General features: G+C 35.6%; 3 protein-coding genes and 1 pseudogene across 3 annotated transcripts; 2 read left to right on the forward strand and 2 right to left on the reverse strand.

Moving 5' to 3' along the window:
• Positions 1-2,084: 2,084 nt before the first annotated feature.
• Positions 2,085-13,148, forward strand: LOC107950178 (ribosome biogenesis protein BMS1 homolog; annotated as a pseudogene).
• A 31,492-nt stretch (positions 13,149-44,640) lies between these two features.
• Positions 44,641-48,146, forward strand: LOC107950250 (heat shock cognate 70 kDa protein 2). The gene is made up of 2 exons (XM_016885063.2): positions 44,641-44,981; positions 46,196-48,146. Exons 1-2 carry the CDS (start codon positions 44,768-44,770, stop codon positions 47,926-47,928), a joined length of 1,947 nt encoding a protein of 648 aa, XP_016740552.2. The 5' UTR covers positions 44,641-44,767; the 3' UTR covers positions 47,929-48,146.
• Positions 48,147-49,976: 1,830 nt separating this feature from the next.
• LOC107950251 (uncharacterized) lies at positions 49,977-52,529 on the reverse strand. Its single transcript, XM_016885064.2, has 3 exons — positions 52,351-52,529; positions 50,449-50,634; positions 49,977-50,267 (listed from the first exon to the last, which is right to left on the reverse strand). Exons 2-3 carry the CDS (start codon positions 50,617-50,619, stop codon positions 50,196-50,198), a joined length of 243 nt encoding a protein of 80 aa, XP_016740553.1. The 5' UTR covers positions 50,620-50,634; positions 52,351-52,529; the 3' UTR covers positions 49,977-50,195.
• Positions 52,530-62,883: 10,354 nt separating this feature from the next.
• Positions 62,884-63,687, reverse strand: LOC107950873 (general transcription and DNA repair factor IIH subunit TFB2-like). The gene is made up of 4 exons (XM_016885798.1): positions 63,610-63,687; positions 63,352-63,494; positions 63,095-63,195; positions 62,884-62,986 (listed from the first exon to the last, which is right to left on the reverse strand). Exons 2-4 carry the CDS (start codon positions 63,421-63,423, stop codon positions 62,884-62,886), a joined length of 276 nt encoding a protein of 91 aa, XP_016741287.1. The 5' UTR covers positions 63,424-63,494; positions 63,610-63,687.
• Positions 63,688-72,089: the final 8,402 nt, after the last annotated feature.

Genomic DNA, 72,089 nt, shown 5'->3' on the forward strand with positions numbered 1-72,089 from the left:
TTTCAAACAATAGGTTTAACACTATGAAACAAGCATTTTAGTCCATCTAAACAACATCTATCACTCTAAATAAAACCAAACCTATATTCGTTCTGAGGTATATAAATGCCATAATAAGTACCTGAAAAATGGTCATTTTGGCGTTCCACAACATCTGAACCCTTGAACTGCATACAATTTTAGCAACAAGTATACATGCAATTTTCAACAGTCATCAAACATAATATGAATAACAGTAACCATTTTCTTTGTAATACTTGACAAATCTTTCATTTTCAGGATTCAGTGAAAATAGACATTCTCATTCTCATCTAATAAGCACAATAGCAAAATTGGCATTTTGATATTGATGTTACTTATTAATGTGTATGCTTCTGAGTTGTGACCAACTAGAAATCAGCATGACAGAGCACTGATGTCTTTCCATACAGTGTAATTTTCATAGATTAATCTGTTCAAATTTTGAGCATTCTTCACTTTTGCTGTAGAGGCTTCAATGCTAAGAGGAATCACTGGATGATGCATTTTATTGAAGTTAAATTTTCAGTAGAACTTAGCAGTGTACTTGCAAAATATAACCTCTACTGACATGTTCTGAAAATGCTAAATGAGTTCTTTGCATTTATTTCCTTTTCTTTTCATTTTTCCTCCTCACTGTAAGCAAACATTTTACCCCCACCTTACTTTTACCTTACAGTATCTAAAATGTAGGATCAAAGCTCACCTTGCAAGAAAATAACTCAACAATGCAGTCTTCTTTTGTGGGGATCACTCGCAAGTCAAGTACAGGACTTGCTTCAAAGTTGAAGAGTGCAAGTTTTGGAAGTGTGCACCTGAACAGCATCGAAGAACATATATATATATAATCAAGAGATAAAGAAGATGAAGATAAAAGGCATCAAATTAAGCCCTGAGGTTAGAGCTTTAGAATGAATGAGAAACTTGGAATAAGTCAATTTAAAAAAAAAACAGTTCCTTGATAGCCAAAGCAAAAAAGAGATTATGACTGAACAGATCAAATTTTCTTTTTCTTCTCTGGCCTATCTTCTCAAGATTCAGCCATAGAAGCTGGAAAAGCACAAGAAATACAAAGAATGGTAGAAGGAACTAGACTCAATACCCATTCTAGATTCAACTGGACACACTTAAGGAATCTAATAACCAGAATTAGAGAAAAATTTCTGTATTACATGAAACAAAAATTAGAGAGAAAATGAAGGAAAACAGAATGCAGAGGTAAGACATTAGAGAAATATGTAGATACCTCGAGGAGATTAGAGATGAATTTTTCTCGACTGTGGACCCTAATTTTTTAAGGTTTCTTCAAAATACAGAGGTAAGGCTGACGGTCGAGCGACAGAGACGACGATGCTAAGATGGTGAGGTGAGGCCAACGAACGGAGATGAGGAGTCGAAGGAGGATACATAAATGAATCGAAGAACAACAGGACAGACCACATCGACATTGAGGAGGATGTGACGGTCAGGCGATGAGAGCTCCAATTGGAGGGAATTGAGTTTTTATTGGGCATGGGAACAACCGATTACGGTGTAGCCTTTCTTGGAACAACCGATCAAGAATGAGGGAAGGGCAAGGGGAAGGGAAAGGGAAGATTTGTGTTCCTTCTAATTTTCCTGAAAATGTCTTACCGAATTAGAAAGGGTAAGACATTTTCCAAAATTAACACCTTCTTTTCCCGTGTTTTGTGATTGGTTTTACAGTAGGAAAATATTTTCAGCCAAACAAACATCAGAAATTTCAGAAAAAATTTTCGAGAAAACATTTTACACTAATCAAACGAACCCTTAGTGCTTAATTACTTTTTCACCATTCCAATAACATAGTAATTTTTTTTTATTGGTATTTAATTACAATTGTGTTAAAATTATTAATTAAATTTTATAAATAATTAATATTTATTGCTTAAAAATATTTACAATTTATATTTTATATATTAAAATATTAACAACAAATTATAATAATTTTTTTATATTATTATTAAAATATAATAATAAACTAATTTAAATATTATTTAAATATATATTTATTACTTATAATAATATGTCTAAAATCAACCTTTTATTTCTCAAAAGCACGTTTTGATGCACTAAGTATTTTGCATCGCTGTCGGTCGGCGGTCGGCCTCTGCTCCTCATCTCTGTCCGTCCATTGTCGGTAGGAGTAAGGGCTCTCTCGTTTTCGCGCTGACGCTGACTAATTAACGGACGCCTCTCTCAGTCTTTCAAATCTCGGTTCTATGGTAATTTCTAAGGTGCGATGGAAAGGGTGCACCACTTCTCGTAGCTAAACAAGTTCGTGAACCCTAGCTAAACCCTCTTAGGAGTTGCTCGTTGTCTTCTTCTTCTTCTTTTTTTTAAATAATAATATTAGTAGTAACAAACATATTACTGCCAGTCCCCTTTCTATTCGCCAAGAAGCTGCCATGGCAATGGATAGTGGCGCTGATGGGCAGTCTCACAAGGCTCACCGCTCTCGCCACTCGGGTGCCTCTGCAAAAAACCAAAGCCAGAAACAAGGATCAAAACTCCGACCAGAAGCAGCAAAACCCTAAGGTTCCATTGTTTTCCTCCTCCTTTTTACTTGCTATGAATTTGCTTTTCGGCTTTAGCTAATTTCGGCTTTTTTAATTAGTCTTTCGTTTTATATATTAGGCATTTGCTTTTCGTTCCAATGCAAAAGCGAAGCGATTGCAATCGCGTGCCGTTGAGAAAGAACAACGCAGGCTTCATCTTCCTGTTATCGATCGTTCTTATGGCGAGCTGCCTCCGTTTGTGGTCGTGGTGCAGGGGCCCCCTCAGGTAAATTTCTTATTTCCACGATTATTCTCTATTTTTTGTTATATTTTGGAACCAAAGTAATTGATATTATCTTGTTTGGAACAGAGGAGTTTTTTTAATTTAATTGTCCTTTTAGGATGTCTAAATTGGTTTGTCACTATAAGAACTAGGTTAAAAAAGAGGTGGTTCCATTTGAATCAGATATGCCTTTTACATTGAGTGTAAAAGAAAATTATAACGAAATATAAAGTCCTTTTCTAACATCCTGGACCAATGAAATATATATACTTTATTGAGAGCTGTTGCTGAAGGAGAAACGGTGCTGTTTAGCCTAATATTGGATTGAAACTTTAATTTGAGGATGTCCTAATTTCCTCCTTTGAGATTTCACTATCTCATAGTTCTGTGAGGAGCTTTGATGTTAAGGATAGCATATGTTTGCCTTCTAATATGTGTTATAAAGAAAGGGTGAAGAAACTTTTGAATAGAGAAAAGAGGGGGAGGGAAGAATTTTCTATCAATATTGCAAGAAATAACAGAATAATGTAGATTTTAAAGTGCTGACTTCGGAATTATTTATATTTGACGTTATCGAGTAGAGAAATCTTGAAGATAGAACTGCAGCCTAGAAAATCTTGGAAATTGTTTGTTCCAAATGCCATTTGATGCCAAGTTTCAGATTTTTGCCAACTTAGTAATTTGTCTATCTGGCTGTCTGGGTGTGTACAATTAACTCTATGTGGTAACATCTAGAAGTCTTTTCCCATGATTATATTGGTTAACTATTGTTGAACGTTTTACTTGTTGCAGGTTGGAAAGTCTCTTTTAATCAAGTCTCTCGTAAAGCATTACACAAAGCATAATTTACCTGAGGTTCGAGGACCAATAACCATAGTATCAGGTTGATGTCTCCCTAAATTTTAGTAGTTGTTTATATGTATTTATATTGTTTAGAAAAGCAGTGGAGTTGAGGCTCCCTTGTCTGATGTGGGATTCATTGAACTTGTTAGGCAAGCAACGGCGCTTGCAGTTTGTTGAGTGTCCAAATGATATCAATGGTATGATTGATGCTGCAAAGTTTGCTGATCTAGCATTGCTTCTCATTGATGGGAGTTACGGCTTTGAAATGGTGAGATACTGAATATTTTTGTTATGCTTTCCATAGCTTTAACTTTTAGAAGATGGCAATCTGCTTCTTTGAAAATTATTATTTTTATAAATCTTCTCTTTGAATGTCAAGTTCCACTTAGTGAGAGTTTTTAATGTTTTAGATGCTTTTTGGTATTTTGTAGGAAACATTTGAATTCCTTAACATATTGCAAGTTCATGGTTTTCCAAAGGTGATGGGAGTTCTTACTCACCTTGATAATTTTGAGGATGTAAAGAAACTAAAGAAAACAAAACAGCGTCTCAGACACCGTTTCTGGACAGAAATATATGATGGAGCTAAATTGTTTTATTTATCTGGTCTCATTCACGGGAAGTAAGCATCCTACCTAAGATTCTATTTTGACTACGCTAAACGGTGAAATACCATGGCAGTGTACTTTAATAAGTTAAATTGTGAGATTTATTGTTGCTTCTCCCTCTTATCTAACAGGTATCCCAAGCGAGAAGTTCACAATCTTGCAAGATTTATATCTGTTATGAAGTTCCCTCCTTTATTGTGGAGGACTTCTCATCCGTATATCTTGGTTGACCGTTTTGAAGATGTTACTCCTCCCGCGAGAGTGCAAATGAACAGTAAATGTGATAGGAATGTTACGCTTTACGGTTATTTGCGAGGTTGTAATTTGAAAAAGGGAACTAAGGTATGCCCTTTGAATCTTTTCTGACAATCATTGCTATGTTGCATGTTAAATTGTTGGGTATTTTTAAAGATTTAAAAGCTTTTACCAGTGAAGATTCTGCTATATATTTTTCAGTAAGGCTATATAGTTGCCGTAAAAGATGGCCTCATCCATTGCCATTATGCCCTAGAACTTGAGGTTGCACATGCTTCAGCCATTACCTTCTTTTTTACAAGAATCATATGGTTTCTTAGCTTGTGATATTGCTAGAATAACCTTGGCTCCTCACGAACTTGGTTGTGGTAGGCTCATATCGTATCAGTATCAAGTTTCCCATGGATGGAAGCATCCTCACTGTAGTTGATGATCTTAGTGTTTAAAAGAGTGACTCATGTTTACTCCCAAGATTGGTTCACTAGGGATGTCTTTACCTTGATACTAGCCTATCAATCCATATATTTTCTTTTGGATAATTTGTTCTAAGCCCATTTCTTTAGTCAATGATATGACCTTGAGCTTCTAATGTGCTCATGTTAATTAGTGTTTGCTAATTTGTTGTTCTGTTCCTCATTTCTTTGTTCTATTCTGTGAGTTACATGTCATGTCAACTGATTGGGGTGAAATTCAGTATTTTCTTTATTATATCCACCACAACTGGTATGTTGATTTATGAATTTGATTTGTATTTTAGGGTGAAATCTAATTCAGGTGAATAATTATCCAAACACCGGCATCTGATATTTGTAATCTTGAAATAGTGCTAAAGTTCTGAGCACACCAGGGTGAAAGCTCTTAGGATGGATTTGGTTCTTGCAAGCATTCTGTATGGCTGGTGTTACATGCTTGTTTTCATTTATTTGTTCCATTTAGAACCAGTGTTCACGACTTACATTTTTATCAATAAAATTGATTTTGACTTTCTACACGGAACAAAGTTATAAATATCATCTTTGCTTGATAGGGTTGCACTTTCAATATGGATTACAGATCTTTTTTTTTTCTTTAATTAATTTTTTTTATTGTTATCCAATCTGGGAAATGACTTAAGTTTTATTGCACCTAAGTTTCATATACAATTTGTGATCAGGTCCATATTGCCGGTGTTGGAGACTTCAGCTTGGCTGGTGTTACAGGCCTATCTGATCCTTGCCCTTTACCATCAGCTGCAAAAAAGAAGGGACTCCGTCGCAAAGAAAAACTTTTTTATGCCCCCATGTCTGGATTTGGGGATCTCTTGTATGACAAAGATGCAGTCTACATAAACATTAATGACCACTTTGTTCAGTATTCTAAAGTTGATGAAATGGGGGGAACAACAAATAAAGGTTTTTAATCTCGTTTCATTTTCTCATAATTTTCACCCTATTGTTGAAGGTATCTTTAGATAATATCTCGGTCATTCCTTTTTGTCGTCATAGGAAATAAACGAGATGTTGGTGAGGCCCTGGTGAAATCACTTCAGACTATAAAGAACCCAATTGATGAGAAGTTGGAAAAGAGTAAAATTTCCCTTTTTAGTCAGAATCCTAATAGCTCATTGGAAGCTGAAGATCACAACAGGGGTTCTGATGAGGCACCAAAGCTAATTCGTGATATAGAGCCTTTGAAGCAATACCAGTCTAATGGAGAAGAAGATGAAAGTGAGTTTGATCTGGATGGTTCAGAGTCTTCAGATCAAGATGAAGGTGTTTCAGAAGGTGCAATGCTGAAAAATGAAGGTAGGAATTTTGAAGAAGGAAATGCAGATGCGTCAGAGCGGCTGGGTCGAGTTAAGGAACAAGTTGAGTTTCACAATGGTAGGAAAAGGAGAAAAGCAATCTTTGGAGACGGTGTTGATCATAGTAATCTCAAGGTATTTAGTGATTATTCTTTTTGCTTGTTTTTGAAGAACCCTAGTTTTGTTCCACAGCAGGTAGGCGGAAGAGTCCTGAAATCATATCCTTTCCTTCTCTCCAATGTGTTGTTGAGGTTGTATTGTTGGGAAAAACCTTTTTCTTACACTAACTTCCTTGCAGAGTACAGATGAAGAGAATGAAGGTGATGAAGATGATGATGATGATGATGACAATAATGAAGGTGAAGATGACAGAAGCAATGAAGATAATGAGTCATGTTCAGGTTCAGAGTTTTCCGAGGGTGATGAAGAGGATCTGAAGTCTGAGGGTACTGTTCATATATCAAATATTATATTCTATTGTACACATGTAATACTTCTCCACTGATAGACATTATGCTGTAGGCTATGCTTGTAGAAATTATGCTTTATAAAGCAATATAATGAATTTTGGCTACATAATAGCATAGCTGTCCAAGGGTAGGCATATACACTCAGTGCTAGGCTCATAGTCTTAGGGTGAGTTTGGATGGGCGATTGGGTACGGTGCGGTGCGTTTAGCTTACTTTTTGTCTCACGCTACAGTATCGCTACAGTATCTAATCTCACCGCCACCGCTGTTTTTACACTAATCGCAGGTAAACGCACCGCCCATCCAAACTCACCCTTAATCTACTGAAGCCTTGCTGGGCCTGAAATTGTTTTAGTTGTAAATAACTGAATTGTTTAATTTTGATTAAAAAAATATAAATTTAACAAAAAATTGTTTTCCTGGCTCACACTTAGCTTTTCAAATGTCAGAGTGATAGGGCCCAGCATTGGACGTCTCTAGATAGTGTCTCTAGCAGTTTAATTTCTGAAGTGGTTAATTATCATGTTAGATATCTTCCTCCAAGTTCTTGTTTTGCTTTTAATTGCAATTTTAGCATTGTCCTTCTAGAAGATGGCATGGGAAACATATCAAAGTGGAGAGCATCATTGGTGGAAAGGGCATCTAAAAAACAGAATATAAACCTGATGCAGCTTGTATATGGGAAATCTACATCAACATTGAACACTTCCGCTAATGAAGTGAAGGATGACAGTGAGAATGAAGAGAGCGATGAAGATGAATTTTTTAAGCCCAAAGGGCAAAGGGCAAAGGTGTGTTCTCCATCTAGGCATGACTGATTTATAATTTCAGAAGTTTGCATGTATGGATGCTTCAGTGTGCCATCTTGTTGATAATTTTATTTGTTTATATTTTCTCAACTCTAATATTATTTTGTATTACTGTAGAATTCGATTGAAGGATTAGATGGTGGGAACATCAACACTGAGGACTGTTCGAAATCCACTAAATTTTCAGAACTTAAGAACTGGAAAGAAGAAGAAGTATATGAGAGTGTTCGTGATCGTTTTGTCACTGGTGATTGGTCTAAAGGTGCCCTCAGAAATCAAATGTCAGAAGCTAAAACTGAAGAAGATGATATGGATGGTGACTTTGAAGATTTAGAAACTGGTGAGAAGTATGAGAGTCATCAGAAAGATGATTCTAGTAATGGTGGAATCCAAAAGGAAGATGATGATGCAATTGAGGAGCGGAGGTTAAAAAAGCTGGCTCTCCGTGCAAAATTTGATGCTCAATATCCTTTTATTAGTTAAACTACTTTGAATGTAGCCATTTATATTCTTATTTTCTGCCTGCTTGGATCCATCTCTTCCTGTTTATATTGGTAAATTCTATTAATGGCAGGGGTGGGGGTTTGAATGTGGTACGCACTCCTGCTGTTGCTGTCTGTATTTTCTCATCCATGCTCAAGATTGTTGCTTGCACTTGTGCCTTTTCCTGACTGCATGATTTTTATTCTCTCAATGAAAGTCCGGTTCTGATTTCTGTCCAAGTAAGATGTATATATGGGAAACTGTCTTGCTTTTGCAACCTTAACTTTTATTACTTATGATGGATCCGAATCACCAGAAGAGGAAACTGATAAACAAAATGGGGGAAAGTTTCATCGCAGTCAAGCGAATGACAGTGGGTATTATGACAAGGTAACTATGCATTTCTATTGATAGATCTATAATCTAATTTTTAGTTTTAAGCTCTAAATCTTTCTCGGTTCTTCCAGTTGAAAGAAGAGATTGAACTCCAGAAACAAATTAATATAGCAGAACTCGAGGATCTTGATGAGACTACCCGGTTGGAAATTGAGGGATTCCGAACAGGAATGTATCTAAGGTTAGAAGTTCAGGATGTTCCTTTTGAGATGATAGAGTATTTTGATCCCTGTCATCCCATTTTGGTTGGAGGAATTGGTCTCGGTGAGGAAAATATCGGATACATGCAGGTTAGAACATGCTTAAGATTATTAATGTTGTGCTATTGTACTGTTGAATAATAGTCTTTCTCCTGTCTATATGTTGCACTGTTTTCTAGTTTTTATCTACCCATGGTTGCCCCCTTTTTCGCTTTAAGGATTGGAAGATATTTTTACTTCTAGCGTCATGTAGGAAAAATATTGTATATCATCTCTCATGTTAATTTGTGGCTTCTTCCACTAGTTTAGTTGAACCTCTGTCTCTCATGTTATTGTACTGTTGAATAATAGTCTTTCTCCTGTCTATATGTTACGCTGTTTTCTAGTTTTTATCTACCCATGGTTGCCCCCTTTTTCGCTTTAAGGATTGGAAGATATTTTTACTTAATCTATAGTTCTAGCGTCATGTAGGAAAAATCTTATATATCATCTCTCATGTTAATTTGTGGCTTCTTCCACTAGTTTAGTTGAACCTCTGTCTTCATGAATTTTAAATATCTTTACTTTGTGAGTTTGACTTGCTACAATGGATTTTTGGAGAAATTATAGTTTCTAGTGCCGTTTCATGATTGTTTTCCTTGTCGAGGGATTGGTGCTTCTTGTTGAAGAATGGCTCTTATCTCTGTAGTAAATATCTGAACCATAAATTATATGAATTCAGAAGAAATGTGGAACACTGAATCAGTTAAAAGCTACTTCTCGATTCAAATGTTATTACTTGTTTAAACGAGTTCAGGAATCTATTTGTTTTCTATGTGAAAAATACAAAAAACTAGAGAGTTGCATATGTAATTAACCAACCTGGCTTCTGTTCGTGTACACATGTATGATAAAACAATGAAATTCATAAGAGCTAGAACATTGGTTTTATCTCACATCAGTTAAGTTTAGAATTTTGGAGTACAACTTTTCCACTTATTGTTAATTAGTTTTAATTTGAATGTTTAGCACTGTATTAGACCTCTACTTGTTTGTAAAAATTATTTATTTTCCATGTAATATATTCAATTCTTTCAATGATACTGGGTTTATATGTGAATTGGAGTTCTAACATTTACGTGGTATTATCCCTTATTGGTTCTGTCTTGAGTTTACAGTGGCCCCATGTTCTGGTTCTGTCACCAACCCTATTGTCAAGTGATTTTAAATTGGATCTTAACAATTGGTAATCGTTTTGGTCGCAGAGTTCAGAGCTAAAACATTGTTGAACAAGTAAATATAGATCTGAACTATAGGAAGGTTGTGAAATAACATTTGATGAGATTTAGACAGGGTATATTTAGTATAACAATTTGGTAATCTATGCTACATTCTGGTGCATGGTGTCTCTATTGTGATTCCTATGGTGTTTGTATTCTATCTTGTGATAGAGCATACATGACCTAAGAGGTTTCCTTTTTCTTCCAGACGAGGCTAAAACGACACAGATGGCACAAGAAAGTGCTGAAGACTAGAGATCCAATAATTGTTTCAATTGGATGGAGGCGTTACCAGACCACCCCTGTTTATGCCATTGAGGACCAAAATGGAAGACATCGCATGCTCAAGTAAACTCCAGAACATATGCATTGCCTTGCTATGTTCTGGGGCCCTCTTGCTCCACCCAAGACTGGAGTGCTTGCTGTTCAGAATTTATCTAACAATCAGGTCACTTTGCTCTATTTTATGTACTTTTCATGTTATGATCCTTATAAAATATGGAATTAGTGAGGATGGTGGTGAGTGATAATATGGTCAAGAATCCAGGAAGTCTCTTTACAATACTGTCTGGCAATTTAGTCCCTCTCCTAAAAACATAGGCAATTTAATCTTTTTACTTTTCTAACTTAAGCAAAATGATATAATATGTAACTGGGTTTGGTGAATTTTTAGATATTATTGATGTGCCGGTAAATTGGTGAGCTGAAACCATCGGAAATTAAAGCCTACATCACCATCCATTTATTTATTGGTTCTGGTGGATCATTGTTATACAGATAACTAAATATTTTTCTTTAACTAAATTAGATGTGGCCTCTAATACAATGAGAGGTTTAAGTGGTAAAACCTTTTTGTAGTTACGCATGAAGCCCAAGAAAAGCCCTTTTGAAGCCTTGAACTAGTTTTTAATCCTATTAGTTATCATCCTAGCCATATCTTGGTTTGGATTGGAGCCTGATATCCCTCGAAATGTCATCTATAAGATCAAAACTGATTGCTTCACTAGACCATCAACTCAACCTTGACCATGCTGCTTTCTGTTCCTAAGTCACAGGTGAAGTTGTATATAAAATTCTTGGCTATTGCATTCCTGATATTAGTTAATCTAATGCAATCCTCTAGTACTGTCTTACTTCTGTAGTTTGATAGTCAATGAATTGTACATGTTTAGTCTTTCTAAGAAACAACCTTTCTGATATTAAAGTTGTGTGAATTATTAATCTAGGGTTGGAAATGGATGGTAAAAAAATGAAAGTTCAACACTATCCAATTTGTTATTTTCAGGGGGTTATTAGATCTACCATTTACAGTGTATATCTGGAGTGAGTTTCAATTTGAACCCTTGGAGTTGCCTGAATGACTCCAAACCCTTGTTGCTTTGTTTTTTTTTCTCTCTCCATTCTTCCTTTCTGTTTCTTATAGCTACTAATTAAGCAGTTTTTATTCGGCATAACAGGCGGCATTTCGCATCATAGCAACAGCATACGTACTTGAGTTCAACCATGCAGCACGGATAGTGAAAAAAATCAAGCTAGTTGGATACCCCTGTAAAATATTCAAGAAAACAGCCCTCATCAAGGATATGTTTACTTCAGATCTTGAAGTAGCTCGGTTGAGGGTGCAGCAATTCGAACTGTGAGTGGAATCCGTGGGCAGGTGAAAAAGGTATGCTTTGTTCATATATACGAGAATCTTGAAATTTGTATGACTATTCGTATTATATCATCTTAGATTCGGCCAATGGCATTTACTTTTGAGAACCAGTCTTCTCTGATAGCTCTAAAGATGAGTGGTAAAATGTCCATGCCTAAGAATCCTTCTTAGGATCTTGCTTTGGTAAGACTGTAATTAAAGCATTATCTGCTATCTTAACAGAACCCAAATAAATCCATGTCCTGCATAAAGAAATAGCAGTTAAAAGCTAATGGCATTTTATATTTCTCAGGCTGCAAAGGAAGAGATTGGTAATCAACCCAAAAAGAAGGGAGGGCAAGCTAGGGAAGGAATTGCAAGGTGCACCTTTGAGGATCGAATTTTGATGAGTGACATTGTCTTTTTGCGCGCATGGACTCAAGTTGAAGTTCCTCAGTTTTACAATCCATTAACTACTTAATTGCAACCTCGTCAGAAGACCTGGCAAGGAATGAAAACTGTTGCAGAATTGAGGAGAGAACACAATCTTCCTATTCCTGTTAACAAGGATTCCCTCTACAAGGTCGTTTTTATTTGGATTTATGAATGTTATCTCTGTTTTAATATGAGTTCCTACTATTTCCCTATTTCTGTTACGTTTACTGTTCTTATTGTGCATGTATATGTACGTGTGTTTACAGCTAATTGAGAGAAAGCCAAGGAATTTCAATCCCCTTGTGATCCCCAAGGCGTTACAAGCAGATCTTCCGTTTGAATCGAAGCCCAAGAATATACCACACCAGAAACGGCCACTTCTTGAAGATAGAAGAGCTGTTGTCATGGAGCCTCATGAACGGAAAGTTCATGCTCTTGTTCAACACCTTCAGTTGATTAGAAATGATAAGGTCTGTGTGTGATTCTAGATACTGCTGCCGCCATATTTATATTTCCATCCCTTGACGAGCTAAAGCATTTTGCATATCCTTCTAATTTGATAGTTTTGCCAGTCGAAGCTTTTTAATGAAAAAATCACTTTAAATTTGCAGATGAAGAAGCGAAAGCTCAAGGAGGAGCAAAAACGGAAAGAAGTAGAGGCACAGAGAGCAAAGGATGAACAGGTGTTAAGAAAGCGTAGAAGAGAAGAAAGACAAGAGAGATACCGGGAGCAGGACAAACTAAAGAAAAAGATTCGCAGACATGTGGAAGCGTGATGGTCATTATGCTCGTGTGCATGCATGTATGTTCAATGAAACTTTTGGCAAAGGAGGTCAATATTATCAACTCACGAACTCGATTGTATCTTAAAAGAAAATAACTATTCTGACCGCAACTGGGGACTCGATATTGGTTTGTTTAAGGTGTGTTGTGGTTGGATGAATCATCAATCGGTCCATGAAGGTTTTTGGCGTCCCCTCCTTTGCTGTTAAATATTTCAACTTGTTTAAGCAGCAGCACAAGTGATAAATTTTTGTAAGCTAGTAGTGCCTATGGAATATGCACCCCAAATTTTGTTCTAAAATTCCAATAGTGAATTGTCTTAAGCTCTTTGAAATTTACAGTTATAATTTCTTATTGATTAATTAACATTTTAAAGCTGCTTCTTTTTTTGTTTTCTCGTTCTTTTCTGTGGAAAAAAAAATGGGGGTGTAGTCTGAATTACATGGGCCTTTATTATTGTTTTAACTGAATCGACTTGATGTGTATAATAATCTAACGAATGGTCTAGTTGATGTGTGAAATGATTTAAAGTTAAACAAAAATTCAACTTAATAATACTTTTGCGAAGAGAGGATTAGTTAGTTATGAGTAAAGCGATTAAAATAAGGTATTGTTTCCTTGTATTAATTTTTGGTAATAAATTTGTATTACTAATCATAAAATTATAGGTAAATTGTACAGTTGGTTATCTAACTGTCAAAAGTTATAATTTTATATAATTTTAAGAACTGAAAAATTAAAATAAAAATTCTAGGTATTGTCGTTAAAAACTATTTTCATTTGAGGCAATACCATTAAAATTTGTTTTCATTTTAGGTAGTTTCATTAAAAACTGTTTTTGTAATAAAATGAAGTTTGGTGATTAAAACGTAAATTTAACCAAACACAAATGACTATTTTTATAGCTAACCCTAATATATATTCATGATATAAAAAATGTAAAAAAAATCCCTAAAATATATATTAAAATACATTATATCATTCAATCAAAATAAGGTTTGCTCCCATTATGTGAAAATTATGTGTGTGTGTCTGTGTGTTAGTTGAGACAGTTGAAGTTAAACTATTTAGTTTATTGCTTATAAAGATTGGTTCAGATTGAAACAGTTGATATAGTTAGTTGTAACTTTAAAAATAAACTATATTATTCGAGTGGCCTTTGGTTAGACGGAACAATTGCAACTTTAGTCCTTACCAAATATTAGTAATTCAAATTATCCTTTTATCTTCTTTGTTAGATGGAAAATTGACATTTTTAGCCTTCCTAAAAGTTTAAAAAAAAATTCAATTTAAACCTTTTGAATACAAATTTTTTAGCTTTATCCCCTCAATTTTTTTTAAAGACATTTTTATCTTGGCTACCTATTACACAATTCTTGATTTAGCTCTTGTATGTATTCCCTTAAGAAAAATTAGAGGTGGCAAAAGATTTGGTTTAAGAAGGATCAAATTTGATTATCTTCAGATTCAAATTATTTTGGGTTTGAATTAGTTCAGGCTCGAATTTTCTTAAATTTGGACTTTTTTTAGCTCAAACCTTTTTGAATTTGAATTTTTTTAGGCTTAGATTCTCTCATATTCGGATCAACTTGAGTCATGCAGACTGTGAATAATTCAAATAATTTTTGATAGTTTATAAGTTATAAATAATTTTATTTTAAATATAATAACTAATTTTACTGTACTTAATGATAATATAATAAAAACTAACTTCATAAAAAGCATATATATTCTATATAAATGTTTTATTATAATAAAAATATTTTATATCACATAACATAACTAAAACTACTTATTATATAGTATATGAATTTTGTATATAATATATATTTTTTATTTGTAGCTAGTCTACTTATAATCTAATGTCCATACATAATTTTTGAACTAATAAAATACCATTTTTTATTTATCATAATACCATATTTACATTTAAATTATTGTGATTATTAAGTTTTGAATTAAAAAATATTTTATTAAAATTTTAAACCCTAAATCAAGTGAATGCATTTATGGGTGAACAAAAGTTTATTAAAATCTGACTTAATTATTATAATTGATCCAATTCAATTAAAATGATTCGATTAAATTGATTTCAATTTTAGACAGTTTAAAGAGATCACTTAAAACATATTGCCCTGTTAAATTTACATGCCTGAAAATATTTATACACAAATCCAAATTCAAATATGTTGTGCCAAAACCCATATAACTCTAAGACTTAAACCCAAATAAATATAACTCATTATTAAAAATCGAAACTTAAAATATAATTAAATTTGTAAAATTAACCCAGATCTAATTAAAATTTATTTAAAAAAGATTTGGATCTTACTCTTCCTTAGGAGTTTGAATTAGATTGGCTTTATATTTTAAACTTAAATTAATATCAAACTTATCGAGAAGAATAATGCCTAATTTCGTAATACTTCTCAAAAGTGTTTTTGGAGGGAAGAAGTTAAAATTTTCAGCTTCTCAAAAAAGTGTTTTTGGGTTAATTTTTGGCTTGAGAAAAACACTTTTTTTTTAAAAAAAAAAGCAGCTTATTTAGAAATGCTTTTGTCTAAAAATATTTTTTATCCAAAAAATGTGAGTGTCATAAAAAAAAAAAGGAAAAGAAGAAGAAATTGAATAGTAGAAAGAGCAGGAAGAAGAAGAGCTTAATTGGTTTCTAGTTTTAGCTTTTTAATTTATTTAATTAAATGAAATTATTTTTAGAAATTTTATTTAACAAATTATAAACTCCATGTGCTAAACGAAGCGGCAAAATCTAATTGGTTGATAGTATTTCAGCGAAGTTTATATACTATTTTCACAAAAAAATTTATGTACCTAAATAAGAAAATTATTTTAAATTATTATTTATTATTTTATTATAAGTAAATATAATTTTTGAATAGATAAAATCCGCCAAATATTGAATTATATTTTCATTATAATTTAAATTATTCAAATTTATAAATAAGCAATATCTTATTATTTTAAATTGTTTCTTACTAAAAAAATGTTATTATACTAAAACTAAAAATTTGAATTAAAAAGTCCAAAAAAAAAAATATTGAAGATCTTGAATTATACTATATTGCAATTTATACTATTATTTTTATTATATCAAATCTAAAAAAAATTGAATAGTTAAATTCCGATAAACATTGAATTGCACGTTATATTCATCTTGAAGAACACTTTCATCATAATTTAAACTAATAAAATTTATAGATAAACAATATCTTATTATAAAATATTTTATATTACATGAAATAAAATAAATTAGTAAGTAAATACAATAATTAATTTTGTATCTTTAAGCAATAATTACTTACATTAATTAAATAAAATATATAGTTAATTAAATTAAAATAAAATTAAAGGAAAATAGTTGGTACACTATTAGTGGAGTTTTTAAACTCCACAAGTACATTCAAGGGGTTGACAAGTGTGCTATAGAGGTATAGTAAATTATTAAAAATATATATTTAAAAATATATATCATTTTTTTAAAGTTGCTTGTGGAATAAAAAAAAGTACATTGCCAGTACTCTCATCCATAATGAAACGCATAATACACATATAACACATGTGAGATAAGAAATTAGTTGCTAAGTATTTTGCATCTCTTATATAAGTGCTAATGAGAGATCTATCTTCAATTTCTTCATCAATTTTGCTGATGATAATTCTGCAATCCCTTCTTTCATAATCTAAGGAAACCACATATCTCTTGCTAATTGGATCACTTGAACACATGCAAGTGTCACGGGGCAAGATCTTTAGTTTGACAAACCGTGCGGCCTTAGATGATTTCTTGGGTTCAAATTCGCCTAAGTTAGCCTTACTTTTAAAAATGAAATTTCTCGCAAAAATTCTTTAAGTCACCGAAATAAAACGAAAGCAAACTCGTAAAACAAAATAAGCTAAGAACAAACAAAAAGCCACAAAAAATAGCGCACATCAAGTGTTTGAGTAAATGCTCTCAAAAGTATTCTATTACTTTGAATGTTTACAACTGAATAAATAAAAATGAGGGGGAAGACCTCTTTTTATAGTTGAGCTCCTCTAAAACCAACGGTACAGATTGACTTACATCAACAATTGAGATTGTAGCCTATCTACAATTGAGAGTCCTAAGGGATTTAAACTCTATACAATCTTATCCCTTTAGGATTTGTGCTATTTACCCTGAAGAATATAGTTTTACCGGAGTGTTTCATTGCGCCACCAAGGCTTCAAGTAGATAAGCTCCTCTATGGGTGCCACAAGCTAGGCCAATTCAAGTAGGTCATATGAGCCCTATTTAATCTATTAACCTCTATGGGTCATTCTGTGCACAATGATTATGGGCTTTAATCCACGACCCGTGACATTCTCCCCCAACCATTCTTATGATGCCTTCGTTACGTCCTTAGAATGACATGATTTGATTCGTCTCGAAAAAGTCTCGATGTCTCAACTAATTCCCAACTAGTCTTTTTGTCGAGTAGTTTCACCTCTCGAAACATTTGCCTCGACTTATGTCTCCATCGTCGTCTAACTCGCACTATATTTATCTCTTGTACATCTCGATCGTAAGAGGCCATTACTCTTACTTGCCCCCATTGTGACTTGCCTCGATTGAGATCCTTCTGATCCATACAAAAGGCTTAGGCTTGCCTACATTGAACACTAAGTTCACCTTGAGTCTTGTCGCTAACTCTGGTTTGTAAACCCCACAGCTTACTTGCTTCAAAACTTTGAAAGGGCCCCTGTGTCTTTGCCAAGCCAATGGTAGTTCATAATGCAAAACACTAAATATGTGTTTGAAATGTACCTCGTTTGTAACATTTACTCTATCCCACTGTCCAGTTTGCATCACCACTTTTCTCCCAAAGCCTATACAATCCACTTCTCTCATAGGTGGTAGCCCCATTGATAACTCAACAGGTTTCTATTAGGAAATGTGCCCATATTGTACTAAAATGTAAATATTTTTTTTATGTATTTTAACGATGAATAAATAAATAAAATTAATATCACGTTTCATTATTATATTTTTTGTGTTTCTTTCATGTTTTGCATACATAGAAAAATTGTGACAAGCAAATATTAGCTCGTGGATTCTCTAAGTTCAAACTGATGATAAGTGGCACAGAAAGAACATTTACATTGCGAGAAAAACAACTTACTTTAATAGATAATCTAAACAAGTCCGTAATCGTAAAAGAATCAAATTGAGCATTTGATTCAAATATTTAGAAGGATTATTATGTCGTCTACAATTCTAATTGGGGAGATGGCTAGTCTTGGTTATCAGAGTAGTTGATTCCACGAGTAGAGACATAGATGTACTCAATGGAAGAATGATACATTGGACTGGACCCAAGTTGAATTAATTCTGAATTTGTTTGTGAATTAATTCACTTGTGACGTTCATGGTATAATTTACCTAAATAATGAGTTAGTCATTGACCATGCGTGTGTAACTCATGTACTTTGATATAAGTAGAGGCTTATGCTCTAAAGATGATCGAGCCCATAGTCAGTATGTTGGGTATATATGACTTGTGTATAGTATAGCTTTATTAGCAACAATGGAATTCATAGCTCGATTAAAGAGTTAACAATATTCTCTCATTGGCATTGTGTAGATTGATAAATATGGAACGTGGCCACGAGTTCCTTGTTCTCGAATGAGCAATTTATCACAGTCATTTCTTGACAGTGATCATATTAATCATTAAGAAGACACCATGGTGACTGTTACAGGCCATTTTGCCCGAGGCCCAATTAAACACAAAACAAGCCCAAAGTCCCTAGCCCAAATCTAACCCTAGCCTAGAAAACACAAATCAGAAAAATAAAATTTCCAAATCAGACGCCACTGTCCCTTCGTCCACCTGCCCTCTGACCGGCGCCACAACCCCCAACTGCTCACCTGCAAACAAGCAAAGAAAGCAGCAACAACAGCAAAGAAAAAGAAGAGAAATGACAGCATAATGGATTTAAAAAAAGAAAAAGTTGTAAATGACTATATAAGCCATTCAAACCGAAATGTAAAAGGGGGGTACTCTTTGTAACAAAACAGAGATTAGCAGAAAGAGAAATACAATACAAACTAAGCTTTAAGGTGATTACCACCCCTTTTCGTTTTCATATTTTACCATTATTATTTTACTTTTTCTTTTTTGTTCATCTATTTATATACATATAATAAATAATAATAATAAAAAAGGGAGAGGGAAACTCACCGAGGGGAGGCGATTCGACGAAAAAAGGGGAAATTTACCTGCCTTTTGGACTTTCGGCCACCGTGTACGGTGGCCGGAGCAACGCCGGCACGACGGACGGCACGACGGACGGCGACTGAAGCTCGCCGGACTCTGGACTACCCCCAGAGGTCTCCCCTCCCTCTCTCTCCTTTTTTTTCCCTCAGCAGTACAAAATGATGTTTTTTCGCAAAAGGGGGGTATTTATACCCCCCTGAAACGGCGCCGTTTCGGCAAAAAAGGGGGTCCGCGCGTCGACCCGCGACCCGACCCGCTCCGACCCGAAGGATCCGCGTGTTTTTAATTTTTGGGCTATTTACGCGCGCAGTCCCTCTGACCTGTGGCGTGTTTCAATTTGGTCCTATTTCGCTATTTCTTTGTTTTTAATTTGACCACAAATTTTTATTTCTGTTTCATTTTAGTCCCCTGAAGCGTCGCGTTTTGAGATTTTGGTCTATTTTCCATTTTGGTCCCTCTTCTTTCCGTGCGTGTTACAATTTAGTCTATTCAGTCCTTTTTTATTTCGAATATGCCCAGTACTTTTTATTTTACTTCGATTTAGTCCTCTTTTTAGTACTTTTGCTATTATTATTATTATTATTATTATTATTATTATTATTATTATTATTATTATTATTATTATCATTTTTACTATTATTAGTATTGGTATTATTGTTGTTACTCTTATATCTCTATTCATATTTACTTATGTATTTTTAAATATATATATGTCTTATTATTATCATATAAGTGCTTGTACATATACATGTACATATTTTACATATAATTTGTTTAATATATATATACGTATACTCATATTTCTTTTTTTATATATATCTATATACATATACATATTTTTATTTTTATAAGTATATATATTTATATGTATGTATTTATATATTTTTGTATATCTTAATTTGCATAGACACATACATACATATTTTCAATATATTTTAAACATATATATATAAATTAACGTATTTATTTGTATACGTAGGTATATTTTCATTATTTTTAAACTTTAATTTGTACATACATATTTTCATGCGCCTACTTTATATATGCATTTCATTAATTTCATATTCCATAATTTTATACACCTATATATATACGTACATATTTTTATATATATGCATATTTTTCCTTCTTTATATTTTAAAATATACTTTATATATATTTTGTAATTTATGAATACACACATATTTTATTTTTTTCGTCTATACATATATATATATCCCCTTACATTTTAATTGTATTCACTATTTATTTATTTCATTTTCATTATTATTTTGAACGAATGTTTAATTTATTTGTTTATATACATTGTTATTTTATATGATCGTAGGCTTGACTTTTATTTATTTTATATTGTTGCTATTACTCGTATCATTTTTACACTTTTGTATTCATTATGATTTTGTCATGTATAACAATGTAATTTGCTTTCACATTTTTACTACGACTTCATGTTTTTATTTCACTCGATAATAAAATTTGTTTTAAAAAAATGATATTTTGTGTTTAGATTCGAGAGGATCGTACCCTAACTTACTGGGTTTCGATTTCCACAATAAATCTAAATACACTAATCTTTTCAAACTCAAGTTTTGAAACGATCTCGGGAATTAAGAAAAGATCGTGTCCTAACTTACTGGGCACGATCCCTTTCCTAAACCCGAGATAATAAAATATCTTTTAAATAAGTAAAATTCTGGCATTCATTCACGTATTGGGAATTTGAGACATTGTATTCTAACTTACTGGATATGATCCTCTTTCTCGAATAATGTGAAATATGCCCATTTTCCTAAAAATTTTCAACGTTTTAATACAAGGATCGTATTTTTTAAATTCTTCTAAGTTTTTCAATTTTCGACATTAAGACATTAAGTAATCAACTAAGGTACCAATTTTGGGCATATCGAGGGTGCTAATCCTTCCTCGTGCGTAACCGACTCCCGAACCCGTTTTCTGAATTTCGCGGACCAAACTTGTTGTTTTAATAAAATCAAACCGTTTATTAAAAACAACCGCTTTTCGAGGTGATCCAATCACACCTTATAAAAAAAGATTGGTGGCGACTCCTGTTTCATTTTTTTCAAAACCCAAGTCGACCCCGTTTTTATCCGAAAAATGGTGTCAACAGCTTGGCGACTCCACTGGGGACGAAACACGAGAGTCAAGCCATGAGTTGATTACTTTTTGTCTTTTTGTCAAAAATCAAAAACTTAGTTTAAATATACGATCCTTTCATTGTATTTTTATTTATTATGATCTTCGTCATTGTGATTCATAATTGCTGTGTTTAAGTTCAGATTTATTTTTGCACATTGCATTGCATGACCGTTGGTCACACCCTTTTTAAGTGGGAGTGAGAAGCTACGCCTTCGTGAGGTTTTCACCTCCGCATGGGATAGTGAATCGCTTTCGGGATACATCCGTACCTATGTCTTCGTGAGATTTTCATCTCCGCATGGCCATAGGGAAATGTATTCCCCTGAACTGAACTCAGTCCGTATGAGCCTATAATGGGTGAGGATCGAGGAATCTGCTGGTTCGGGTACCCTTACTTTAGAACCAACCCTCATATAGTAGACTTAGGAACTTAACCTAGGTAAAGCCACTCCAAACCCCTAGTATCTACCCGATTAGGTACTTTTTGTTTTCTGTGCTTGCTTATGTTTTGTACTAACCCTTCTTGTTGTGTTTTGATTATGATTGCATTACATTGCATTTGCATCTTAGGAAAGAGATATGGATTCAAGTTCGATTACTAAATTAGAAAGCTTGTCATGGAATACGAATTCCTTGATAAAGTGGAAAACAATACGACTTCCCAAACATATTCTGAGAAACACAAGAATGGCGATGGAAGAGTTCGTGACCTTGCTTGGTGGCCTGGGGATTCGAGACGATTGTTCAAAAGCTTTCAACAAGCTGACGAGCCTTATGAAGATGGGCAGATGATGGATCGCGACCAAGATCAAGAAAATGAGCTAGCAATGGCATCTATTGGTGAGATTACCTCAAACATGCGGATGAAGAAAAATCGATGTTGTTTCTTGGAATATGAGGGTGAGGTCGTACATGTATCCGTTTTATGTAAGGGAATTTGCTTTCTAGAAAAGTTTCCTAAATGTAATTGAATCAGAATCAACGTCTCTTTAGGCATTCATTTCATGCATTTGCATTACATTGCATCATATGCATTAGATTTTCACGAAGTGACCCTAATTATGTAAAATTATTTCAGCTAATCTGGAAAACCAATCAACCAAACATCCTTACGGTACTCGTCGCAAAGCCAAAGAAATGGATCAAAGATTAGAGAAATTGGAGCAAACGCAAAAAGAGATGCAAGACCAGTTACAGGTGCAAATGAAAGAACATATGGAAAAGATCCAGAAAGACATGGCACAAAAGATGAAGGAGTCTCAGGATGAACTAATGACTAAATTGACGCAACTAATAACCAAGGGAGTGGATAAAGGGGAAAATCCTGTGGTTTGCGATGAAGAAGGAAACAATGATGAGCCACTTTTTTCTCCAGGATACACGCCTCCGCAAGCGCAAATTCAGATTGAACCACATCCACGAAGATCTTCTGTTTCGATTAGGCCTCAGCACTTTCAAGGTGATGCTTCAATACCGAAGAACCTTCAGGGCAGATCTGGTTCTAGTCCTGACGATAATCTGGTTGTCCCGGACTTCGATGAAGTAGCGGAGAAAGACAAGATGAAGGAGGAGTTACCAAAGCAGTTTGAGGAGAAATGGAAATGGATTGAAGAGAAGTTTAGGGCGATAGAAAGTGTCGACGGCTATCGTGGAATAGATGCGAAAGATCTGAGTTTAGTTCCGGATTTGGTACTTCCTTACAAATTTAAGATGCCGGAATTCGAGAAATATAATGGGACCAGCTGCCCAGAAGCTCATATTACTATGTTCTGTAGGCGTATGGCCGGATACGTCAACAACGACCAACTGCTCATACACTGCTTTCAAGATAGCCTCACAGGGGCAGCGTTTAAGTGGTACAATCAATTGACGCGTATCCAGATTAGCTCTTGGAGGGATTTAGCACAAGCCTTTATGAAACAATACAGTCATGTAGCTGATATGGTCCTTGACAGAATTACCCTTCAAAATATGGAGAAAAAGCCTAATAAAAGTTTTAGGCAATACGCGCAAAGGTGGAGGGAGGTCGCTATCCAAGTTCAGCCGCCACTCCTAGAGAAAGAAATGACGATGCTCTTCATCAACACATTGAAGGCCCCGTTCATCACCCATATGTTAGGAAGTGCTTCGAAGAGTTTTTCAGACATAGTCATGAGCGGTGAAATGATTGAAAGTGCCGTGAGAAGTGGAAAGATTGATGCTGGAGAAAATAATAGGAGGTCAGACTTAAAGAAGAAGGAAAATGAGGTGAGCAATGTGAACACCTACAACAAATCGATTACACAGCCAAGAAAGGTGATTACTAGTCAGCAAGGTTCATCTAGACAAGAATCGTATGTGAAGCAAGGCACTGAGAACCTTCAATTCACGCCAATTCCGATGTCATATAAGGAGTTGTATCAAAGCTTATTCAACGCACGTATTGTCGCCCCTCTCTACACGAAACCTCCACAGCCTCCGAACCCCAAATGGCACGATGCGAATGCACAATGCGAGTATCATGCGGGAAATACGGGGCATTCCATAGAGAACTGCATAGCCTTCAAGAAACTGGTTGAAAAGCTCATCAACATGGGTGTCGTCAAGTTTGGTGACTCATCTAATGCAGAAAATTCGCCACCCAATCATGATTAACAAATGGGGTGAACGCAATATATGAGAAAGTGTTGGGAAGTTTTCACATCAATACCATATATGAAGGCATAATTGAAAAGGGATCTTATTAGGTGTTCGCCCTTATAAACCTGGGAGTGTTCTAAAGAAACCTTTGTAGTATTTAGAGCTTACTCAGAGTAATATTCAAAACACACTTGTTGCTTTCAGCCTAGAGCAACAAGAAGTCTTTCGTGAAAAAGGCTTATGTCTAAACGTCATTATTTTAATGGAATGCATCTTTGCGATCTTTTGAACTAATATTTTTCATTGATTATTCTTTTATTCTTCCATCCAAATCATTCTTTCATTCATTCATAATCATACTGTGCAGATAATTATTCTTAAATTCATACATTCTTTATATATTATTTTGTACCTACAACAGGTCTCTGGATATCAACGACATGAATGACGCTGCTACAGACTTAGAATCTCCTTTTGAGCGAGACATGTGTTTAGAGGGATCTCACGACTTTGAAGTTGACACAGAGCGTAGCTTATCTCCAAACTTGTTGAGGATGGTAGAACAAAAGGATAAACAGATCCTACCTCTCAGTGAATCATTAGAAATTGTGAGCTTGATAATAAAACCTGCACAACAGCACGATGTCAGAAATTTACAGTGCGAACGATGCAATTCTTTGCCGGGGCAATGCCTCTCTCGTTGAGTCAGCATAGCTTTACCCATTTGAAGTTGAGTTTCCATCCCTTCAAGATGTTGTTGGATTTTATCCTGATTAAAGATAGAGATCCAAATTTTTCTGTCGTAGTTGCATCCCAAAAGGGCTCTATGAAAGAAATCTGGTACCAAAGAAGGTTTCTCACATACAAGATGAAAGTGGAAGATCTTATGTGGAAGACTTTAGAATAACATTGATTCTGGTCGAAAAGCATGACCAGAACTTGCCTAATCTCATGAATTCAAAAAATCAAAAAATCAAAAAATCAAAGTCAAAATAGGAAAAAGAAAAAAGGAGAGGCCAAGACGAAAACCCACAAAGGGCGCTTTGACCAAAGGTGAATCTGAGTTGAAAACCCGAAAAAGGACGACTCAAATTTTGAGCACAATGGGGCATGGACATCACCATTATCGAAGACTTCTAATGGGCATTGTTTCATTTTGAGAGGCTACTTCATGAGCTAAAGGCATCGTATACCGATACAGAATTTCAGAGAAGAGAGTATTGGAGAATGCATTGAGGTTAAACAATAGCACGATAGCTGAAGTCTCAAATTAGCTCAGAAGTGGACACCACGATTCGTCACTGAAGTTCCTAGAGTTGAACATCAAAAATTGAAGGAAAATGACTGAGACTTACGAGGATCGATGTGAAAAATTACCATTTACCCTCATTGTTTGTCGAACATCGGTATTGGGGCAACACTTCTCTTTTTGGTTTACAGGATTGAGGTAGTTCTACCTATTAAAATCCCCTCGTTGCTTGTTGAAGGGATCCAATCGCAATGTGATTAGTTGGCCCTAGGAAAAGGGTTAAAAGCTATTCATCAGGGTCAGATGTACCATAAATAAATAATATGAGCCCATAATAAACATGCTCGTCTCAGAGAATTCCACAAGAGGGCTGGATGTTGAAAAAGATTCTTCCTTAATGAAAGGATTCTAAAGGGAAATGAATGCCAAACTAGGAAAGTCCCTATGTTGTAAAGAAGACCATTTCTAGAAGAGTACTGATCCTGAGTGAGATTGCTAATCCTATAAACTCGGATCCAGAAACACTTCGTTTAAAGGAGAAGGAAGGACCAAGGTGAAAACCTGCAAAAGGGCACTTTGATTCAAAAAAAAAAAAGAAGAAGAAGAAGAAGAAGATGAAAAAATGAAAAATGAAAAAGTAGAAATGGAGAGGCTAAGGGGAAAACCCGCAAATGGCACCTTAGGCCAAAGGGGATTTGAGTTGAAAACCCGAAAGGGGCGGCTCAAATACTGATCAAAATGGGGCATGAGGTGATATAAGCTGCTCAAGTTTTGTTCATATTGAGGCATGTGTTGATCTTGCCATGCCTGAATCAACAGGAAAGGATAGGCGACATCTTGAGGGCATCGACAGAGCATTGTAGATCTCCTAAACACATGTCCAACTCAAAAGGGTCTTCAGAAAGTTTGTATAGAGAAGTTCAAGCTGTGATATCTGGGGCACCCAATTCTCATGTTATTTGTTGTTCTTGGAATACTTTTTTTTTCTTTCCAAGATATACATTCCCAATTAATTCTTTTGTTGTCCTTCTTCACTATTTTCGATAATTTGTTCTTTCGAGCTATGCTTAGAACCAACTTTATTCTTATCCATTGTTATGACTTTTTTGCAAGCATTGGAATAATGATTAATGGACTAATAAAACTTTCACAAAGGAAGTTTTGCATATTACTCTGAAAAGTTTCTAAATAATACAGGAACCTGAAACAGGACTATTGTTTAGAACATGCCAAATTTGAAGGTTGGAAATTTGAGAAGGAAGAGTCTAAGTTTGGACTTTCTCTTTGGATTTTGTTGACAAATGCATTGATTGAACAAAAGGACAAGATGTCGTGTCAAGATGTCGTGTCAATGTAAATAAACAAGCAAGCAATGATCACTAGGCAATAGGAAGAGGTTACCTCGGAGAAGAGAGCCTTCATTTGTGCATGAGTCTTTGAAACGACACCCTGGAAATGGTGTAAGGGGGGACCAGAAAGATTAAGATCCTATATCCTTGAATTGTGATAAAAGAGGATTGAGGAAAAACCATATTTCTACCCTTGGATTGTAGAGGGAGAATGATGGTACAAATTTTGTGCCCTAATGGATTAAACTTTAAGGTTTACAGTGGGGGGCAACCAGATTAAGTGTTTCTTTGGATATACCAGACGAGCAAAAAGGCGTTGTAGTACGTCAATGATAAAACCTTAATAAGTTTTTACGTGATGTTAACCTAAGCATTAAGGAATCATCTTCATGACATTTTGCATTCATTCAAATGTCATTCATACATATCTAGTTAGGAGCATTTGATTCATTCTGATTATGTCATCCTAATCACTAGGCACAATTAGGTTCATAAAATAGAACATACAGGTCATGTTCCCCAAGGGACAGATCAATGAAGTTACAGATCTTGCCTTCCTGCATTGATAGTGAAGCAGGTCGAGGACACAAACCTTGCCTCTTTCGGTTGTGATAGAGCTGGTTGAAGACAAAAGATCTTGCCTTCCTGCATTGACAGTGAAGCAGGTCGAAGACACAAACCTTGCCTCTTTCGGTTGTGATAGAGCTGGTTGAAGACAAAAGATCTTGCCTTCCTGCATTGACAGCGAAGCAGATCGAAGACACAAACCTTGCCTCTTTCGGTTGTGATAGAGCTGGTTGAAGACAAAAGATCTTGCCTTCTTGCATTGACAGTGAAGCAGGTCGAAGACACAAACCTTGCCTCTCTCGGTTGTAGTGGAGCTGGTTAAAGAAGCAGATCTTACCTTCCCACATTAATAGCGAAGCAGATCGAAAACAAAGCCTTGCATCCATCGATTGCAGTGGAGCTAGTTAAAGAAGCAGATCTTGCCTTCCTGCATTAACAGCAAAGCAGATCAAAAACAAAGCCTTGCCTCCATCGGTTGCATTGGAGCTGGTTAAAGGTTACAGATTTTGTCTCCCTAAGCCGTAGCGGAGCAGATCAAAGACAGCAAATCTTATCTTCAAGTGTAAGGAAGCGGATTCAAACCACAAGTTCTATATCCCTGACCTGTAGTGGAATAAATTGGAAATTACAGATCTTGTCCCCCTGAAGTTACAGTGGAGCAGATTGAAGCCAGAGATCTTATCTCCCCGAGATTACAGCGGAGCAGATCGAAGACACTATCCTATCTCCCTGAAGTTACAGTGTAGTGGGTTAAAATAAAGGATATTATCTCTCTGAGGTTGCAGTAGAGCAGATCGCATCAAGTCTTATCTCCCTGACGTAGCAGTGGAGCAGACTAAAACCACAAATATCGTCCTCTTAAAGTTGTTGCGAAGAAGATTGAAGCTGCAAGTCAGAACACTCTGAAGTGCAGTGGAGTGGATCGAAGCAACAAGACATAGTGGACTGGAAGGAGGCTATTTGAAGAAAAGAAGCACTAGAAGAAGTCAAGATTCGGCAAGACCGGGCAAAATTGGCCTTTCTTGGTCTTTACTCTGTTCTCGTTACACGACAACGAGCAAAGAGGGGCAGCTGTTACAGGCCATTTTGCCCGAGGCCCAATTAAACACAAAACAAGCCCAAAGTCCCTAGCCCAAATCTAACCCTAGCCTAGAAAACACAAATCAGAAAAATAAAATTTCCAAATTAGACGCCACTGTCCCTTCGTCCACCTGCCCTCTGACCGGTGCCACAACCCCCAACTGCTCACCTGCAAACAAGCAAAGAAAGCAACAACAACAGCAAAGAAAAAGAAGAGAAATGACAGCATAATGGATTTAAAAAAAGAAAAAGTTGTAAATGACTATATAAGCCATTCAAACCGAAATGTAAAAGGGGGGGTACTCTTTGTAACAAAACAGAGATTAGCAGAAAGAGAAATACAATACAAACTAAGCTTTAAGGTGATTACCACCCCTTTTCGTTTTCATATTTTACCATTATTATTTTACTTTTTCTTTTTTGTTCATCTATTTATATACATATAATAAATAATAATAATAAAAAAGGGAGAGGGAAACTCACCGAGGGGAGGCGATTCGGCGAAAAAAGGGGAAATTTACCTGCCTTTTGGACTTCCGGCCACCGTGTACGGTGGCCGGAGCAACGCCGGCACGACGGACGGCACGACGGACGGCGACTGAAGCTCGCCGGACTCTGGACTACCCCCAGAGGTCTCCCCTCCCTTTCTCTCCTTTTTTTTTCCCTCAGCAGTACAAATGATGTTTTTTCGCAAAAGGGGGGTATTTATACCCCCCTGAAACGGCGCCGTTTCGGCAAAAAAGGGGGTCCGCGCGTCGACCCGCGACCCGACCCGCTCCGACCCGAAGGATCCGCGTGTTTTTAATTTTTGGGCTATTTACGCGCGCAGTCCCTCTGACCTGTGGCGTGTTTCAATTTGGTCCTATTTCGCTATTTCTTTGTTTTTAATTTGACCACAAATTTTTATTTCTGTTTCATTTTAGTCCCCTGAAGCGTCGCGTTTTGAGATTTTGGTCTATTTTCCATTTTGGTCCCTCTTCTTTCCGTGCATGTTACAATTTAGTCTATTCAGTCCTTTTTTATTTCGAATATGCCCAGTACTTTTTATTTTACTTCGATTTAGTCCTCTTTTTAGTACTTTTGCTATTATTATTATTATTATTATTATTATTATTATTATTATTATTATTATTATTATCATTTTTACTATTATTAGTATTGGTATTATTGTTGTTACTCTTATATCTCTATTCATATTTACTTATGTATTTTTAAATATATATATGTCTTATTATTATCATATAAGTGCTTGTACATATACATGTACATATTTTACATATAATTTGTTTAATATATATATACGTATACTCATATTTCTTTTTTTATATATATCTATATACATATACATATTTTTATTTTTATAAGTATATATATTTATATGTATGTATTTATATATTTTTGTATATCTTAATTTGCATAGACACATACATACATATTTTCAATATATTTTAAACATATATATATAAATTAACGTATTTATTTGTATACGTAGGTATATTTTCATTATTTTTAAACTTTAATTTGTACATACATATTTTCATGCGCCTACTTTATATATGCATTTCATTAATTTCATATTCCATAATTTTATACACCTATATATATACGTACATATTTTTATATATATGCATATTTTTCCTTCTTTATATTTTAAAATATACTTTATATATATTTTGTAATTTATGAATACACACATATTTTATTTTTTTCGTCTATACATATATATATATATATATATCCCCTTACATTTTAATTGTATTCACTATTTATTTATTTCATTTTCATTATTATTTTGAACGAATGTTTAATTTATTTGTTTATATACATTGTTATTTTATATGATCGTAGGCTTGACTTTTATTTATTTTATATTGTTGCTATTACTCGTATCATTTTTACACTTTTGTATTCATTATGATTTTGTCATGTATAACAATGTAATTTGCTTTCACATTTTTACTACGACTTCATGTTTTTATTTCACTCGATAATAAAATTTGTTTTAAAAAAATGATATTTTGTGTTTAGATTCGAGAGGATCGTACCCTAACTTACTGGGTTTCGATTTCCACAATAAATCTAAATACACTAATCTTTTCAAACTCAAGTTTTGAAACGATCTCGGGAATTAAGAAAAGATCGTGTCCTAACTTACTGGGCACGATCCCTTTCCTAAACCCGAGATAATAAAATATCTTTTAAATAAGTAAAATTCTGGCATTCATTCACGTATTGGGAATTTGAGACATTGTATTCTAACTTACTGGATATGATCCTCTTTCTCGAATAATGTGAAATATGCCCATTTTCCTAAAAATTTTCAACGTTTTAATACAAGGATCGTATTTTTTAAATTCTTCTAAGTTTTTCAATTTTCGACATTAAGACATTAAGTAATCAACTAAGGTACCAATTTTGGGCGTATCGAGGGTGCTAATCCTTCCTCGTGCGTAACCGACTCCCGAACCCGTTTTCTGAATTTCGCGGACCAAACTTGTTGTTTTAATAAAATCAAACCGTTTATTAAAAACAACCGCTTTTCGAGGTGATCCAATCACACCTTATAAAAAAAGATTGGTGGCGACTCCTGTTTCATTTTTTTCAAAACCCAAGTCGACCCCGTTTTTATCCGAAAAATGGTGTCAACAGTGACAATGAGATAAAATAAGATTGTATTGAGTGAATGGATTTAACTCTAATGAATCAAGGATATCATATGAGGGTAACACACACATAACGAGGTCATTGGACAAAGTAGTTGGATGAATTGCTTTTGTAAAGAGTATATAATAAGGAGTTTTCAATCATGGTACTTCTTATGGACTAACTTCATGATTAAGTAAATTGTGAATTTTTGGAACGATACTTTTGGACATAATTGCAATTACTAGAGTCTAATTGTATAAGCTTGATTGGTCCTTCCGCTAGCTCAACAAAAACTCGATTGGACTGCATTTGAATCAGAAAAAAAAATTCTACGACTTTGGAAATAATTTAATTGAGTTGATTTATTCGATTTGGAATTAAATTGAGCAGTCATGAGAATTGTTCAACTAAAGAATTTGATTAAAGACTTTTCTTGAAAAATTAATTTTGAAAAATCTTAGCGATTTTTGGGAAAATTAATTTTGATCAAGCAAAATCAAGTTAATCAAATTAATTAAAATAAATATGGTACTTTTGGAAATTAATTTTCAAGTCTGACAATTGGCCTAATGGGTAATTGAACTTGAAAAGTAGACTTGAGACTAAAAGTTGGAATCAAAAATAAAAAACCAAGATTGAGTCCCAAAACTGGTCGAATTGGGCCTGGTATGTAAAACCGGACTGACAATCCAACCAATGACTGGACCAAACCAATTGAGTCGTCACTAGCCCAGACTGAACCAGTAGTAGCCGGACCGGCTTGAGGTATCGTGAGGGTATCACACCTGCACCACCGGGCATGGCAGTGTTGGTAGCTCCGACGACGAAAATACGGTGGCTGGTGGATGGCCGGTGGTAGTGGTTCTTCAGCGGTTGAGCAGTGGAAAAATCACACTCCTATTGGGACTTTACCGAATAATTCGATTTCAGATTAACTATTCCAAAAATAATAATATTTTAATAAATTTAATATTAAATTTAATTTAACACTTATCTTGATAGTATTTTGTTAATTTAATATTAAAGTGATTATCTTAATATTAAATTTAATTTAATATTTATATTGTAGATAAATATTCTATTAATTTAATAGATTTAATATTAAATTTAATCTAATTCTTATCAATATAAGTGATTAAGTTTGACCATAGTTAAACTTTTTAAACTCCCTCTATATAAAGAAAACATTGGGTCATTATTTTCCACAGATTTAAATTCAATAGAAAGTTGTAGAGAGAAAATTCTCTGAATAAATTATTTTAAAAGATTTCTAGAAATATTTTTCTTATTTATAATTTGGCCTAAAAGTTTAAAAAAAATTGTAAAATTGCCCCACTGATAATTTTGTGAAAAACTTTCTAATTGGAATCGAGCCTACACTTGATAGACATGAGCTTGAGGATAGTGGAGAAGACTACTCAGTCGAAACGTTCATCCTAGACGAATCGAAAATGTACAATTTTGATTAAGTGTTTATTACTTTAGATATCACAATCAAGTTCTTGTTTTTGGAAAGAAAAATTTAAAACTTTGGTTTTACCCTTAAACTTATTATTTGCTGTGTTTTCCAGACCCATTTTTCCAATAAATTCATATCGTTATTTTGCCCCTCTAGCATTTCTAAAGGGGTCTTTGTAGCACTCCGATCTACCAAGTCAGTACTCTCACTACACGAAACATCCTTGGCTACCTGGATTGTCGGCAATACCTTGGTTCCACCCCTCATGTCTTGACTCACTGGCACAGCACATTGTTTGTAACACCCCTTACTCGTATTCCGGCTCGGAACAGAGTATGAGGTATTACTAAGTTTTTTAAAAAAAAATTTCGACAGCATTTCTGCTTAATTTTGCTTAAACCTCCTGCAAATTTAAATCACAATCCAATATATATATATCAACCAAACTCATTTATAATAATACTCACAATTTAACTATTAATGAACACCACATTTTAAATCAAACCATAACATATATTTACATGATGATTCCATATTTCATAGGTCGTCTATACATGCCATAATTTTCCGGAACGATAGTAGCAAAATACCCCAAGTGTGAAGGATAGTGTGGATGATTGTCTGACTTCGTTCCAAATTTCCGAGTTGTCGGAAGTCACTATAATCAAGGGAAAAATAAAATCGAGTAAGCATATAGCTTAGTAAGTAAACACATGATAAATAAGTAATTACTCACATAACTACACCAAAATATAAACTTATTCATGAATAACTTCATTGTTTAGGCAATTTCCAGCAAACTATTTTTCTGCATCATAGTCGCTAATTTATTTTTATCCGGAGCTACAGGGCTCCAAATTGAGTTTCGTAAATTTTCCCTGAAACTAGACTCATATACCATTTCACCATAAAAATTTCAGAATTTTTTACCCAGCCAATTAGTACAGTTTATTCATTAAAACTTCCCCTGTTTCACTGCCCAACGGTTCTGACCCTTCCTCAAAAAAAATTCACTTAACTCTCTGTACAAAATTTTAAAAATGGTTTCGCTTATTTCTATTAAAAATAGAGTCAATAAGGAATCCAGGAATATAAATTTCACACCATAATTATTTTTGTACAATTTTTGGTGATTTTCCAAAGTTAGAACAGGGGATCCCGAAATCAATCCAGCCCTGTTTCAGTAAAATTCAGATATCTCCAAAAATACAACTCTTTTGCTTATTCTATTTATTTCATATGAAAATAGACACATTCAGCTTCAATTTCATATATTATTCAGCTTCCTATTCATTTTCCACCATTTATGGTGATTTTTCAAAGTTACCCATCTGCTGTTGTTCAACACAGTTTATAACTAAATCGTTCCTTTTTTCGTTTTTGATATTTTCTCCCATCTCATACATGGATCGATTTAGTATCCAACTCAATATTTGCCCCATAAAAATTTCCACCATATGGAAATATTCACCTTCCACACTTTTTCGTTGAGCACTCGGAATGTTAACCGTTATTGGTGGATCTCGCACTTAGCACCACCACTTAATCGGGGAATCAGCACTTAGCAATCCCTTGGGGGAATCAGCACATAGCAACCCCCTTTTTATTTCAGAGATACGGTGGATATCGCACTTAGCACCACCAATGAACTGGGGAATCAGCACTTAGCAACCCCTCGGGGGAATCAGCACATAGCAACCCCCTTTCACATTTCAAAGATACGGTGGATATCGCACATAGCACCACCAATGAATCGGGGAATCAGCACACAGCAACCCCTTTATGTACAACATACTTCGGCTTATTCCGAGTGTTCAACCCATAAATCATATATTGCAACCCTTTACCACCTTTCCCGATTTAACAACATTTTTAGGATATGGCCAAACATTTATTTTAATTCCAAATAAATCTCAACATATATCAATTAATGTCAAAATAATACATCAAGTCACGTGTTTACTTACCTCGGTGCAAAATATCGTAATATTGCACTTCACTCCACTATCTTTTCTTTTCCTCGTTTGAGATAATCTTCACGTCTTTCTTGATTATGAGCTTGAGAAAGCAAAGAAACCTTAGCTATGGCTTCCTTCAAATTTCGGCAGCAACTAATGAGGAAGATGATGATTTTTGCCATCTTTTTCCCATTTTTTTTATTACCAAATGACTAATATGCCCCCACTTAAAAAAATCTATTTCTCTCATTTCTTATGTCTATTTTTGTCCATCAACTAACTAATGGTCTAATTACCACATAAAGACCTCCAATTTAAAATTTCATATCAATTAGATACTTCTACATATAGAACTCAACTTTTGCACTATTTACAATTTAGTCCTTTTGACTAAATTGAGTGCCCAAACGTCGAAATTTTCGAACGAAATTTTTACGAAAATTTTCCGTGAAATTGTAGACCATAAAAATATAATAATAACCATATTTTCCCTCGTCGGATTTGTGGTCCCGAAACCACTATTCCGACTAGGCCCAAAATCGGGCTGTTACAACTCTCCCCCCTTAAGGATTTTCGTCCCCGAAAATCTTACCGGAAAAGAGATTTGGGTACTGTTTCCTCATAATTTCCTCCGGTTCCCACGTAGCTTCCTCCATCCCATGTTTTTGCCACAGTACTTTTACTAAGGATACACTTTTATTCCTTAACTGCTTGACTTCCCGAGCCAAAATCTTTATTGGTTCTTCCTCATAAGTCATATCTGGTCTGACCTCAATCTCTGTAGGGGAAACTATATGTGAAGGATCCGAACGGTAACGTCGCAACATCGACACATGAAACACATTATGTATCTTTTCCAACTCCGGTGGTAAAGCTAACCGATATGCTACAGGGCCAACTCTCTCGGTAACTTCATATGGTCCAATAAATCGTGGACTTAGTTTGCCTTTACGACCAAATCTCAGAATCTTCTTCCATGGAGACACCTTCAAGAACACCTTATCACCTACTTGAAACTCAATTTCTTTTCTCTTTAAATCCGCATACGACTTTTGCCGATCTGAGGCAGCCTTTAAACAGTCACGAATTATTTTCACCTTTTCTTCAGTTTCTTTCACCAAGTCGACTCCATGAATCCGGTTCTCACCGAGCTCAGTCCAATATAAAGGAGTTCTACACTTACGCCCATATAATGCTTCATACGGTGCCATTCGTATACTTGACTGATAGCTATTGTTATAAGCAAATTCAACCAATGGTAGATATTTCTCCCAACTGCCTTTCAATTCTAAAATACAACACCGGAGCATATCTTCAAGAATTTGAATCACTCTTTCTGATTGCCCGTCAGTTTGCGGATGAAACGCAGTACTGAAATTCAATTTTGTACCCAAGGCTTCCTGCAACTTTATCCAAAACCTCGAAGTAAATCTCGGATCTCTATCCGATATAATAGATTTAGGCACCCCATGTAATCTCACTATTTCAGCAACATATAATTCTGCCAACCTGTCAAGTGAGTAATCAATGCGTATCGGAATAAAATGAGCCGACTTTGTCAATCTATCAACAATTACCCAAATAGCATCTTTCTTCTTTGGAGTTAAAGGCAATCCTGTCACAAAATCCATCGTAATACTATCCCACTTCCACTCTGGAATCGTTATCGGTTGAAGTAAACCCGATGGTACTTGATGCTCAGCCTTCACTTGTTGACAGATTAAACACTTTGATACAAATTCTGAGATATCCTTTTTCATGCCTGGCCACCAATACAACTTCTTCAAATCATTATACATTTTCACACTACCCGGATGAACTGACAAGTCACCACTATGTGCCTCACATAAAATGGTCTGAATTAACTCATCATTTCTTGGTACACATACTCTATCCCGGAACATCAAGCAATCATCTGAACCAATTTGAAAATCTGAGTCAACACCTGCTTCACACTGAGCTCTCTTGGCTTGCAATTTACTGTCATTCTTTTGAGATTCCCGAATTTGCTGAAGAAATAATGGTCTAGCTCTCAATTCAACCAACATTGAGCCATCATCAGATAAAGTTAACATCGTACCCATAGCTCTCAAAGCAAATAAAGATTTTCTGCTCAAGGCATCAACAACCACATTAGCTTTCCTGGGGTGATAATCAATCACTAGCTCATAGTCTTTGATTAGCTCGAGCCATCTTCGTTGCCGCAAATTCAAATCTTTTTGGCTCATCAAATACTTCAAACTCTTATGATCAGTGAAGATTCGGCACTTTTCACCATACAAATAATGACGCCAAATTTTTAAAGCAAAAACAATGGCAGCCAATTCTAAATCATGCGTCGGATAATTCTTCTCATGCGGTTTCAATTGTCTCGAAGCATAAGCTATTACTTTGCCCTCTTGCATTAACACACACCCAAGACCATTCAACGATGCATCACTGTAAATTACAAACTCCTTCCCGGACTCAGGTTGCACCAACACTGGCGCCTCAGTCAATAATGCCTTCAACTTTTCAAAACTCTGTTGACATTTATTGGTCCATTCAAACTTGACATTCTTCTGCAGTAACTTAGTCATAGGAGAAGCAATCATCGAAAATCCCTTGACAAAGCGTCTGTAATACCCAGCTAAACCCAGAAAGCTTCTAACTTCTGTCACATTCTTTGGTGGCTCCCAATCAACAATTGCTGAAATTTTGCTTGGATCAACCCGAATACCTTCACTTGAAACTATATGTCCCAAGAATCCAACCTCACGAAGCCAAAACTCACTTTTGCTGAATTTAGCATACAATTTCTTTTCTCTCAGAATCTGCAACACAGTTCTTAAATGTTCTGCATGCTCAGATTCATCCCGAGAATAGATTAAAATATCATCTATGAACACCACCACGAACTTATCCAAGTACGGCCGAAAAATTCGGTTCATCAAGTCCATAAAAATAGCTGGAGCATTTGTTAACCCAAAAGGCATTACCAGAAATTCATAGTGTCCATACCTTGTTCTAAAGGCGGTTTTCGGCACATCAGACTCTTTAACTCTTAACTGATAGTAACCAGACCTCAAATCAATCTTAGAAAACACTGTTGCCCCTTTTAATTGATCAAATAAATCATCAATTCTCGGCAAAGGATACTTGTTCTTTATAGTCACCTTGTTGAGCTGACGATAGTCAATACAAAGTCTCATAGAGCCGTCTTTTTTTTTCACAAATAACACAGGAGCACCCCAAGGAGAAAAACTCGGTCTCACAAATCCTTTATCTGTCAACTCTTGTAACTGAGCTTTTAATTCCTTCAACTCAGTCGGAGCCATTCGATATGGTGCAATAGAAATTGGTGCAGTACCAGGTAACAGATCAATAGAAAACTCAACTTCTCTAATCGGAGGTAACCCAGGCAATTCCTCTGGAAATACATCTGGAAATTCACAAACTACCGGCACTGATTCAAGCTTTGACCCAGTAATATCCGTGTTCAGCACATAAGCAAGATAAACTTCACATCCCTTACTCAAGTATTTCTGAGCAGACATGTGCGAAATCACCATAGGCAACTTATTCGGCTCCTTTGTTTCAACCCGGAGAATTTCACCGTTTTCACAATTTAATTCAAGAATTTTCTGTCTACAATTTACCTTGGCATCATGCAATATCAACCAATCCATCCCCAAAATAACATCAATATCATGAAGAGAAAATGTACCAGTAATCACATCGGGAGATGAGGCATCCTCTCGAGCGCGTATAGCATAAGTCCTGGCAGGCGCTCTAGTTTCTGATCCTCCAGCTGCATCTTTTATCACACTCTTACCACTGGCTTTGCTTCCCACATTTCTCGGTGGTCTGCCTCTACTGACAACATCATCCGATCCAGCTCTTTGTAATCTTTCTTCTTCTATTCTCTCAGGGCAGTCTTTTACATAATGCTCTTGGGAACCACATCTGAAACAAGCTCGTTTAAATCCCCAACACTCACCAGTATGTCGCCTGCCACACTGTTGACATTCAGGTCTGGTGTTTCCTACATTACCCACACTTGCCACTGAGGTAGCTCGAGTTGTAGTTCCGGAATATGACCTCCCTCGGTCTCTGCGTGAATACCCAACTGAACCGGTTGGTCGTGGATCCATCCCTTTAAACTTCTTCGGGTGAGATTGAAATGTTCTGCCCATTGACCTCTTCCTTACATCTCGAGCTTCCATCTCTGCCCTTCTCTTTTCTCTACTCAGCTCTTCAGCTTTGCAAGCACGATCAACTAATACCACAAATTCTTTTAACTCTAAAATTCCAACATGTAATCTGATGTCTTCATTTAGCCCCTCTTCAAATCTTTTACACATAATAGCCTCCGTAGGCACACATTCCTGGGCATATTTACTAAGCCGGACAAACTCCCGTTCATATTCTGCTACTGACATTCGGCCCTGTTTCAATCCGAGAAACTCTTTGCGCTTCTGATCAATAAACCGTTGGCTTACATATTTCTTTCTGAATTCTTCCTGAAAGAAGTCCCAAGTAACTCTTTCTTTTGGAACTACCGTTATTAATGTTTTCCACCAACGGTATGCCGAATCCTTCAATAAAGACACAGCACATTTCAAACATTCCTCAGGAGTACAAGATAATTCATCAAATACCTGGATAGTATTTTCAAGCCAAAACTCGGCTTTTTCCGGATCATCATCAACATTGGCCCTGAAATCTTCAGCCCCATGCTTTCGAATTCTATCAACGGGTGGTTTACTTGATCTCACCAATTCAGCACTTCGTGGAGCTACGGGGACCGGCGGAGGAATAGGAGGGGGTGGAGGAGGTGGAACATTCGGATTTACACGGACATATTCTGTATACCAATCACTCATCATTCGGAGGAAGGCTTCTTGAGCCTCATCCTGTCCATGTGTCTCATGTCTACTCTCTTCATGCGCGGTCCCTTGTACGGGAATCGGCGTGTTACTTTCAACATCATCAGCCATACTTCGATTAGGATCCATTTACTATATAAAATAAAATTTTAAATTGTCAGAAATCATCACACTATCACAATATATTGATGGCATGTATAGACTGACTTTCACACATATTTTATTGGTCCGAGAACCGACTAAACCGTAGCTCTAATACCACTAAAATGTAACACCCCTTACTCGTATTCCGGCTCGGAACAGAGTATGAGGTATTACTAAGTTTTTTTAAAAAAAATTTCGACAGCATTTCTGCTTAATTTTGCTTAAACCTCCTGCAAATTTAAATCACAATCCAATATATATATCAACCAAACTCATTTATAATAATACTCACAATTTAACTATTAATGAACACCACATTTTAAATCAAACCATAACATATATTTATATGATGATTCCATATTTCATAGGTCGTCTATACATGCCATAATTTTCCGGAACGATAGTAGCAAAATACCCCAAGTGTGAAGGATAGTGTGGATGATTGTCTGACTTCGTTCCAAATTTCCGAGTTGTCGGAAGTCACTATAATCAAGGGAAAAATAAAATCGAGTAAGCATATAGCTTAGTAAGTAAACACATGATAAATAAGTAATTACTCACATAACTACACCAAAATATAAACTTATTCATGAATAACTTCATTGTTTAGGCAATTTCCAGCAAACTATTTTTCTGCGTCATAGTCGCTAATTTATTTTTATCCGGAGCTACAGGGCTCCAAATTGAGTTTCGTAAATTTTCCCTAAAACTAGACTCATATACCATTTCACCATAAAAATTTAAGAATTTTTTACCCAGCCAATTAGTACAGTTTATTCATTAAAACTTCCCCTGTTTCACTGCCCAACGGTTCTGACCCTTCCTCAAAAAAAATTCACTTAACTCTCTGTACAAAATTTTAAAAATGGTTTCGCTTGTTTCTATTAAAAATAGAGTCAATAAGGAATCCAGGAATATAAATTTCACACCATAATTATTTTTGTACAATTTTTGGTGATTTTCCAAAGTTAGAACAGGGGATCCCGAAATCAATCCAGCCCTGTTTCAGTAAAATTCAGATATCTCCAAAAATACAACTCTTTTGCTTATTCTATTTATTTCATATGAAAATAGACACATTCAGCTTCAATTTCATATATTATTCAGCTTCCCATTCATTTTCCACCATTTATGGTGATTTTTCAAAGTTACCCATCTGCTGTTGTTCAACACAGTTTATAACTAAATCGTTCCTTTTTTCGTTTTTGATATTTTCTCCCATCTCATACATGGATCGATTTAGTATCCAACTCAATATTTGCCCCATAAAAATTTCCACCATATGGAAATATTCACCTTCCACACTTTTTCGTTGAGCACTCGGAATGTTAACCGTTATTGGTGGATCTCGCACTTAGCACCACCACTTAATCGGGGAATCAGCACTTAGCAACCCCTTGGGGGAATCAGCACATAGCAACCCCCTTTTTATTTCAGAGATACGGTGGATATCGCACTTAGCACCACCAATGAACTGGGGAATCAGCACTTAGCAACCCCTCGGGGGAATCAGCACATAGCAACCCCCTTTCACATTTCAAAGATACGGTGGATATCGCACATAGCACCACCAATGAATCGGGGAATCAGCACACAGCAACCCCTTTATGTACAACATACTTCGGCTTATTCCGAGTGTTCAACCCATAAATCATATATTGCAACCCTTTACCACCTTTCCCGATTTAACAACATTTTTAGGATATGGCCAAACATTTATTTTAATTCCAAATAAATCTCAACATATATCAATTAATGTCAAAATAATACATCAAGTCACGTGTTTACTTACCTCGGTGCAAAATATCGTAATATTGCACTTCACTCCACTATCTTTTCTTTTCCTCGTTTGAGATAATCTTCACGTCTTTCTTGATTATGAGCTTGAGAAAGCAAAGAAACCTTAGCTATGGCTTCCTTCAAATTTCGGCAGCAACTAATGAGGAAGATGATGATTTTTGTCATCTTTTTCCCATTTTTTTTTATTACCAAATGACTAATATGCCCCCACTTAAAAAAAATCTATTTCTCTCATTTCTTATGTCTATTTTTGTCCATCAACTAACTAATGGTCTAATTACCACATAAAGACCTCCAATTTAAAATTTCATATCAATTAGATACTTCTACATATAGAACTCAACTTTTGCACTATTTACAATTTAGTCCTTTTGACTAAATTGAGTGCCCAAACGTCGAAATTTTCGAACGAAATTTTTACGAAAATTTTCCGTGAAATTGTAGACCATAAAAATATAATAATAACCATATTTTCCCTCGTCGGATTTGTGGTCCCGAAACCACTATTCCGACTAGGCCCAAAATCGGGCTGTTACATTGTTGTTGTCGAGTATCCAAAATACAAATGCAATTGGCAAAATGAATCAACAAAGCATCAATCTTGTCAAGGAATTTCAAGCCAAGCACGAAGTCTGAATCATTTAAGTGAATTACCTCATAGTCTTTTCATTTCCATTGACTAATCTACAACTCAATTCTTTGTACTACTTCTACAGTTGGTATCTCTTTGGAATTAATAATCTTGATCTTCTAGGTTAATTTGCTAACCGAAAGACCAAGTTTACCCATGAATTTTTTTATATGAACAGATCTGACACCCTAGTATAAACAAAAACACTCTTTCTTTGACCTGCAATGTTGATGTTCACATACATCAACCCTTTTTGCTTGTGATCCCTCTTTGCCTTTGTAGAGTTAAGTATTATCAACCTAAGCTTTAAAACCTCCCTCTCAATAGGCTCCGCTTTATTCTCCTTACTGATCACAGACATCTTGAATCACTCTGGATAGTCTTGTATCCTATGCAGACCATAACAAAAGAATCACCTCATTGGCTTCTTCTCATTCTCGCTGACCCTATTGGCTTTGATAGAATGCATAATCGAACCAAGTCTCATCGATGCTCTATCTAGCTCATCGTCCCTTTCGATGGTAGAAAATAAATTTCTTTGGACAGTCTATCACCATTTGCGGACCATCACAAAGGAAGCATTTCACTAGCCCATTCGATCTATAGTTAGGTTTCCACTTCCTATTTAGTGGTTTCCCATTACCATTATTCTTGTCGTTGCCCTGTTGTCATCTTTAACTTTTTCCTCTTCTTCAAAGTCACATCCACCATTGCTCATCTCTTTAGGCTTGGAAAATTTGAACTTGTTTTTTTCAAACCAAGCTTGATAAAAGACTTCGCTTCGGCCATGGCTACAATAAGCTCAGTGATACCTTATCGACGCAACTTTTACTTTGCCCAATGCTTCAACCTATCTTTGAACTAGTAGAAAGCTCATTTCTCACCCAAGTCAGATATTTGAAGCATCAATTCATTGAAGTCTCTGACATACTCTCAAACAGTACCTTGTTGCATAAGCCGGCGCAACTTAGCCCGAGCCTCCTCCTCAACATGCTGCAGGTAAAACTGTTTCTTCAGTTCTTTTTGAAACTCCTTCTAATTATCAATTGCGGTGCCACCTCGTTTATCATCTATAGACCTATGATGCCACCATAAAAGAGCAATATAAGTAAAATAAACTGCAACAATGTTTACCTTAATGGTATCATCCTCAAATGCCTATCGCACGAAAGTACTGTTTCATCCCCTAAAGAAAATTGTCCACGTCCCTCGTAGACCTTGTCCTTTTGAACTCTTTTGACTTAGGGACATCCATTTTGCACTGCTTAAGAAATGAAGCCAACATCCATTTTCCCACAGTAGGTCTGTACACAACAAGCTCTCTCTCAAGCTCCTCAATTTTTTTATCATGGCCCTAGCTTCCTCATTCAAAGCCACAATGAAGCTTCGAGAACATCATTACTCTTAGTCAGCTTCTCGGTCTGATCACCCATTGCGGCATTGAGGGCATTTTTCAACGCATCCCGGTTGGCACTAAAAGCCTCTGCCACATAATCCCTAAGTTTCGCTCTCATCTAGTCTAACTCATCGATGCATCCTTAAACGACCCCGAGTGTTCCTTTCACACCACCCATGGATTTCTCGAGATTGGTCACCCAACCTTCCAAAGCTGACAACATATCCCTCGATCTGTTATTTTTCCTAGACCTCCCACAGGTCTCTATTGGGGAATTCTACTTGTCTCTTCCTTTCTTTATCTCAACTGGCGCCTTCGAACATTGGCTCTGATACTAACTATCATGGGGCTAAATCTTAAGTCTGGCAAATTGCACGACCTTAGGCAATTTCTTGAGTTCAAATCCCCCTAAGTCAACCTTACTCTCGAAAAATGAGATTTCTCACAAAAATTCTCTAAGGCACCAAAGTAAAACGGAAGCAAACTCGTAAAACAAAAGAAGCTAAGAACGAACAAAAAGCCACAAAGAAATAACGCACGCAAAGTGTTTAAGTTAATGATATCAAAAGTATTCCATTACTTTGAAGTTTTACAATTGAGCGAATATAAATGAGGGGGAAGACCTCTATTTATAGTTGAGCTCTCCCAAAACCAATGGTATAAATTGAGTTACATTAATGGTCGAGATTGGAGCTTATTTACAATTGAGAGTCTTAAGGGATTTAAACTCTATACAATCTTATCTCTTTAGGATTTACACTATTTACCCTGGTAACTCTAATTATACTAGAGTGTTTCATTGGGCCATCAGTGCTTCAAGTAGATGGGCTTCTCCATGGGTTCCACGAGTCGGGCCAATTCAAGCAGGTCAAATGAGCTCCATTTAATCTATTGACCTCTATGAGATGTTTTATGTGCAATGGTCACGAGTTTTAATACGTGGCCTGTGACACAAGTGTTTCGACTACAAAAGCCTTGGGTATATTATACTAAATCCCATGAATAATCCCTCATTCTTTCTGATTGCTATGCGTGGTTCAAATTATTACAGAAACTCGCATCAATATTTACTTTGACAACTAGGTTCATCGAAGCAGACCACCTATCAATCGTCATATGAGCCTTTATCTCCCCTCTTTCAAACACTGTGTTCAAGGGAATGATAGTACAATTTTAAATAAAGTATATTTCGAAAAAGAAACATATAATGTATCCTAATTCAATTGGCTTCATTGCTATTACAACAATTAGAAAGACATGATTCGAGTGTTCAACTGCATTTTCTTTTTATTTCAGGGTTTAAGAAAATTATAAGTAAAAATAAGTATTTTATAATTAAAAAAAAACAGAAGGGAACGCCAGCCTTTATAAACAAACCCATTCTTTCTCTAAATCTTCTAACAATGACTTTATTCATAAATTGACCCTAAATTATATTTCAATTCTCAATTTAGTCCTTACAATTTAATATATATATATATAAACTATCAATTTTATAGCAATTTATCCCCAAGCAATACCAAACATGAGACGTATATTTTTTAGATAAAATGAAACAAAATTCATAGTTTAAATACCACATCAACTGAAACGAATTAGTAAGCCAGTTTGAATAGGGAAAATCCCATATCCATCGCAAAACAGTTAAAACATCATCAACATAAAAAAGAGAAATCATCATCGTAACTTCCCACAACTCCATCAACACACTAACATTTTTTTTTATTTCTCCTTAAATCCCATCCATTCCCCCTTTTTCTTTTTAATTAAATTATTGTTTCTCGAGACTCTTCAACTTAAAAAGAGTTTTAACAATGGCTGGCAAAAGTGAGGGCTCGGCGATCGGTATCGACCTGGGGACAACGTACTCGTGCGTGGGGGTTTGGCAACATGACAGGGTTGAGATTATTGCAAATGACCAAGGGAACAGGACGACACCGTCCTATGTTGCTTTCACTGATAGTGAGCGTTTGATTGGCGACGCTGCTAAGAACCAGGTTGCCATGAACCCTACCAACACTGTCTTTGGTAAGCTTCTTGGACTCTTTTGGGTCCTATATTTCAATGTATTTTTTTTTACAAAGACGTAAACATTACAATTAACATGATCTGCATGTGCTATTCGCATGTTAATTTGTGTATTAACACGTAGATTACTATGCCACCTTGATTCACATAGTTGTTGTTGTAACAGTATGAAACACGTGAGTTCATAATACATAATATTCTCTACTTTAGGGATTGGGTGATTATAAATAAATTAAGAATTGTATTTGGGTACAGTGAGTTAATTTTGGATTGGTCAAATACATATTATATTTAAAAAAATTTAAGTCATTTTTATTTAAATCAATTTTGGGTTTTGATTATTGTTTAGTGAATTTTAAGGTTGGTTATTTTGGGTTCAAATAGTTTAGGTTTTAGGCTCAGGTTTCGGATTGAATCATAATTTTAGATTTTTTTAGTTTTAATCACTTCAAGTTCGGATTATTTCAAATTATTTGTTCAAATAATTTTGAGTTTGATTTGTTTTTAGCTCAAGTAATTTCGGGTTTGAATCAATTCAAGTTCAAGTTAAATAGATTTAGTTTGTTGATTTTTATGATCAAACTCGAGTTACAAGTTGATCAGTGGTGTTTTAAACCTTTGCATGTGTGTCAATTTGAGTTCAAATTGGATGGGTTTAGGTTATTGACTTTATACCCAAATTGTGTCTGGTCAGGTTTCAATTCTGGTTTCCCAAATCGATTTTTTTATTCAAGTAAAATCAAGTTGACAGGGTAAAGTTAAGAATTTTGTATCAAGGAAATCAAGGGTGGCTTATATTTTTGTGAGCAAGAGGTCAATATATATATATATACGCATTTATCAAAGTTGAGTCAATTCGAAATTGTCAAGTCATATTTTTTATTCGGGCCAATTTAATTTCAAGTTATAGTTGGATAGATTTGAACTATTGATTTTTATGACAAAATTTGAGTTTGGATTGATTTAAACAAATTTTTTTATTTGGTTCAGAATTGCTAGACCTATAAGGGTGAATTTAGGAATTATTAAGGGAATTGGGATAAAATTATAAATTTTTGAAAGCCACAAAGTTTATATTAATTTAAATTACTAGTTTTCAAAAAAAAAAAAAGTTCAAACATATTTGTTCTTTTCATTTCAACCAAATCTGGATGCCTATAATAATATATATTCATGCATGGTTGCTTTAATGGTATGTAATTTTATTACATCAGATGCAAAGCGATTGATCGGGAGGAGGTTCAGTGACGCTTCAGTCCAAAGCGATATGAAGTTATGGCCTTTCACAGTTACCCCTGGTGCGGGTGACAAGCCTATGATCACAGTCGCATACAAAGGCGAAGACAAGATGTTTGCAGCTGAGGAAATCTCATCTATGGTCCTCATGAAGATGAAAGAGACTGCCGAGGCCTATCTAGGTTCCAGCGTCAAGAACGGCGTCGTCACCGTCCCTGCATACTTCAACGACTCCCAGCGTCAAGCCACCAAGGATGCCGGTGTCATTGCTGGCCTCAACGTCATGCGAATCATCAACGAACCCACCGCGGCCGCCATCGCTTACGGCCTGGACAAGAAGGCTAGCAGTGTTGGAGAGAAGAACGTGCTGATCTTCGACCTCGGTGGCGGCACATTCGACGTCTCCCTTTTAACGATCGAAGAGGGTATCTTCGAAGTGAAAGCCACCGCTGGCGATACACACCTCGGAGGCGAAGATTTCGACAATAGGATGGTGAACCATTTCGTGCAAGAATTCAAGAGGAAAAACAAGAAAGACATAAGTGGTAATCCTAGGGCCTTGAGGAGATTGAGAACTTCATGCGAAAGAGCAAAGAGGACGCTTTCGTCCACCACACAAACCACCATCGAGATCGATTCATTGTATGAAGGTATCGACTTCTACTCGACCATCACTCGAGCTCGGTTCGAGGAGCTCAACATGGACCTATTCAGAAAATGCATGGAGCCAGTTGAGAAATGTTTGAGGGATGCTAAAATGGATAAGAGCACTGTGCATGATGTTGTCCTAGTTGGTGGGTCTACCAGGATCCCGAAGGTTCAACAGTTATTACAAGACTTCTTCAATGGGAAAGAGCTCTGCAAGAGCATTAACCCCGATGAGGCCGTCGCATACGGTGCGGCTGTACAAGCGGCAATTTTGAGCGGTGAAGGCAATGAAAAGGTCCAAGATTTGCTACTTTTGGATGTCACCCCACTCTCCCTTGGGTTAGAAACTGCTGGTGGAGTAATGACTGTGCTTATTCCAAGGAACACAACAATTCCGACCAAAAAGGAACAAGTTTTCTCCACTTATTCGGACAACCAACCCGGTGTTTTGATTCAGGTTTACGAAGGTGAAAGAACAAGGACAAGGGACAATAACTTGCTGGGTAAATTCGAGCTTTCGGGCATCCCGCCAGCTCCACGAGGTGTCCCACAGATCACCGTCTGTTTCGACATTGATGCCAATGGCATCTTGAATGTCTCTGCCGAGGACAAAACAACAGGGCAAAAGAACAAGATCACAATCACCAATGATAAGGGGAGGCTCTCCAAGGAAGAGATAGAGAAGATGGTGCAAGAAGCTGAGAAGTACAAATCAGAGGATGAGGAACACAAGAAGAAAGTGGAAGCCAAGAATGCATTGGAGAACTATGCTTATAACATGAGGAACACCGTGAAGGACGAGAAGATCGGTGCTAAGCTGAATCCGGCCGATAAGAAAAGGATCGAGGATGCAGTGGAGCAGACCATCAATTGGCTGGATAGTAACCAGTTGGCCGAAGCTGATGAGTTCGAGGATAAGATGAAGGAGCTTGAGAACATGTGTAACCCCATAATTGCCAAAATGTACCAAGGTGCTGGTGGTGAGCCGGCTGCCGGAAAGGCCGGCGAAGCACCTCCAGCTGGTGGAAGTGGAGCTGGCCCCAAGATTGAGGAGGTTGACTAAGAATGAGATATTATAAACAAGCCTTTTTAGTTCTGTTCTTTTTTTTCTTTCTTCTTTTTTTGCATTCTTTTTTGTTCTGTTCTTTGAAAAAATATTTTGGGGTTATTAGTTCATGTATAACTGGATTTTAAGAAATCTAGGAATGGATCTTGAGGGCAATAATAACTTATTGGGATTGTATATATTTGACAATTCTAATGTTTTTATTTGTTTCCCAAGTTAGAGCACCATTCTGCTATTAAACTGCAATGGGATAGGGTGAATAAACATCCACTATTAACAGCTAATTAGATCTACATGAGATTACATAAGAGGGAACTAGCTTATTCTGAATATAATTCGAGTGTTAGAGGAGGTTAATGGCTCACAGAAGAGTAACATGGATGGTACAATTTTGCGAATACGAGGATGTCCTGCTTTGAGTAAAAAGAAAAAATATTTATATTAAGAAAAAGGAGCAATGTTCAAAGAAGGCAATATCAATTTGTCGGCACGACATTGACGCGACACGACGTGAAGAAAATGAGAGTACCTAACTGATTGGCGGGTCATGATAGTATGAGCCGGTTGTCTTTCCAAAATGCTGTTAAATAGCATCGGTATTTTCTTTCACAGAGCAATTGGGATAGACTGCAGAAGGCAAGTAGGTGGGAGCTTAGTATCACAGAAAACTAAGTGTGAACAGAGCCTTGCTAGCGAAGAGTCGTCAATAATGAGAATGAACTGATCAACGGAATAGTGATTAAAAAGGACTGTAAAAAATGATGATTTGCTGGGTCAAGGACTTGATTGGCAAGAATGGGAGTCAAGAAATGAGTCGGAAAATAACCACAGAGAAGCAATCAAAATGGTAGAGAAAAGATTTTAGAACCGTCAACCAAAGTGGATGACCACCGGATCTATCTTTGGAGGGACCTATAGACTCGCATGGAAGCACACATATAATGCGAAGTTTTCAGTAAAATCTGCCTATGCCATTGATTTAGAGCTACAGGATACAATCCGAAGACGGGAAGACGATGGAAACCAAATGAGGGCTTTTTCGAACAAACTTTGGTCACTAAAAATGCCCCTTAAAGCTGATAATATTCATATGGAAAATCTTCAACTTGTGTTTGCCATGCAAAATGGAAATCCGAAAATGAATAGGAACGGGTAAGGTTGTATGTACCGTTTGCCATGAGGAGAATGAATCAATGGACCATCTTTTCCTTTCGCAAGAGCTGTCTGGTTGGGGTCGCCATTTGCAATTCAGAGTGATAATATCAAAACTAATTCTATTTCCATGAAGAATTGGATACATGGAGAAGTCATGAGATTTACAAACAAGATAGCTTGGACCCAATTCCAATGACATATATTATGCAGGGAATTTGAACTCACAGGAAAAAAGTCCTCTTTGATCGACAAGAACCAGACCCAATCATGGTGGTAAGACAAGTAAATGATAACTTAAAAATGGTCAAGCAAGCGTTCAAGTGCAATCAAGGACAGGAAATGTACAAGCATTAATTAAAGTAGAAAAACCACTCAGCAGACGACTCAGGACCTCATTATAGAATGGCAACCCTTTTATTCTGAAATGTATTGCTAATGAAACTTTATGGATACAGGCTATAGCGATGATCTTTTGGCAAGTAAATGAATCATTTCAAGATTAACACTTGCAAAACTGCACCATATGGAGCAAAGACAGAACAATGAGGCGTATCTTAAGCAGTGAAGAAGTGACAACCCACTGGAAGCTATTGCCTCTAATGCATGATATCAATGCCATGAAGAATCAATTTCAACATATACAGCCTTCGGAACAGTGGCACGATGGTAGCAAATTAGCTATATCAATGGCAATGAAAGTTCTGACTTATACCAAGAACAATAATGCTTTGGGCTAACATTTCCTATTAGTGTATTAAGTAACGAAAAAAAATATATTCAAGTATATTTTTTACACTCCTTTGTCCACCTCATTATGCATGTCTTTTAAGTCGCACCTTATTTGACACACGGAAAGCTTCATAGTAAATGGTTTTCTACGTTCCATCATGTCTGGTATATATTCCAATTTATTGCTACTCTTTAAGGTAACAGGAATTGGTTTAAGCTACATTGAGCATCTTTCTCCAAAATTTCAACCAACCACAAGAAAAAAAAAATACAAATGAATGTTCTCTGTAGCTACAACCTAATGCACATCATCTTACTAGAAGTGATGAACTAGAAGAATGATGCATAAATTCAACATTCATCTTTAAAGAAAACCCACATTACTTCCTTCCCCTGTTAAGCCTCTGCAAGTGGTAATTAATGCTGCCCCATGGCTTCCTATTCTTGGTAGACTGCAACAAAGTACACAAACTGTTTGTGTAAGTCAATCATGTACATAAGATTTCAGAGAAAAACATGTATTCCAGAGGCAGACAAGAATTGCACAATTAGGGTTCAAGATGAAAATAATGATGTAAACAGTAAACGTAATTGAGGAGGTTAGGGGCATTAAGTGAAACCATAGTTACAAACCTGAGCATCCATGCAAGCATTCAAAAGATCCTTCTGCCGGACACATTTTTCATCATTAACCTTGTTAAGAGCCATGCAATTTAGGAATGATATCATTTCCTTCATGCAAGGTTTTGTAAGAGAGCCAAATTTCTTTGGATTTATATAAAGCGCATCAGCTTTGCGGCCCATTGTTTATGACTAAGTCTACATGAGCAAAACAAAACCAATGTTACTTCTTTTTAATTTAACTCCACGTCACATGAAACTGGTTAACAGGAAAGTTGCAAAAGCTAAAAGACGGCTAAAACAGACAATTTCTTAACAGCTGGATAAGCATGAGAGCAACAATGCATGTATACGTGACAGATTCGTAATGCTTCAGATGGTCAAAACAAGTACATATACATATAAAGCAATTATAGTTTACAAAAATGCATGGCATGTTACATCGGTGGTCTATACCATATAATAGAGAGAGATCACAAAATCAACACTTGCAAAGCATAACAAGTTCCTTAAGCTTATGTAGCCAATCTGGCGCGGTTTAGGGGGAAAACAGCAGTAAATGGGCAGAATTAGAACTGAAAAACAAGTAGAAGTTGGAACACTAGAAAACTTAGGGTTATAAAAGAATTTCTAGTTTCTCTCTTCCAATTCAAAGAAAATAATAATAATGCCACGGCTGTAAATATTTTACAGCTTATTTATACTATTGCTACAAATAAAGTTTTAACCCAAGCTTTAGATTTAAACCATAAAGATATCTTATAATCTAGCCTTAGCTTTAAACCTTAAAAGGTAACTTAAATTTAAAATGATTTTGGACAGTGAAGAATGCACACTGAAAGCACTAATGGCTGCTCTGAAAATGCGATCGTGTGCAACTTGACTTAAAATTTGCAATTACAGATCTTCCAAGGCCTCTGCATCATTTATGTATTATAGGAAACAAATTATTTATAGGATTCAGAATTCATTTAGTTTATCATTGTTGGTTGAATTGAAAGAAAGAGTAGAAAACTAGAACGATGGTAACAGAAAGGAGCACTGAGGCAGCAGCAGAAAGCTAGTGTGAAGGAAGTGTACAGAATAGAATGTTGTAAGAGAAGGGAACACAGAATGTCAGGTTGAGGGGAAGCATTGACTACAGACAAAGTTTAACCCTACAAAGAAACGGGTATGTATTTCCCACAGACTACTACACTGCCTGCTCATCACATAAACTTATTGAGATGTGCCAACAATCTCAATCTAAAAGTGCACATATTTATTAAACTAACAGAAGCAGAACAGAACAGCTCGCTTTAACCATGAGAATGAAAAACAAATATCAGTATGCTTTGTAATTAGCATCACAAGTTGCTTTCTTCTCAAACTTACCAACATATGGAAAGCTCTGTCTTCTAATAAATCCCTAGTATCACATACATGATCCATAAATAAAAAAAGATGACTCTTCTTTACACATTTAACACACACTTAACAGAGCAGTACATTGTTTCACGGATTGACGTCACGATGCAATTTCTTCTCAGCAAAGTGGGTATGGGATAATAAATCACGTTTATGTTAGATCAATTACCTTGTGAGGAGGGTTTTTTTTTTCCAAATAAAATTCCTAAACTACCCATAAACCGCAACTCAAACCCCTAAAATAGACAGTACCGACTGAGCAAAATACCTTAACAGCTACACATCTATAATCAGATTCTCCAAATTTATCCGAAAAACTAAAAAATGAAACTAAAGCGAAGATTAGTTCAATCAAACAATCTCCATTAAAATAATTCCAGGAAACGAACTTTGATTTGAACATAGATACGATTATATTTCAACTAATTAGAAGTAAAAAAATAAAAAAATTAACAGAGAAATTGAAAAAGAAAAAGAAAAAACGAGAAATTAGACAAGGGAACCTACCGGATCGGCAGCCTTCAACGGCGAACACGTTAAAGAGAGGGAACGGAACGATCAACCTCGATCTTTAAGACTTAGGGCTTATTTCTTTTATCCTTGTTTTACAATGTGTTTTGTGAAACTAGGTGGGCCGTTGGATCCAAATACCAAAAATACAAAAGGCCAACTATGTAAATCTTCTAGCCCCAAAAAAGTTCAAGTCCCCGAGATTATTAAAAAACACCTTCAAGGCTCTAAGCTCCACACATTCTCTATATTGTTTCTATTTTATATTTATCGTATGAAAATTAAATTTATAATAAATATAACATTATAAGTAAATATTTAAAAATATATATTAAATTGTTATATTACTATTTGGTATACTGATAATATACATTTTCTATTTCACAAGTATTTTTTTAAAAATTGCTAACTTTACTTGTAGAGTTTAAAAACTCTATTGGCAACATACTAAATATTTTTCCTAAGTCATTTAGGTTAAGTTATTTATGCCAATAAACTCTTGGCTTAGTAAACAAAAACGTTATGTTGTTGGTATGAGAGTCTGGGTTCGATGACAAGTAAGCTCATTCCCCTCCCCTATTATTAAAAAACTACAAAAATAGGAAAAGAATTAAATTATTAAATATCAAATTAAAAAAACATAAATTTTAGTATAAAAATATAAAAGCATACGATAAAACTAAAATCAGCTTAAATTTATCATTTACAATTTATTATTGGAGTCGAATGTAACTCTTATATCACTGCATCGATAATTTCCTCGACAATAATATAATTTTTAAAAAAAGAAATTGTATAGTAATAATTATAGTTTTTTAAGTAGCACTTTAATAAATCATTTTTAGAGAGATTTTTTTGAGCTTTTTACCAATAAAAGCCCTTTTTTTCAAAAATTACCAAAATGGGCCAATTATTTTATTATTTACCGGAATGGTCCAAAAACTGCGAAATCGCGTCCACGTCAGTGCGAGTTGCTGACGTGGCAGCAAATCGCGCCCTTAAGAATACGATTTGCTGTCACGTCAGCAAATTGCACTGACGTGTACGCGATGTCCTGGCGCATGCACTGACATCGCGCTGACGTGGACGCGATTTCGCGGTTTTTCCCACGTTAGGTTTTTTTGGCTTTTAGGGTTTAGGGTTCAGGCTTTTAAGGATTTTTAGGTCTTGGAAGAAATAATTTCGAGTTGACATTTCTGATAAAATAATATAAAATCGCTTCTAGTAGGATGGTATTTGAGAAGAATTTGTGAAATTACGCCCTCGTGGACGCGCTTTTGCTACAGTAGGTCACAGAAGAAAAAAAAAATTTTTGACGTTTCTGAGCAAATAGTATAAAATCGCTTCTAGCGGGATGCTATTTGAGAAGAATTTGTGAAATTGCGGCCTCGTCAGCGCGCTTTTGCTACAGTAGGTCATGTAAGAAATAATTTTTTTTTGACATTTCTGAGCAAATAATATAAAATCGCTTCTAGCAGGATGCTATTTGAGAAGAATTTGTGAAATCGCGCCCTTGTGGACGCGCTTTTACTACAGTAGCATGTTTGGGCTGAGGCTATAAATTAGGTAGAAAATGTTCTCAGAATGCATAAGTCACAGCAGAAACAATTTAGAGAGGCTAAGAAGGTTAGAGTTTCAAATATGAGTGAACGTATTAGTGCTGTTATTTACTACGATAGTGAGGTTTGCCACACCGAGAGTGGTGTAATTTTTTTGTCGGAGAATACGGTGCGACTGGTTTTTAACCAGAACATAGATTTGACAGAACTTTGTAAAAGGATTAGGCGTAAAATTTTTGGAACGACGGCAATGAAAGTTCTGTCTATCACGTATCGATTTTGTTCTTCTGTTGATCCGGTGACGTATGACTCGTTCGACATAAAAGGTGCTCGTAGCTTGGAGGCAATGGTGCAGACTCATCTTGCTAGTGGAGCAGCTTATATTGAGTTATATGTACAATTTACATCGCCAACTGATGTACCAGCGACCGGTGTTTGAAATGTATACACCACCCCTGGCCGACACTCGGTCAGCGGGTTACAAAATACGGAACAGCCCATGTTCGGTAGCGGTGTCGATTGCACATCCCCTGCAAGACACTCTATCGGTGGATGGGACATGTATGTCGGTGGCTCGATGTTTGATGCTGGAAATACGTACTAGGGAGCGACATCAAGTTCTAGCGGGTGGCAATCTACATCCAATTGGGGACATTATCAAATGCCGAGAAGAAGGGATGATGTACTCCCTACGACGTCAACCGGTAAGGGGACCTCGTACACTACAGATGACTGTGGGTTAGAAGATGACTCGGATGTGGATCCACCTCGAGAGCCCGGGCCGGATGGTGCAGAAGTTGGCTTATTTTCTGAACCGGAGCCTATTCCAACAGAGGCTGAAGATGCTGACAGGAGTTCAGATGAGGAAGAAAATCCACGATTCAGAGCATACTCACCTCCAGCCCACATGCATAATGTCGATCTGTCTGCAGATGATGCGTTAGAGTTTCTAGATCTACCACACCGGTTGCGTGATCGTACAAGTTCGGGGGGTAGATTTCGGTGAACTTAAAGTTGGTAATCAGTTTACCAACAAGGATAGTTTTATTGGTGCTTTGAAACAACATAGCATCAAAAACGGCGTTAACTACCACGTCGTTAAATCAAAATCTGATAAGTTTGAGGCGAAGTGTGCGGGGCAAGACGACACATGTTCATGGAAAATCTACGCCTCGTTAAGGAAAAGGACAGGGTTGTGGAAGATAAAAAAGTACAAAGGTCCATATACATGTGCTGCAGGTACTATATTGACTGTATCTGAATAATACTTTTATTATGCAATGTTGCATTATTTAATGTACTCCCTTTGTAGGTGTTTCACAAGATCATCCGAAAATGGATTCAGTTATGTTAGCTACCTTGATACTGCCCACGATAAAAGCAGATCCTACGATATGGCCATATGACGTCGAACCTGGCAGAATGCATAAATTCTGTTATTAAAGGAACGCGCCATCTACCGATAACATCGGTTGTGTGAGAGACATATTTTCGTTTGGCAGTGCTATTTCCAAATCAAGCAGCAAGTTATGCAGGCCAGATGCAGGGAGGCCATGTATGGTGCAGTAAGGTAGTTCAAGAAATTAACAAGGCCAAGGCGAGGGCAAACACCATGCACACAGTGTGTCACGATCGAGACAATTTATGGTTTCGCGTGACAGAGTTTGACAGACCGCACCAAGGTGTTGTTGGCGGGCAATATCGTGTACACTTGCGAAATAGGACTTGTGACTGTGGAATGTTTGATGCACTTCGGTATCCATGCACTCATGTTATTGCAGCTTGTCAGAAACTCCGTTTGGATCTGATGAGTTATGTGGAGGATGTGTACAAATTAGAAAACATGTACAACGTATGGAGACACGTTTTCCCACCGGTCCCAGATGAACGTTAGTGGCCGCCCGTATCTCTTGCTCCTTTTAAGCTATTACCGGATAGAGAATTACGTCGCAAACTAAAGGGTCGACCTTGCTCGAATAGAATACGTAATAATATGGATATCTGAGAAACAGCCAGTCAAACGAAGTTGTGCGGATGGTGTAGGAATCCAGGCCATACAAGTCAATCATGCCCTAATCGCAATAGTTGAATGTAATTGTAAAAAAATTAAGTTTGCGAAATTATTAATTGATAAATTGTATTAAGTCAAAAAATTGTCTTAATGGTTAGTAAAATTATCAAATTATATACAATTATTAATTGTTAGTACCAGTCAAAATATTTTTCCAAATCTAACATTATGTGAATGTAAAATTATTAAGTCAAAAAATTGTATTAATGGTTAGTAAAATTATCAAATAATGTAAAATTATTATTTGTTAGTACCAGTCAAAACATTTTTCCAAATCTAACATTACGTTAATGTTACGGTTTTTAATTAAATTAGGTTAGGGTTTTTTATTGAATTAGGCTAGGGTTAGGGTTTTTAATTAAATTAGGTTAGGGTTTTTAATTAAATTAGGTTAGGCTAGGGTTTTTAATCAAATTAGGTTAGGGTTTTTAAGTTAAGAGTTTAGAGTTTTTAATTGAATTAGGTTAGAGTTAGGGTTTTTAGGTTAGGGTTTAGGATTTTTAATTAAATTAGGTTAGAGTTTTTAATTAAATTAGGTTATGGTTAGGGTTTTAGGGTTTAGGGTTTAGGGTTTTTAATTAAATTAGGCTAGGGTTTTTAATTAAATTAGGTTAGGGTTAGGGTTTTAGGGTTTAAGGTTTAGGATTTTTAATTAAATTAGGTTAGGGTTTTTAAGTTAAGGGTTTAGGGTTTTTAATTGAATTAGGTTAGGGTTAGGGTTTTTAATTAAGGGTTTAGGGTTTTTAATTAAATTAGGTTAGGGTTTTTAATTAAATTAGGCTAGGGTTTTTAATTAAATTAGGTTATGGTTTTGGGTTTTTAATTATTTTAGGTTAGGGTTTAGGGTTAAATTAGGTTAGGGTTTTTATTACATCAAATAAACTTCTATTTTATTTTATCAAATAATGTCAAAATAACTCAAAAAAATTCTATTTTTTTGCATAAAATAATATCAAAATATTCAAAATATTTGTACAAATAAATTAGGCTAGGCCATCAATGTCTATGCCCGGAGGATTCAGTGCCACATGGCGGCCATCGAGGGTTACGCGTTGGATTCCTCATTTCTCTAGCTTCCGGCGGCGGTTATTGTTCCTCCGGTGGGGATTCTGGTTCTATCGGTTCGGCATCTGGTTGTCGGACTTGGGACGATGATCCACCTTCAAAGAATAGTGTATGTGGAGGTGTTTGCATCAGGAACTGTGTTTAAAACCCATACGTTGGTGGGGATTGGTAAAAAGGAGAGCTCCCCGACGATCCCTCCTGCGATGCTGGCCTATACATCAGCGGTCCGATCGGCATAACAGGAAATGGAGCTGAACCGGGCATTTGGCTCCAACCTGCCATAGGACTCAGAAAAAGATAATATAAGGGTTAAGGTACATATAAGGGCTAGGAAATGCACCTGGCATCATCTGAAAAGGTGGTTGCGTGGGTATCATCGGTTGAACTGCTGCGTCGGGTGACTGCGTCGGTGCTCTCGTTGGGCCTGGTGATTGCATGGCCACTGATGATGAGCCGGGTGAATGTCTGGGCCTCATTGAGGGGCTACTTTCGTCTTGTCGTATTGGATTTAAAGGCTCACGCCTTACCCTTTCGACACGTATTTGCCGCTGCCTCTCCTCTGGCGTCAGTAAATACGGCTTGCCATGGATCCTAAACCATGGAATATATTCTGGAACGCACGATAACTCCGGAACGATGATTGGTTCCCGAGTAGGTATATATTCATACCGATCTTCCCACATTTCCGTGTACTCAGACCAGTATCTCGGCCAATCCGTATTCAATTGCCGAAGGTCGACTTTGTGTTGATCGTCAAACACCTCAGGATCCACCGGAATTGGTTGTCTACATCCAAACTGTTGTAGCACTCTGTCTATCTGGTGCGGCTCTACTGTTGCGTAGTTGACCAACACGACTTTCACGTGCCAAGCTTGTGAATTTTGTAAAAACTCTTCCGGGATTACTGCCCGAATTGCCGGATCCTCATATGGTGTCCATTGAAACTATATGAACATGATAGAAATATTAGTTATATACGTACATAATACTAAATACTAAATACTAAATACTAAATACTAAATATCAATCAAATAGCGAATGTATGGAAATATCTATTTGCAATAATACTTACTTCTGCTTCCGACCGTTGGTCTAATAGAAGCCGTATATCTTCAAGAGAGGACGGTAATCGAGCATAACTTGCCGGATGGTTCCACCTAATTAAATAAAATTTTAGCATACTTTTATTTTTAAAAATCTACATAATAATTGTAAAATGTAATATAATAAAATTTACCTCATTATGAGTGGGAATGTATATGGGTAGTTCACTCGAGGATGTAGAAATAGAAACTGAAATCGTGCCCATGACTGCAGTAGTGTCAGGCAACCTCCGATTTTGCTCTCCTCGGTCACGTCGCCCCGCACATTTCCCGATATAATGTTGCCAATACGGCAGACCCCCACCTAAATTCACCGGCTGCTGTAAAATCAACGAGTTTTAGCAGTCATCTTAGATGTACGCGGCTTCGTGACGTGCCGGGCATCAGATAACCTCCAATTAATTGAAGAATGTATCCCCGAGCATATCGGATTCTTTCAATTTCGGTTGAATCTTTATCCGGATCAGGGAATGTGTCACGTAACCAGCCCATCTCGACCTTACCTCCCTCCATTTTCTCCGGAATAGTGCCCAAAAGCTCGTAGCACACCGCCTCCTAATTGCTAGATTGGGCAGACCCGATGACTGGGTGCCCGTCCACCGGCAATCCCAACTGCAAACTAACATCTTCTAGAGTGATAGTGCACTCTCCACATGGAAGATGGAATGTGTGCGTCTCGGGTCTCCACCTCTCGATCAACGCACTAATCAATTTCGGGTCCAACTTGCATCCCCGGCCCACCGTCGCCATGTGCCAAAAACCCGCTTCCCGCAAGTATTTCTCTACCAACGGTGATGGAGGAGCATGCATGTTCCGGATATTGCATTCCAATACCCGATCTACAGACTTTTATAACAAATAATAAATTAATAATTATCTAAAAATGCATAAATAAAAAATTCTTAAATAATATTTAAAAATTAAATTTAACACTTACCATTGTCATTTGTTCCACCGATATGTGATGCCTATCAAGATGAGTCAATGATCCGGCCATTGATGAAATCGGACAAATTTTTACGATTTATAAAAATATAAAAAAATTTAAAATTATTTTAAAAAGGCAATTGAGAGGAAATTGAAATTAAATATGGATGTGAGAGAATTTTTGAAGGAAATTGAGAGGAAATTGAAATTAAATATAGATTTGAGAGAATTTTGGAAGGAAATTGAGAGAAATTTGGAAGGAAATTGAGAGGAAATATGAGAGAGGATTTGTTTGTGAGAAAATAAAAAGGGGTGGGGGTATTTATAGTTTTTTTTTTATCGTTGGGGGGCAACAGTCAAATTTTTGACCGTTGGGTACTGTTCACGCGTTGAGGACATTGTGTCCACGTTAGCGCGAGTTGCTGACGTGGACGCGATTTCCCGGAAAAGAACCATTCCGATAAATAATAAAATAATGAACTCATTTCGATAATTTTTGAAAAAAAGAACTTTTATTGGTAAATTGCCCGATTTTTTCTTTTCTTCTTTTTTTTTTTATTATCACCATTAATAAATGATACTGTCTTGTCTGAAAAGGATCATACATAATCCCATTCATGAGTGCCATGAATGTGACCATTGCTTTTGGATTATTTTTCGATGATAATTTATGTGTTTATTTTTCTTTTTCTTTTTGTATTGAATCTAGACTAACCTTCATTTAGTTCTAAAAAGAAATACTTTGATTTATTTTCAAATTTATTAATTTGTGCAATAAACATTGACATTATCAACTACCTAAAAGCATATATACTTGTACAGATTACTGTCAAAACTCAATCATCCATTAAAACCAATAGAAAATAAAATAGCAATCAGTGTTACACCAGCAAACCAGGTGTTAAATTATTTTAAAAAATTAAATTCGGGGTCAAATTATAATTCCAGCCTTTTTACTTTACTTATATTAAAATTTAATCTTTTTATTTTAATTTAGTATAATTTAATTTTTTTTTCAATGTCATTAATTAGTCAAAATAATTAATCCTATTAGCTATTGTGATTAAAATATTGATATCAACTTTTTTCTCAAGATAATTAGCAATGAATAGACGTACCATTTCTCTATTATAATAGGTACGTATTAAATTAATTTGGTCCGATTACCATTTTATATTTACCGATATTTTTAAAAAGTATTTAATATATGCATATAGATAAATATTTAGAAATAAATATCTAATGAAATTTAATGTATACATCAATCATATAATATAATATATACTCATTAATTATGTAAAATATTTTTGTCAACTATTTTTTATTATTTATGACTTTTTTCTATTTTAAAGTTTACAAGGTAAAACATTAAATTTATGATTCATTTTTTTCAACCTTTGGTATTTTAAAGCAATCGAGGGAGCAAATATAAAATAACTTAAAGCAAAATGAGGGAGGGACTAATTTGAAAATAAAACAAAATTTACTAGGATGCCTAAAGTAGCAATAAAACCAAAGAACACTATGGAAAGTGCTACCCTATTTATTGCTTTGATAAGTCGGCTTAAACTAGTCTGTTAAGGCTAGATGCATGTACTAATTCATGGATAAGTTCAAAGATAAGTTTAGATAATAATAGTATTTATCTATAAGACTATAAAAGAAATGGGAATAATCTAGAAAACAAAGAGAAGTCAGTTGTGACTTCAACACTCCCCTCAACGATTTCTCTCCTTCATTGTTGCTCTTGAGATTATTCCAAATTGTTTTCGAAATGCTTCAAGTTTGGGTCAACTGAGTCTTTTGGTAAATAAATCAACGACTTGTCCTTCAATGCAAATGTGTTTCATCTTGATTTGGTCGTTAAGTACTTCGTCACGAATGTAGTGATAGTGTACTTTTGCATGCTTTATCCGCGCGCATGAAAGATCGGATTCTCTGCCAGTCGAATTGCTGATTGATTATCGCAATACACCTTCACTGCATACTCAACTGGTTGGTTTAGATCTTTCGAAAGTTGTACCAAGTACATTCCTGAGCTGCAGTTGTCGTTGCTATGTACTCAGCTTTTATGCTTGATAGTGACACTATAGATTATCTCTTGCTACACACCTTTCTACACCAAGAAACAGTAGTGGATCCCAGGTTGAAAGCATATCCAGTGGTTGATCGACACGTGTCATGGTCGCCAGTATAATCCACATCACAATGTACTACTGATTCACACGACGTCTTGCTCTCATTATATAAACCATAGTCAAGTGAGCCTTTAACGTACCTCTGTATCCAACGAACAACTTTTAAATCAGGTTTCTTTGGCCTCAGCATGACATTATTTAAGGTTTTTTTTGGCTATTTTACTCATCTATCCTAAAAAAATTTTAGTATTTACAAAAATAACCTTGATTCAAAAATATTCACTAAAAAGACTTGAAATGAACAGTAACAGCATGTTTGGTTGGCTGTAATGGAATAGAGGCGTAATGGAATAGATGCGTAATAGAATAGAGGCGTAATAGATAATCTTTTGTTTGGTTGAATGTAATTGAATAGAGGCATAATGGTATTCTTGTGTTTGGTTGAATGGAATAGAGATGTAATAGCATAAGGAAAAAACTAAAATGATTAGAATACCCTTAGCAGAATTTTTTTAGGTAGATGATTATTGTTATTGTTATTAAATTTTAATAAGCTTATTAATATAAATAATATATAATTTAATAAAAATATATAAATTAATAAAATATATGAATTTACTAAAATCATAATATATAATACTATAAAATATAATTTAAAATAATTATTATTAAATATAATTTAATAAAAATATATAATTCCCCCACGTTATTTGGAGATACAAGATACGAAACGAATTAATTGTTTGACTAATCAAGGGACTGATTTTGTTTAGCCATAAAATACATCAATATATATTTATGTAATGAGAGTTTTTCACTTACATCCGAGTAAAGTTATTTTAATTTTATATTTCAACTAACTTAACATTTTATCTCCTATATTCTTTTTGGAATATTAATTTTATATCAACCTTATACCATTCTTCTATATCATTTTGATTAAATTTAAGCTTAAATCTTATAAAAATAACATGTTTTAATAATAAAATAAAACAAACTTATTTTATTAAATTCCATAAGTTCAACTTAGTAAACTATGCTTCTTTTAAAATGAAAAAGGAAAGCAGGTTATGATATAATTTGATTTAATAAAATTAGTCAATATCCAAACTTTACAATTTAATCATTTGTGTCCTATACTTTAAGCAAATATTCTCTCCATTGAAGGTGTAGTAGATCACTTCATGCAAGACAAATCAAAAAGCAATTATATGAAGTACAAGCTTATCAGTATAAGGCCAAGACAAGGAGCCAATTTCTATTTTTCCTTCATTAAGCTTATCAGCATATGGATTCATCAATCCACTAACACTTGTACAACCAAAAGTCCCATATAGGAAATGGCACCTTTTTCCCTTGAACTAAAAGTAGCTGCTAATGCTCAAGCACACAAGAATTCACAAGCTATTACTTTAGTGCATGCACAGAGTCACACTTTTTTTGGGTACATTCACATTTAAGAGGATAATATATACTAATAAACCAATACCAAATAAAAATTTACAATAAATTCATGCCAATTTCCCCTTCAAGAACTTAACAACAGCAAAACACAATAGCTCTAACAAACAAGTTCCAAGCAGAACACAATAATTATCTCGTCAAATGTACCTCTGAATTGGAGATATACTCTCTGATAATATACCAAAGCTGAGCATTTGTGTCCATCAACTGTAAATTACACAGAAAAGAGGCAAAAGGGCTATGAGTTTCATGATGCACACCAAGAATTGGAAACCACTCTCAGTTAATCTTGGAGCTTCTTTATCTCTGTAAAAACAGACATAAATAGATCATGACACCAATCGTGAGATATAGAACCCTCAATATCTATTGCATAAAAGAAATGAAGCTAAATTTCATGGCAGGATATAGCACCTCTGATGCAAAAGACCACGCTGAAAAATTCTCATCATGGAAGAGCTGAAGCTCGTTGATTTTTCAGCTTGTCCTGAACTTATAAGTTGCAGCAAGAAACACTGTTTAACAAAGCTGAAGTAAGAAGCAGCTCAAACATTAAAACTAAACAGTTGAGCAAATTTAAAACTAATTGCATAATTTCGCATCACATACACTACCATTAAGAACATAAATTATGCCAATGAATCGATGAAAAAAATAGGTGAAAGTCACACCTCCCATTGCTCATGTGCATAGGCATCGAGCTCCTCTGAGGTTGGAAGCCTTGCAGTAACACTTTGAGGCATCAGTTCTCTTGGCAAAATCCCACTGCAACTATCTCAACTATCTCAACAACTCGTTGAGTAGTAACATCTTCCTGCATTGTTTAAATATGGTAATGCACATATTAAAATTCCATTAGGTTATCAATTGAGCACACTGCCTAGTTATGGTTAATCAGGCAAGTCGAAAAGAACTCTACAGAAACCTACATAGTAATTATGCGTATATCCTTCAGATCCATTAGTGTAATCAGCAACTGCAATCATAGGAGCATTTACACAACATCCCTACAGAAAACATTTACAAAGCTGTTAAATTTGTGAGAGTGATTAAGGAAAAAAAAAGGTTAGCATAAATAGATTTTCTAATAAAATTTGGCATTATGGAGAAAAAAAAGTAAACATGTAAAGGGAAAGACTTACCATACATTCCATTTCTCCAACAGAGAACAAACCGTCCTTTGTTACCTCTGAATGATAAAAACAATAGATACTTATATTCAATACAATCTAAAACTTCAAACTCTGACATGAGTTTTACATGATATGTGTATAACTGCAAGCAATATGTTTACAACACTTACCATTGCGCTTAACCCCTAAGTATTTCAATAAGGCTCCTTCAATTTCTCCTGAACCACATATCATACATGGTGTTGTGCCACAAACCAATGACCACATGACAGAGGAAGTGAGCAATTAGAGAATGACTGCAAAATGCGGGAAAAAGAAAAAAGAGAGCAAGAAAGCAACGATGAAATCAAATCTAAAATACCTTTGGGAGATGTTTTGTACTTGAAGATCTTCAACATGAGATTAACTTCACTGGTTTATCCTTCAAAAACAAAGAAAAACCCTAAGAAACCAATATCAATGTGAGCAATAGCACTTCTAGTGAGGGGGAGACCTAGGCATGAAAAAAGAAGGAGAATGTTAGAAGGAAATGGGAAGAAGAATGAAAAGAAGAAGAAGATGCTTCAGACGTATTGCACCCTCATCTAAACCAACTCCAGAAAACGAGAAGAAGAAGCAGAAATCAATAGAAGGGAAAGGGAAATTGCCTAATCAGCGTTTGAGGCAAAAATTGATGGAAGAAGCAGAAATTGACGAGGGCAGAGAATGGAATAGAAAAAAAGAATAGGGAAGGAATCCCTAATCAGCGTTTGAGGAAGTGAATGGCTATTACAGCTAATGGAGGTAATAGATCCGTAACCGAATATGGCCATAATAGCATTACGGGCAACCAAACATATGAATAGGTAGGGCTCACGTAATAGGGATGTAATGGTTATGCCATTACACCCAACCAAACATGCTCTAAATTTAGATTTTGGGAACTCAATAACCAGCACTACCTCATGTTTTGGCCTCATCATTACCTAATGATTGTGTAAGGCTTTAAAAAAATAATTTTTTAAGTTTGGGAACCCAATGGCCGGCATCAGGGTATTTTTTTTTTAAATCGTATCATACAGGTATACAAAAATATCAGTATTTGAAAAAAAATTGGTTCTGGCCATGTGATGGCCGGCACCAGAGACATTTAAAAAAGATTGAAGTACTGGCCAGTAGCTGGTCGATACCAAGTACATATTTTGCCTCCTAAGACATTTTTTTGGACACTGATGGCCGGCACCAGTGTCGTTTAAAAAAATAATTTTGGGTGATGGCAAGTAGATGCCCGGCACCAAGTATATTTTTTGACTCCCAATGCATTTTTTTTACTTTGGAACACTGATGGCCGACACCACCTTTTTTGGGTCCCGAAATTTTTTTTTATTTTAGGACACCGATGGCCGGCACCAAATTTATCACATTAAAAATTTTATTTTTTCTTATTTTGGAATACTGATGGCCGACACCAAGTATTAAAAAATTAGTTTTCTTAATTTTGGGAATCAGATGGCTGACACCAAACCCTGTGTATAGTGGGTGGTTTGGGTTTTGATAGTGTAAATGGATGAGAAATTTTTTTTAAGAGAGCCATCAAAATTAGAGTGTTTTGTAGTGTATCATCAAATGAGTTTTTTGTAGTGGATTGTAGATGGGAGTTTTTCGTAGTGTACACCCGAATTTCGGGATTGAATTATATACTGTCATGTTTTAACAGAGTTGAATTATATACTGTCATGTCAACCTTAAAGGTTATGCCATTAAGGGTTGGATGACTTTCTGCACCATAGATGGCTAACCGAGATGTCCAACGTAGATGGACATTATCTACGGTGCAAGAGCGTAGTTTGAATTAAATTCTATATTTCGTGTATTAATTTTCGTGTATTAATTTAGTATGTGTATTAATTTCTTAGTATGTCCAATGTAGTTGTTTAGGATTTAATGTTTCATTTTTATATTTTCGTGTATTAATTTCTTAGTATGTTTGTATTTTTTGTATCTGCAAATTTAATTTAGTCTGTATTATATGTAGTTTGAATTTAAAATTTTCGTGTATTAATTTTACCCATCTGTTTGTAGTTTGTTGGGTGTTTAAATTTAATTTAGTATGTGTTATATATAGTTTGAATTTAAAATTTTCGTGCACTAATGTTATCCATCAGTTTGTAGATTGTTGGATGTTTAAATTTAATTTAGTCCGTATTATATGTAGTTTGAATTTAAAATTTTCATGTATTAATTTTATCCATCTGTTTGTGGTTTGTTGGGTGTTTAAATTTAATTTAGTGCGTATTATATTTGTTCGAATTTTATATTTTTGTGTATTAATATTCTAGAATGTTTGTATTTTATTGTATCTGTAAATTTAATTTGTTGTGTACTATTACTTATTCGAATTATATATTTTTTGTTAAATGTTTCGAAGTCATTTATTCAAACAAATAATTATTTTAGAGAAATTAAATTAATATTAAAAACAGAATAATTACAAAATAAAGTAAATATTTACATATAAAAGTCAAAATTGTCGTGATCTCAGTGACATCCCCGGCATTGGCGTGTAACGGTCTGGCAGCCTCCGTCGGTGATGCCGTGCACCTTGCTGAGGAGTTTGATAGTTGCTTGATCGGACCTCCGGTGTCCCGACCGGTGTACTTAGAAAAGTAGTATAATCATATACACCTCAGTAGTAGGTGTACGTGCTTCTCGATCGAGCTCCAAGTGGTATGAGGACGATCAGGACCGTGTCGAATGTTGAGGCTCAGGGTCATCACCAAAAATATCCTCAAACGATAAAGGAAATTGGGCTCAGGCTCGAGATCGGGGTTCGAGGCAAAATTTGTTTCGGTGCTCCCGAATGGCAGAATTTGGTTACAGCGCTATCGTGTGTTCCTCTGTTGCCATAGGGAAAATTCTGGTTGCGCGTCTTCCGGGATCAGCATATAACGACCTTGGAATATAAAAGGTTTCCCGTGTGCAATATACCATTCTGTGTACTCGCGCGTAGGAGAGAACCCTCCCTCTAAGACATATAAGGGAGGGCACCTCGAATGTCAATCATTCCACAGAAAGATATACGATTCATGTTTTTCTGCCCAATTTAAAGCGTCCCAACCCGAACCCTTTTTATCCATTCCGTGGACTTCTTTGATGTTGACAGGAAGGTTCGGGATAGGTTGGGCGCAATCAAACTGCCTTAATATCCAACCTCCATCGTGCCACTCAACCATATGGAAATGAATCAATAGAACACTTGGCACGAACAGTTGTTGCTGCCCGATAACCCATGATGGTATGAGCGTCGCGATCCCTTCCTTGACATATGGCATCCATAGAAACTGCATAATATAGACAACACGTTATTAGTTAATTTTTGTGCAATTATTGTATTTAAAAAAGAAAGATTTGGAAGCGTATTTTACGCCATCCCTGGAATGAGTCTCTATCATCATACGGTACACAGGTACGGTGAACGATCACCCGATTCCCGGTACAGTTGCCATCTAAAAAATAAATAAATTATTATATTATTTTTTCTATGTAAAAATAAGTATACTATACTATACAATTAAAATACAGATAGCAAAATTGAACTATATATTTACTTGTTCACAAGGGGCCACACATATGGTTGGTGGCCCACTGATGCCAGAAATGATATTCAGTATAACGCCCAAGACTGCAGTAGAAGACAGCAACCGCCCATTGCTTTCATAGATGGCTTTATCCCTCGACAAAGCTCGCGGTATAAGAATGCCAATACTGCAGAGCCTCAATTGAATTGTAACACCCCTAACCCATATCTGTCGTCAAAACAGGGTTACGGAGCATTACCAGAATTTACAAAACATGTAATATGCATTTCATATTATTTGGCATTCATATCAGAAATCAATCATAATGTCCCTTATATGAGCTATTGAGGCCCAAAACATACATTAGAAACAAGTCGGGACTAAACCGAAAACTCAAAAAAAAATTCACAAAACTTCATAATATTTCCTAGGTGCAGGGGACAAACGTTCCTGTGGTCAGGCCGTGTGGGCATTTGAAATAAGGCACACAGTCGTGTCCCAACCCGTGCCATTACCCGTGTAACTCTCTAACTTAGGTCACACAGCTAAGTTACACGCCCGTGTGCTAGGCCATGTGAAAATAAAAATTTATATTAAATAGGTGCAAGGATCACACGGCAAAGCCACGCGCCCGTGTGCTAGGCCATGTGATCAATTTTGAGCATTCTGTTTTGGAATTTTTAAGATGTAGGGGACACACAGCCGAAACACACGCCCATGTGTTAGGCCGTGTGTGCCATTGTCCCTGTCCGTGTGGACGAAATATGGCTATTTCCAAGCCATATTTCTCACCCAATTTTGCCTTCCACCTACATAAACACTTAAACTTATTCTCAAGCCAATATAATACATCCAAATCAAGTCAATACCAGGTATCATATATGACATATTAATACATATGACCAAGTCTTCATTTTTATCAAGTTAATCTAATACATGTAAAAACATCTTTGTACTAAATATGCCATTTCATCCATTCATCAATTTATGCATATGATTTCTATCACTCATCCATTTCAAACACATATCAACCATGTGTAGACTCTTATATACTCTTCAAATCATATCTATCACAAGCCATTCCAATGGCTAATGACAACCAAAATCACATACATGCCATTAATGGTCTAATTTAACCTATACATGCCATTATAACCAAAAGTAATTTACTAATTATACCGAAATGAGCTAAGGGATAGTGTGATGTTGCTTCGACCAGCTTCCAACCAAATTGAGCTTTCGAATTACTATAAAATAGAGGAAATAAAATAGAGTAAGCATTTAATGCTTAGTAAGTTCGTATAACATGAAATTTAACTTACCATTTAATCACAATTAAGGTAAGCATATAAAGCATACTCAAACAAGATGGCTAAAAGCCCTAGCACATATCCTCATCAACCATGTTAGACACATATTTCATATAAATGTGAAGGAACATGTATGAGCTCAACAATATCAAGTTTCCATGTTCATAACTTTCCACTTCTTATATTCATATATCAATTTCATATACTTCATGTATATACGAGTAATGATTCACTTTGAATTCATTTATCTTCTCATATCAAGATTTTGTCCGTTGAATCATTTAAAATATCGATGGATACCCGGGTAGTACACTCAAAGTGTACAAATCTATAATTCATCAATTCATATTCGGGAATGCTCATATGAGTACATAAACGAGAAGCTCTCTCTCTCTCGAGCCATATAACGGGAAGCTCATATGAGTCATGTAAAGGGAAACTTATTCGGGCGGTCTAACGGGAAGCTTATAAGAGTCATATTCAAAAAGCTCATGTGAGCTAATAACGGGTAGTTTTGAAGAGCCATTAATCAGGAAGCTCCGGATAGCCATATATCGGGAAGCTCTAGAGAGCCATATATCGGGACACTCATAAGAGCTGTGGTGTGTCTACAACACATGCAGAGTCATAACCAATCGAGATGCTCTGAAGAGCTATTAACGGGAAGTTTGCAAGAACCATATAACGGGAAGCTCTTAAGAACCATATAATGGGAAGCTCGAGAGGGTCAAATATCAAGATACTCATGAGAGCTAATAAAGGGACGCTCTTTTGAGCTATGGTGTGTCTGCAACATATGCAGGACCACAACCAATTCGGGAACCCTGTATCCATCAAATTTCATTTATTCAAACAAGACTTAATATTTGTCGGGCATTATTGGATATGTGATCGATTTCCATACATGTCAATTATACAACACACATACATAACATTCAGTTCAAACATATAATTTTACAATTTAGTTACACGAACTTACCTCGACAATTGTTCGTGTACGCAAAATCTACTAATCCGACACTTTTTCTTTTCCATGATCTAACTCCGTATTTAGTCTATCCAGATTTATACGAGTAAATTTAGCTCAATTTAATAAAATTCATATTCAATTCAATCTAATTCACATCTTAGGCAAAATTACCATTTTGCCCATATACTTTTATTTAATTACAATTTCATCCCTAGGCTCGGAAAATAACATTAATGCAATTTAATCCTTATTCCAAGCCTAGTCAATTTTTACATATCACAATAGCAGCCCATGTATTTCATAAAATTTAGAATTTTTCCATGAATTTTACAACTTCTCAATTTAGTCCTTAAACCATAATTTCATCAAAATTCCCTTTATAAAAGTTGTTTATCTATCAACAACCTTTCATTTTCTACCATAAAATTTCATAATTAAACTATATTAATCCATGGAAAATTCCTAACACTTTGTTAACTTTACAAATTAATCCCCGACATTGCTAGATTAAGCTATTACGATTTCAAAAATATGAAAATTATTAAAAACGGGACAAGAAAACATACCTAATTAAGCCAAAATAGCTTGCTTGAGTTCAACACCTATAACTAGGGTTTCCATGTCTTTTATTTGGGAAAGATGATATAAAATGATTATATTTCTTATTTAATTAAAATATCATATTTTATTATTTCATCTTTCCAATTTAGTCATTTTCTTTATTTAATTTTCCATGGATGAATCATCATACTTATCTACTAACTCCTCTTAATGATCTACTTGCAATATAAAGACTTCAAATTTTGAATACTATAGCTATTTGATACTTATAGCTCTAGAACTCAACTTTTGCATTTCATGCAATTTTGTCCTTTTATCAATTAAACATGTAATCAATAAAATTTTCTTAATGAATTTTTATACGATATTTCTATCATGCGGTAGACCATAAAATAATTTTAAAATAATTTTTCTTATAGACTCAAATTTATGGTCTCAAAACCACTGTTCCGATTTCCCTAAAAATGGACTGTTACATAAATCTTCCGGCAAGCTCGAGATCCTCTAATAAGGGGAGATACATGACGTGGAATTTATTTTGGTTGACGCTCGGCAACAATATCCCACCTATAAGTTGCAGAATGAATGCTATTGCAGCGTAGATAATGTCCATTTGTGTTGGACTGCTCAGAAGATGCTGGAAGTTTTCTCTTAAACAAGTAAATTTAATATAGCTTAATCGTCCTTCCTCATTGTTGGGGGCACTCTTCCAAGTAACTGCTTGCAAGTGCCCCATAGATCGAGCACTTTTCCAAGCCCGATCACCGCTTCACTGTTTATAGACAACCCCAGTTGGATTGCTACATCTTACAGTGTAATAGTTACCTCCCCACACGGTGGCTCAAATATCTGAATGTACGCGGCTACCCCAAAACCTGCGATGTTCAAATACGGTAAAACTCTTCGATCGGGAAAATAACCGGGATCATGCAATCGAGGTCTCACAATTCAGTACTGATCCTGCGTTTATAGTAAATATAAAATGTTATATTTCCTGTTTAAAAAAGAACTTAAGTGAATATTTAAAATTAAATGAGACATTTTCTTCTTGTTTACCTTATTCACATTTTTAGCAATATGGTTGTTGTCATTTAAAAGAATATTAGGATTAGGATCCATGGAGTGATCGACGGTGGTCGGTAGTGGTTGACGGTGAACGACAGTTGTCGAAAGTGTTTGGAGGTGATCGGTGGTCGTCGGTCAGGGGAGGACTGTGGCAGTCGGCAGTTAACGACGACGGTCAATGGTAAGCAGCAGTTATCGGCAGTTTTGGGTGAAGTACCCTATTTATAGTGTGGGACCATAGTGGCTGAAGAAATGTAAAATTGGGAAAAAAAACTTGTTTCAGGTACAGACCCGTTGGGTCGCGTCGCACCAGGCCTGCTAGTGCCGACCAATGGAAGGCTGAATGGACACTGGACAATGACGCTGACGCAAGCCTGACACAAGCCCTGTCCTTTCAACTTTTTTTTTCATTTCATTTCTACTTTCATTTCCATTTCATTTCATTTTCATTTTCATTTCACTTAAATTATTTTTTTCATTTAAATTTAATTTTTTCTCATTTCAATTTTTTTCATTTCAGTTTTTATTTTCATTTCAATTTGTAATTTATTTTCATTTAAACTTTCATTCCATTTCATAATCATCATTTCATTACAAATTACATTTCATTTCATATTCATTTAACATTTTATTTCATTAATTTTTTTTCCATTTAAATTTATTTTTCCTAATATACAAAAAAAAATTCATATTAATCACAAGTAGCCTCATTTCAATTTATCTTTTTTCAATTCATTTCATATTTTTTTTCATATTAATTAGAAGCATTCTCAATATCAGGGTCATTTAAAATTTTTCATATTTTATTTAAAT

Source organism: Gossypium hirsutum, chromosome D03 (assembly GCF_007990345.1).
Source record: "Gossypium hirsutum isolate 1008001.06 chromosome D03, Gossypium_hirsutum_v2.1, whole genome shotgun sequence".
Classification (NCBI taxonomy): Eukaryota; Viridiplantae; Streptophyta; class Magnoliopsida; order Malvales; family Malvaceae; genus Gossypium; species Gossypium hirsutum.

Excerpts from the sequence above, each read along its gene's own strand:
- LOC107950251 (XM_016885064.2), bottom strand. The coding sequence starts at position 50,619 with ATGGGCCGCAAAGCTGATGCGCTTTATATAAATCCAAAGAAATTTGGC. Across the intron at positions 50,268-50,448 it reads ATGCTTGCATGGATGCTCAG|TCTACCAAGAATAGGAAGCC; the intron begins GTTTGTAACTAT and ends ACTTTGTTGCAG.
- LOC107950873 (XM_016885798.1), bottom strand. The coding sequence starts at position 63,423 with ATGCCTCAAAGTGTTACTGCAAGGCTTCCAACCTCAGAGGAGCTCGAT. Across the intron at positions 63,196-63,351 it reads ATGCACATGAGCAATGGGAG|TGTTTCTTGCTGCAACTTAT; the intron begins GTGTGACTTTCA and ends TTTGTTAAACAG. Across the intron at positions 62,987-63,094 it reads CGTGGTCTTTTGCATCAGAG|AGATAAAGAAGCTCCAAGAT; the intron begins GTGCTATATCCT and ends CTGTTTTTACAG.
- LOC107950250 (XM_016885063.2), top strand. The coding sequence starts at position 44,768 with ATGGCTGGCAAAAGTGAGGGCTCGGCGATCGGTATCGACCTGGGGACA. Across the intron at positions 44,982-46,195 it reads CCCTACCAACACTGTCTTTG|ATGCAAAGCGATTGATCGGG; the intron begins GTAAGCTTCTTG and ends TTATTACATCAG.